The sequence below is a fragment of the Triturus cristatus genome, chromosome 8, assembly GCF_964204655.1.
Source record: "Triturus cristatus chromosome 8, aTriCri1.1, whole genome shotgun sequence".
Taxonomy (NCBI): domain Eukaryota; kingdom Metazoa; phylum Chordata; class Amphibia; order Caudata; family Salamandridae; genus Triturus; species Triturus cristatus.
The window spans coordinates 1,610,308,473-1,610,380,561 of NC_140591.1; positions in this window are offsets into that span (position 1 = coordinate 1,610,308,473).

Below are 72,089 nucleotides of genomic sequence, written 5' to 3' on the forward strand. Positions count from 1 at the left end.
CAGCTGTTTTTGCACTGGAACGCCTACCTTGCATCTCATTTTTGTTAAGTCCTGCTAACAGAAGTGGTGATCCTTAAAATTCATGTTTACCCCGGGAAACTGCTGCTAACTGTGGTTAGCGGCAACTTGTAAATACGGTGATTAAAAAAAAGCACGGTAACGTCGAAAAATTGACGCTTCAGCGATGTTAACTCCTTATACATATGCACCTAAGAGTTTGGGGCTATTATTACTGACCCCAACTCTGCCTCAAACACTCACAATTGGGCTCACACATTGGCTGTGGCGGGCTCCAACAGATCGCTCTTACACACGGGACACACAAGCGCGTGGCACTTTGCCCAGTGCTCATTCCGGACAGACACACGGTGTCCATTAATATTTGTTACATATATGCTAATTTCCTTTCATGAATACCATCACCTTCTGCTAAAGGAGAAACAGGTGTTGTGTTTCTTCAGGCTCCATCGTGTCCTGAAAGATTCCCCTGTGCGTCAGGATATCACCTGCAGACGCTGGCGTAAGAAGATCGGTGGGAGCTAATTGGAAACGGCCTTTACAACACTGGCCGAGCCACACATGCCAGTTCCCAGCAAGCAGATCCACGCTTGCCTTATCCTCGCATGTGCCTTTACTACGCATATGCCTTATCCAAGCATATGCCTTAACCATGCATAAGCGTGGTTAAGGCAGTGTGCGGTCTAGATGCGTGGCTGGGGGAGCACAGGAAGAGGAAGGATCAGGAGAGGACACGGTCTGGTAAGTGGGGCCGGGTTTTGGGGGAGTCGGAGGTACCTTTTAGGGGTGGGGTCGTTTTTAAGGCTTGGTGGAGGGGTCAGGGTTGTTTTCAGGGCATGGGGTGGTTGGGATTGATTTAGGGCTCAGGGAGGGGTCAGGGTTGTTTTTAGGGCTCAGAGGGTCAAGTTGTTTTTAGGGTTTGGGGAGGTCGGGTTTTTTTTTAGGGCTGGAGAGTTGGGACTGTTTTTAGGGCTCGGGTGTTTGGGTTGTTTTTAGGGCTCAGGAGGGTTGGGTTGTTTTTAGGGCTGGGGGGTCGAGGTTGCTTTTAGGGATCAGGGCAGGGGGAGCTGCGGTGTGATCTTTACCACACATATTCCTTTACCAGTCATGCCTTAACTACAAAATTGGGTGGTAAAGGCAACATGGTAAAGGCATGCTTGGTAAAGAATTATGTTAAGACACATTCGTTGTTTGGGCAGCGTTGTAGAGGCACGTTTAGCCACGTGTGTCTTTGTCATACAACTAGAGCTATTCCTATCTTGGCTGAGGGCAGCCATATTAGTTACTTTCCTAAGCCTCAGCCACGAAGCTGAACCCTTGCAGAGGGTGGGGTGTTTCCTGCCTTGGAAGGAGGCCTCTACAAATAGTATCAGAAGCATTGGTAAAGTCGTGCCAACGTTCAGAGTAGGGGTGACTAACTGAGTGCTATCCACACCACCATCTCATCAATTCTGTAATTTCTATTCACACTTTCCTGAGATGAAACAGCCTGTCCAACAAATCCATGGCAATGCTGCCCCTTGTGGCCATTCCCTGTTGACGCTGCTGCACTGGCGCTCCTCGCTCGTTCAGGCCATGCAGTGCGCATGCGTGCAATGAAGGGCGGAAGTCACCGCTGATGTTCTTGGCAGCTGCCGCCAAACTTCGAATGCTCGGTTTCCTGTTTCATGAACGGTGAGCTAAAATCAATGTTAAATCATCAGAAATGGTTCCCTGTATCACGTAACGCAATCCCAGGAGAGCCAAGAAGCTGCGTGTCGGGGTGAAACTAAGTGTACGCGTGAGGAATCAAAGCATGTTTATTCCACCTGTGGAGAGCCACCACTGGGCTGCCTTGGAGACTCGTTGGAGGGGGACTGGAAAATATCCTAGGCGCATCCCTGGCACGGATATGTGCTCCTCACGAAACCCAAGACTATGTTTATAAACTGGAACACAAGACAAGAAAAACATAGCAGTGAATGATGGGAAGGTCTCCTGGTTTCTCCATTGCCACGACCGCTGAGGTCGCCTCCTTCTCCGAAGGAGATTCCCCCCGCCTCCCAGTAGCTTCGCCACGCAACCGGTTGGTTACAGAATATATCTGTGTACACGGCACTTCCACCTCACCTCTCTTCAGTGCACGGGGTGCAAGTATACACATCACTGTTAAGGAGTGCGAATTCAAACATGCACACTCGTCACTCACCCATGACCCTGGGCGGACCACTAGATGGAGTTTCTGCCCTTGGGTGAGATGCGAGTACCAGAACACTTGCCTGAAGGTCAGAGGCTGGCCCTCTAGGGCAGAGGAGCGTCACCCCCTTGCTGCCAGCGCCGCAAAAGCTGAGGAATAAAATGGTGATAAAATTAATTTATTGTCAATTAATTTTTTCCCTTTCCCCAGCCCAGCCGTGTTTGGTGGCGGGGCCACTGCTGACTGGCAGCAGGGGAGTGGTGCTCACATTGGCCGTCTGTCTTGTGATGGCCAGCCTGACATGCGCAGTGTAAACCACTCCTCCCGGCTATCTATGACAGCCGGGTGGAGAGCAAGCAGAGGCCCCCTGTGCCTCAGTGAGCATTTAGCCAGTCCGCTTCAGCCAATCCTGGTGCTTCTGTCTTGCTGCCTGTGCAGCATGAGAGCAGTGCCTTCATTGGAAGAGGGTAGTTGGCTAAGGCTCTGGGAGCCTGGGCTGGTGCAGCCACTGATGGCGAGATGGAGGAGCAGTAAGGCAGAGGCAGAAGGTAAGTGAATCTTTTATGTTTTTTAAAATATTTATTTTAGCTTAGTGACAGACATTGTGGAAAACTCACAGTGTCTTCAGCCTCAACTCCAGAACTTTCAATCATGGCTCGTTATAAACATTGCGTAAAACGGACCGGGCTGTGATGTTAAGCCTAAGGCACTGTTGGTTTTTGTCAGCACCTGTCAGGGCTCACCAGTTGAACTGGTCGGCAGCCGCCACTGCTGAGGGTGTCCATTGCTGATGACTGCTGAGCGCCCTCATACCCGCCAATTGCTTGCTCCTGTGTGCACCAACCACAGCACACTGTCGTTGTGACAAATGGATACAGAAGTGCCCGATCCACACCAGACCATCTATTATTATCGGATAGACAGAAGGTAAAGCCCATCGCAGGGTCTGGGTGACGTTAACAATAGAGGAGGAGATGTGCCCTCAACACAATCAACATCATCAGCAAATTAGACAGGGTTAAATAGGTTTAAGACTCAAGAAGGTACAAAATCAGGGAAATTTAGACTTCATGAAGGTTCACTAAATACATTTAAAGTGCAATACAGAAGGCAAAAATAATAGTCGGAATACATGGAACATCTATGTAGAGACTTAGCATAGGTTTTAATGAAATATTACAAAGAGTCTAACAAAAAGTCAAGTCTCAAATGAAAATTCTTCTAAGTCTTAAGCAGGAGATAGACTAACAAGAGTGCGGTCTCTGAGTCAGGACAAACCAGACCTGGGCCACCTCCCAAAAAGAACATTTTTATAGGAAAATACACAGCGAAAATTGCACTGTCAGCATAAGATGATTGGACCGACAAATCAGAATACTAAATTTAATGCAGCATCATCTAAAACCATAACAACACCATCCCCTAAATGAATATTAATTCAACTCCTTTTAACCTAATGTCATCGGATGTGTCAGTACAAATCTAGTCAGACTCATAACTGTCTCATATCATGAATAGGCCGACAGTAACTCACACAGAAGCTCCTTGAGTTTGCTACAGAAAAAAGAAAACTTCCACTGTAGTTCTTGGAGGACACCACACCAACACAGAGATACCCATTGTGTAACTTGCGATGAACAGAGAAATAAAAACAGACACATATCATGGCTGCGTTAAAATTGAAGATGAGGACCAGGCCTGGTTCGGCCTAGTTTGATCAAGCACAGTAAAGTACAGCTCTGCAAAGGGCAGCGTGTTCATTCTAGAGAAAAGAAGTTCATGACACTAATCATACAATTTTAATAATCCTAAATCCTCGCTATCACCACACATCTGTTAATAAAGCGGCAATGGTCCTGCCTGAGCCTGAATGATGGCGCCCAATGCCTGGCTCCTGGCGCGCCCGAGCTTGAATGAAGGCGTTCAACGCCTGGCTCTCTGTTGGTCCGAGCCTGAATGAAGGCGCCCAGCGCCTGTCTTCCTGCTGGCTCGAGCCTACATGAAGGCACCCAACATCTGGCTCCCTGCTCGCCTGAGCCTGAATGAAGGCGCCCAACACCTGGCTCCCTGCTGGCCCGAGCCTGAAAGAACGCGCCGAACGCCTGGCTCCCTGCTTGCCGAGCCTGAATGAAGGCGCCAAACGCCTGGCTCCCTGCTGGTCCGAGCCTGAATGAAGGAGCCCAATGCCTGTCTCCCTGCTGGCCCGAGCCTGAATGAAGGCGCCCAACGCCTGTCTCCCTGCTGGCCCGAGCCTGAATGTAGGCGCCCAATGCCTGGTTCCCTGCTAGCATGAGCCTGAACGAAGGCGCCCAATGCCTGGCTCCCTGCTGGCCCAAGCCTGAAGGAAGGCGCCCTACACCTGGCTCCCTGCTGGCCCGAACTTGAATGAAGGCTCCCAACGCCTGGCTCCCTGCTGGCCCGAACCTGAATGAAGGCACCCAATGCCTGGCTTCCTGCTGGCCAGAGCATGAATGAAGGCTCCCAACGCCTGGCTTCCTGCCGGCCAGAGCCTGAATGAAGGCACCCAACGCCTGGCTCCCTGCTGGCCTGAGCCTGAATGTAGGCTCCCAACGCCTGGCTCCCTGATGCCCGAGCCTACATGAAGGAGCCAAATGCCTGGCTCCCTGCTGGCCAGAGCCTGAATGAAGGCTCACAACGCCTGGCTCCCTGCTGCCCCGAGCCTGTGAATGAAGGCTCCCAATGCCTGGCTCCCTGCTGGCCAGAGCATGAATGAAGGCGCCCAACGCCTGCCTCCCTATTGGCCCAAGCCTGAATAAAGACGCCAATGCCCGGCTCCCTGCTGGCCCAAACTTGAATGAAGGCTCCCAACGCCTGGCAACCTGCTGGCCGAGCCTGAATGAAGGCACCCAGCGCCTGGCTTCCTGCTGGCCAGAGCCTAAATGAAGGCACCCAACGTCTGGCTGCCTGCTGCCATGAGCCTACATGAAGGCACCCAATGCCTGGCTCCCTGCTGGCCCGAGCCAGAATGAAGGCGCACAATGCCTGGTTCCCTGCTGGCCTGAGCCAGAAAGAAGGTGCCCAACGCCTGGCTCCCTGCTGGCCCAAGCCTGAAAGAAGGTGCCCAACGCCTGTCTCCCTGCTGGCCGAGCCTGAATGAATGCGCCCAACGCCTGGCTCCCTATTGGCCCAAGCCTGAATAAAGGTGCCCAACGCCTGGCTCCCTGCTGGCCCAAACTTGAATGAAGGTGCCCATCGCCTGGCAACCTGCTGGCCGAGCCTGAATGAAGACACCCAATGCCTGGCTTCCTGCTGGCCAGAGCCTAAATGAAGGCACCCAACGTCTGGCTCCCTGCTGCCATGAGCCAACATGAAGGCACCCAATGCCTTGCTCCCTGCTGGTCCGAGCCTGAATGAAGGCGCCCAACGCCTGGTTCCCTGCTCACCTGAGTCTGAATGAAGGCGCCCAATGCCTGGCTCCCTGCTGGCCCGAGCCTAAATGAAGGTGCCCAGCGCCTGTCTCCCTACTGGCCGAGCCTGAATGAAGTCACCCAACGCCTGTCTCCCTGCTGGCCCGAGCCTGAATGAAGTCGGCCAACACCTGTCTCCCTGCTGGCAGAGCTGTCGTACTTTAATCTTTGGGACCGCGTAGGGGACAGGGCCCTACTCCTGTCTATCCCGGTATTAGCAAACCGCAAATGGTTAATGCGGTATGTACGAGTGCTTTATATAACGTTCTAGCTATGAATGCACTGTGTACACGTTATTCTGCTTCACTACGCGGGTTCCATTTTGGAAGCAGTGGCCATCTTGTCATTGCCCTCACATAGGCTATAATGGAGCAAATACGGGCCTCACAGTACATGTGCTTTTCCTTTGACTTCTCTGTGACCTGGGCAGCTGGCTCTGCTGCCCCGGGTCAAACTGGTCTCACGAGCTCCCCTTCCTCTCTCCACCTGTGATTAGCATCAGGGCTTGACCCGTCATAAAACCCTTTCATTCTACACAAGCCTCCGGCTAATCTCTTTCACACCTGCTTGTTCCTGCTTTATGACTTGTTTCCCAAAACAGGAGATGCTCATGTTTATTGGGGGGTCAGTTGGTATCAAATGTGGGATCTGAACCTTACTGTGTAAATCATTGTGGGCTGGCCGAACTGGAATGTGGGATGGTCATCATGACTCTGCTTTTTCGTTTGTAATGTATACATGTAATGGCCGTATCATAAAACCGAGGAATGTATGCTTGAGGCAAGAAAAAGGGTATTTAAGATGAAGTCCGTTCCTATGATTTTCAGCAGTCTCCTGAGAACATACACGCTGTTGTACTTCTAGGATACCTGTAATTGGTCTGCAGCCAATAAACGATCTTTGACTTCACCCAGAAGACTCTGTGTTTCTGTAGGTCTGGAACAGGGTGAACCCAGAAGTCATAGGGTGTGTGCCCCTGCACCGCTGGGTCTAAAATACCCAGTACTTCAGTTTGGCGCCCAACTCGGGACGATTTCAGCGGTACCAGTCCAAGCCAGAGGTTCGTGAGGAGCTTCGTGTGGAAATTCCGGAGGAAGGCCGCCACTTCATCGACCCCTGCATGTCGACGTGGTCCGAAAGTCTTTTCTGCGAGGTTCTCCGCGTCCCGACAGCTACGAAGGACTGCTGCCTTGATTAATCGACCTGTTTTGGACCCTTGACGAGTTGGAGAGAGCGAAACAATGGAGAGAGTCTTCTGGTGACGCCATTGATCAGCAATATTCAGTTAAGTATAAGTGGAGCGTCTCCCATTTGGTATCCTTCGGGATCGTTTGATTTGGTAATTTGGTAATTTGGGGTTTGCAAACGCCAAAGCCAGAGGACTCGTGTATTCACGAGACTATCGTAACCGATAATCCTTTGACGTTTGGATCTAGACTAGTGAGCGAAGATGCCTGGTTCTAGAATATTTGGTAGATTATTCTGTTTGGGTTGTGGAAATGATTTCCAGCTGGAAGAATCATGCCCGGTTCCTCCGGTTGGAACTCCAACTTATGAGCTCTATGTAAAACATGGCGTAGGCCCCATTGCATATAACGAAGTATGGATCCACTACACTAGGAAAGACGGTGTTTTAAAATGGCCCCAAAATGGTAGTTTCGATACCGATATTTTAGATAATTTGGAAATTAAATTGTTCAAAAAGAAAGCCCGGCCGGGCGATGTTTGACTCTTTCCGCTTATGGCGAAAGGAAGCCAAACAGAAGGAAATTAAGCTAGCGAAAAAGAATAAAAGAGAGAGAGGTATGACAGTAATGCAAGCAGCTGTACAATTCAAAGACAATGAGGAGGAGCAAATGAGTGAGCAATTGCACAGGCAGCGCAAGTTAGGGATTGACAAATGTTACCCAGCTTTACCACATTCTAAGCAGAATGAGTTAGAAGAAAAGGAGAAAGATCCCCTGATGACGCATTTGTTGAGTTCGCCACCCCCGTATGCGCAAAATGCCACGGCACCTCCCCAGCTTGTGAATATGCCACCTCCAGTTAATATACTGCAAGCCTTGCCGCAACCGCCAGCTGCTTTGCAGCCGGCTCTTATCCATGTAGCGCAGCCCTCTCAAGGGCCGCCAGTTGTGCTTCCAACTGCCCCCGCACTTCCTGCGACTTTGTCCAATTCAGCAGCTGCCTCCCCTGACACTCTTCCTTGCACCACTCCAGTACCTGTTTCTACATCCTCTTTTCTTCCCTCTGTTTTTCCCCCTGTTTTCGCCTCCGTTTCTCCTTCAGCGCGACAGCGCTTAGCTAATGTGGTTACTTCATTAATGTCGCCTCTCTTTGAGTCATCTGGTGCGACTCCTGGTTTGCAGCGTAAGCAATTGCGTAGTCAGTTGCCTAACCCTGATGAGAAAAAGGTAATAGATAACATGGCGCGTAGATGGATTGTTTTCCCTTCACTGTATGATGTGGAATCAGTTGTCAACGTTTTCCATCAGTGGGATGCCCCAAAACAGAGATATGTGTTTGAGAAAATGTGCGAAATTCTCTGTGAAGAATTGGAAGATAGTGGTAAAAACCCGAGCCCGCAGGAGTTGTGTAGAGTGAGGTTTGATTTTGGAACTGGTATAATTGTGGACCGCGAGGTAGATAAAGCAGTCACAATTGTATTGTCCTTCAGGAATGATGATTGTCAACAGTCATTGTTTGAACAAGATGTCCTTGTGGGGAAAAAGGTAAAAGCGCGACAATACCACATGAGAGAAGTTCCCCCAGTATGGAAGGAAGCAGTTGCAGCTGCTGCCGGTGTCCCCGCTGTGCCAGCGCATTTCCAGCGTGTTTGGGTGCATGTTCCGTGGAAGCGCTCTGAGGTGTTAGCGCTTAAGCAGTCCTTACCTGATCCCCGTAAAAACCCAGCAGGTTATTATAAAGAGTTGTCACAGACGGCAGGATCATGCGTTATGAATCTGGCAGACATAGACATGTTGTTTGGTAATGTTGTTCCACAGCCTCTATGGGGGTCAATTCGTAATGTAGATCACGATGCAGAACTAGGGGACACATGGGCTAACATTATTGCTGCTGATGCTAGACAAACTGGTGGCGCGAAACCAGAACCTTTAGTAGCTGAACTGCCTGGTAGAATCATCACGTATATGAAGACAATAATGCCCGCGATGCGCGTAAATTGGGACAAGTTATCTGCATGCAAGCAGAAGAAAGATGAGACAGTGTCAGACTTCTTCACTAGGTTTGAAGAAACGTTTATTGACCACAGTGGGCAGGATATGAGTACTGAGGGTGGCCAACGGTTATTTGTGGATAAGTTTGTGCAGAATTTACTTCCTGACCTGTGTAAAAAGTTGAAAGATTCAGAGAGTTCTTGGGCTGTTTCTTCCTCAGCGCAAATACTGGCTACTGCACAGTATTATGAAAATAGAGATAAAGACGAGAAGGATAGGACAGAAAAGAAAACGAAGGAATTAAAGACAAAGGTCCTTTTACAGCAGGCTTACCCACCACGTGGAGGTCAGAATAATTATAGGCAACCCCAAGGTGTTTATCACCAACCCCAACAGTTTCAGAACAATCAGCAAATGAACGGATATTATCAACCACGTGTCCCTGTAGGTCCCAACCAATGTTCATACTGCAAAGAGGAAGGTCATTATAAATATAGTTGCCCTAAATTAATGCAGCGGAACGGTAATGCGTATGGCGCAAGAGGTAGGGGTGGTCAGCAAGCTCCTAGAGGCAGAGGGCGTGGAAATGTTCCCCAGAACGCGCGTCCTCTTCCGCCCCAAAGCGCCATTAATAGCTTTGATCAGCAAGCTAATGCGACTAGTAATACAGCTCAGTATTACAATAATGATTATTATGCAGAGGATGGCGATGCAGAAAATAATGATTACTAGGACAGCCACAGACAGAGAGAGGGAGTTGTTTCAGTGCCAGTGGATCAGAGTGGACCGTATGTTGAGGTGACTACAGCAAATGTAACGGAGCCTTTTCTGCTAGACACTGGTGCTGCAAAGAGTTCAATCATGCATTCAAAACTCCCTGGCGCACCTTTATCTGGCGATATAAATGTTTCAGTAGGTTTTTCTGGCGCCCCAGTTAGGAACCCGATTTCTAGTCCCATGTCACTTTCTATTGGACCTTGCGAGCTGAAAGCACCCCTGATCCTAACAACAGGTTGTGGTGAGAATTTGCTGGGGTTAGATTTGTTGAAAAGATTGCACGCTACACTGTATTGTTCTCCTTCAGGAGTACAACTTACATTAGGCAAGAAAGTGATTTCCCCGATGTACTTGTCTAAAAATACAATGCCACCTGAATTGTCATCCCTTCCGGATGCCCTTTGGGCTACTGGTCCCAATGATGTGGGCCTCTTGGAGATACCGCCATACGTGGTGACTTTAAAGGCTAATGTCAGACTGCCACGTATTCCCCAGTACAAAATCTCTAATGAAGGCCAGAAAGCATTGTTAGACATTGTTAGCGACTTGATTAATAAGGGTGTAATTGAAGAGACAAGAGGCAACGTTTGCAATAGTCCGATTTTACCTGTCTTAAAACGAACGGACCCTTCACAGCCACCTGTTTACAGATTTGTGATTGATCTTAGAGAGGTTAATAAGATTGTTGTGCCACAATTTCCAGTTGTCCCTGATATAACTGCCTTGTTAACGATGATTCCAGCCTCTGCTGCATGGTTTTCAGTGATCGATTTAAAGAATGCTTTCTTTAGCATCCCAATTGCAGAAGAGAGCAGAGATATTTTTGGCTTTAGTCTGGGAGGCCGAAGCTTCCGCTTCAAACGCGCTCCCCAGGACTACTGTGAGAGTCCATCAATATATAGTCAGGCTTTGAAAGCACAGCTTGATGCACTTGTTTTACCTAGTGGCGCTATCCTGATTCAATACGTGGATGATTTACTAATCGCCGCGGATACTGAACAGATCTGTAAAGAAGCCACATTGTCATTGTTGCGCCATTTATCCGCTTTCCATCACAAAGTGTCTCTCTCTAAGCTGCAATATTGTCGACAAGAAGTGACCTACTTAGGTCATCTCTTATCGAAGGAGGGAAGGAAACTGACCCCAGAGAGAATTCAAGCCATTGCACAGTTGAGTGTGCCAAGAACACAGAGAGAAGTGCGTGCTTTCTTGGGCATCACTTCATACTGTAGGCATTGGATACCAAGTTTCTCCTTGTTGGCAAAACCTTTGTTAGCCTTAACATGCAAAGACACACCGAATCCTATCCCATGGTCTGAAGAGTGCCAGAAAAGTTTTGTGGAATTGCGCAATGCATTGTGTTCAGCACCTGTGTTGGGTACTCCTGACTACAGCAAACCTTTTACATTGTATGTTCACGAGAAAGATGGATGTGCGTTGTCAGTGTTAACACAGTCTTTTGGCGACAGACCGCGCCCATGCGCATATTTTTCATCAACCTTGGACCCTGTAGCAAGGGCATTGCCAAGTTGTCTGAGAGCGACTGCTGCTGCGGCAATGTCTATCCGACAATCTGCTGGTTTGGTAATGGACAACACATTGATCGTTATGGTTCCACATGCTGTAGACACATTATTAAATAGGACCAAGACACAACACTTGACTAGTGCGCGATTATCGGGCTATGAGCTTACACTGTTAGCAAATCACATACACATAAAGAGATGCAATACGCTGAATCCAGCTACGTTATTGCCAATTCCAGCAGACTCAGATGAGATTGAGCAACATGACTGTCTGTTCAGAACAGAAGAAGAGACGAAAGGGAGAGTAGATCTCAAAGATACTCCCCTGACTGAGTGTGATGGTACTTTATGGGTGGATGGTTCGTGTTTCAAGCTCCATAATGGTGACACGACTGCTGCATATGCTATCACGACTTTACACACGGTCGTGGAAACTGCACGAGTGCCACATAATTCGGCCCAAGCAGCAGAATTAATCGCCCTCACAAGAGCATGCGTGTTGTCTGAAGGAATGAGAGTAAATATATATACAGATAGCCAGTACGCCTTTGGCGTGGCTCATAATTTTGGGCGACTGTGGAAAGAGCGTGGGTTCCTGACGTCGCATGGAGCTAAAATTCAGAATGGCAAGCTGGTGAATGATCTCCTTGAGTCACTGACCCTACCGTTGCAAGTTGCGATCATGAAATGCAGTGCGCACAGGAAAGTCACAGATGATGTTGGACGTGGGAATGCGTTTGCGGATGAGACCGCGAAAGAAACAGCACAGAATGTGAAGACTAGAATGTATGTTGCAGGCCCCGTAAGATGGGTTAATGATGTTGGGATGTGTGAAAACACAATAGAGAGTGTGAAGTCGCTTCAGGCTGAAGCCACAGAGAAAGAGTTAAGCAAGTGGAGAGAAAGTATGGGTAAGTTGGATGAGAATGGTTGTTGGATTGATCTGACAGAACATAAGCGATGGTTGTTGCCTGACGCATATGTGCTTCCAGTGGTTACTATGGCACATGGAATGGCACATATCAGTACGAAAGGAATTTGTAAGTTGTTGGCTCCAGTATGGCAGAATGCTGGGATTCCCAAGTGTGCAGAGAATGTGGTCAAGAATTGCATGGTATGCTTGAAGTACAACCCTGGTAGGGGAACCCCTACTCCAGCTGGTCACTTTGCACCCCCATCATGTCCATTCGAAGTTTTGCAGCTGGACTTTATTCATATGGAAAGATGCAACAACCTGAAATATGTACTGGTGGTTGTTTGTGCTTTCTCAAAATGGATAGAGGCTTATCCTCTGAAAGATAACACTGCCCTATCCACAGCCAAAGCCCTCGTGAAAGAGTTTTTCCCTAGGTTTGGAATGCCAAGAATGGTGTGGTGTGATAATGGAAGTGAGTTCGTGGGTAAAGTGATGAAGGATGTATGTGAAGGGCTAGGTATTAGGCAGAAGTTCCACGCTGCAAAATACCCCCAATCAGCTGGACTAGTAGAACGCTACAATGGAGCCTTAAAGCTCAAGCTGGCCAAAATTCAGGCGAGCACCGGTCTTAAATGGCCTGACGCTCTGCCTTTAGCACTCCTGTCCACCAGAATGACCATACACTCACGAGTGGGACTTAGTCCTTATGAAGTAGTTTTTGGCCGCCCGGCCAATGTATGGGGTGTACCGAGGCCTACGAAGTTTAGTGAGATCGAGCATCCAGTACTACTCGATTACCTGTATGATTTGACTGTTAAATTGCGTGTTTTGCACCAACAGGTACATGATACTCTTCCCCAAGCTTCTGAACCTCCTGGACACCCTATCAACCCTGGCTCGTGGGTCCTGGTCCGGAATTTCCAGCGCAAGAGCAGCGACGAGCCTCGCTGGATCGGCCCTCATCTTGTTCTTCTGTCGACAAGATCAGCGGTGCGAGTAAAAGGGAAGAAGCACTGGATCCATGGTACCCACTGCAAAGTAGTCCCCTTGCCTCTGCCATATGACCAGTGGGTCAAGGAGGGTATCGCCGACTTTGAGGCAGACACTGTACCTCGTTTTGTACCATTCAGTGACGCACAGTTTCAGACCAAGAGAGTGACAATATTCTGCAGGAAGCTGTGCCACCATCAAATCGACTGGACACCACTGAGCCTGAACTTTTGTTCCAAGACCAAACAGCACCTGGCCGTCTCCGTTATAATTTGAGACCAAGGCCCATGGACAAATAAAGATTTCCTTACTATTCCTTTTTTGACATTTTGGCTCTCCCATCTGAAGGACTTTCTTGATTTTTGTTTTTCGAACCACCATCCGGGTTCTGCCGCAGGGTCGCGGTGCCAAGACTTTGGGGTACAGGCCGAAGACGTTAGGTCAACGGTTCTGGTTGGTCTAGGGCGTTTCCCTGGACTGACAGGCGTACTCCTTAGCAGAAGAAACTCATCCGCCTCGAGCGGCCCGATTAGAGGATGGAGTTTTTTAAGATGGAGAGACCCGTTGAGGAAATGAACTTTAAAGCAAGGATATGTAAAATTATGAAAAGTAAATGTTTTGTCTTTTTATGCCTATTTACACTGTGTAGCATAATAATGTTCATTGTAGGATTTGTGTTTTTCTCCGCTCAAAAGCCCATTGCACCCACTGTACAGCCTGTACCTCTTTCTACTGCCTCCTCTCACTCTTTTCACCCTTTGCCTGAACACGAACAGACCAGACGATCAGAGTTTGTAAATAACTCGTTTATCCAGCTCTTGCACCAGCACCAACTAGTAATGAACACGACCAATTGCTGGGTGTGTGGGTTAATGCCACATACCATTAACAAGGGTATTCCTTATTTGGTGCTGCCGTATAGTTACAATGGATCGTCATGGGCATTCCAGACCATGTTTCTCTATGCTCTAGATACGTACTCCCCTCGCCAACCGCGTTCCATCAGACCTATCACCAATAATAAGGCTTTGATGAAAGGAGTTGCCGATATGAGTAGGGATATTGATGCATACTCATCCATTCCCAAAGAAGAGTTGAGACCTTATGTAGGATGGAACGCGACGGGGTATAGTATTAGTCTGGGTGAAAGACAGCGAAAAATCTCATCTCCAATCTGGGTCGTACCCCACATGGGTCGGTTCTGCTTACAGGGTAATGGTCAGAACCCCAGAGCTCAACTGGGAAGAAGTGACTGTACTGAAACGTACACTTTCCCGTCACAGTTTTCCCCTGCGTTTCTGTCTGCCAAGGGTACATATTTCATCTGTAATGACCGAGCATATACATGGTTGCCCCCTGATTTCTCGGGCACATGTTACATTGCAAATCTGCTACCGCCTACATTTACTGCCGCCTCCGACTATCACAAGACCAGAGTTGTGAGAGGCGTGATAAGTAAGGATGATACTGCCGGTCAAGAAGCAGGAGACTTCTTCTTGGGTTTCCTGCCGTTTTGGGGACCTATGGTCAATAGTAGGAACCTGAGACAGCTGACTCGTGTGGTTGAATCCACTGTCAATATAACGGCTGGTGCCCTTGGTAATCTGACAGCTGAGCTCCAAGCGGATCGCCTTATGACTTTGCAGAACCGCATGGTTCTAGACGTTATTCTTGCAGACCGCGGTGGGGTATGTAAGGTTATTCAATCCAGTTGCTGCATTTTCATACCAGACAATGCTCCAACAGTATATCAAGCCATCTCCAAACTCCATAAAATATCTGAATCCATACACGTGGATAAAGGATATTGGTCACTGGTGGGGTGGTTCTGGGAACTGATATCTGCCTGGGGTTGGAAAGTTCTGATGGTCATTGGAATGATCTTAGCCATTCTTTTCCTGTTCTGTCTGTGTATACAGTGTGCTCCTGCGATATGTGGCCTCTGTGCTACCTTATGTGTAAGGAAACCTGTATCGAGGGACGAGCTAAGTAATAGGATGATGCTACAGCAACATCTCCATGACTTCGTGAACATTGACCTAGACTCGGATTAAGATGAGTATAGTGATTGCCTATGTAAGGGCAAAAGGAGGGTCTGTCGTACTTTAATCTTTGGGACCGCGTAGGGGACAGGGCCCTACCCCTGTCTATCCCGGTATTAGCAAACCGCAAATGGTTAATGCGGTATGTACGAGTGCTTTATATAACGTTCTAGCTATGAATGCACTGTGTACACGTTATTCTGCTTCACTACGCGGGTTCCATTTTGGAAGCAGTGGCCATCTTGTCATTGCCCTCACATAGGCTATAATGGAGCAAATACGGGCCTCACAGTACATGTGCTTTTCCTTTGACTTCTCTGTGACCTGGGCAGCTGGCTCTGCTGCCCCGGGTCAAACTGGTCTCACGAGCTCCCCTTCCTCTCTCCACCTGTGATTAGCATCAGGGCTTGACCCGTCATAAAACCCTTTCATTCTACACAAGCCTCCGGCTAATCTCTTTCACACCTGCTTGTTCCTGCTTTATGACTTGTTTCCCAAAACAGGAGATGCTCATGTTTATTGGGGGGTCAGTTGGTATCAAATGTGGGATCTGAACCTTACTGTGTAAATCATTGTGGGCTGGCCGAACTGGAATGTGGGATGGTCATCATGACTCTGCTTTTTCGTTTGTAATGTATACATGTAATGGCCGTATCATAAAACCGAGGAATGTATGCTTGAGGCAAGAAAAAGGGTATTTAAGATGAAGTCCGTTCCTATGATTTTCAGCAGTCTCCTGAGAACATACACGCTGTTGTACTTCTAGGATACCTGTAATTGGTCTGCAGCCAATAAACGATCTTTGACTTCACCCAGAAGACTCTGTGTTTCTGTAGGTCTGGAACAGGGTGAACCCAGAAGTCATAGGGTGTGTGCCCCTGCACCGCTGGGTCTAAAATACCCAGTACTTCAGAGCCTGAATGAAGGCACCCAACGCCTGTCTCCCGGCTGGTCCGAACCTGAATGAAGACTCCCAACGCCTATCTCTGCTGGCCCGAGCCTGAATGAAGGTGCCCAGTGCCTGTCTCCCTGCTGGCCGAGCCTGAATGAATGCTCCCAACGCCTGGCTCCCTATTGGCCCAAGCCTGAATAAAGGTGCCCAACGCCTGGCTCCCTGCTGGCCCAAACTTGAATGAAGGTGCCCATCGCCTGGCAACCTGCTGGCCGAGCCTGAATGAAGACACCCAATGCCTGGCTTCCTGCTGGCCTGAGCGTGAATGAAGGTGCCCAATGCCTGGCTCCCTGCTGGCCCGAGCCTGAATGAAGGTGCCCAGTGCCTGTCTCCCTGCTGGCTGAGCCTGAATGAAGGCACCCAACGCCTGTCTCCCTGCTGGCCCGCGCCTGAATGAAGTCAGCCAACACCTGTCTCCCTGCTGGCCAAGCCTGAATGAAGGCGCCCAACGCCTGTCTCCCGGCTGGTCCGAACCTGAATGAAGGCGCCCAACGCCTGTCTCCCTGCTGGCCTGAGCCTGAATTAAAGTGCCCAACGCCTGGCTCCCTGCTGGCCCAAGCCTGAATGAAGGCACCCAAAGCTTAACTCCCTGCTGGCCCAAGCCTGAATAAAGGCGCCCAACGCCTGGCGCCCTGCTGGCCCAAACCTGAATAAAGGCACCCAACACCTGGCTCCCTGCTGGTCCAAACTTGAATGAAGGCACCCAATGCCTGGCAACCTGCTGGCCGAGCCTGAATGAAGGCACCCAATGCCTGGCTTCCTGCTGGCCAGAGCCTGAATGAAAGCATCCAACGTCTGTCTCCCTGCTATCCCGTGCCTACATGAAGGATCCCAACGCCTGACTTCCTGCTGGCCAGAGCATGAATGAAGGCTCCCAATGCCTGGCTCCTTGCTGGCCGGAGCCTGAATGAAGGTGCCCAACGCCTGTCTCCCTGCTGGCCCAAGCCTGAAAGAAGGTGCCCAACACCTGTCTCCCTGCTGGCCGAGCCTGAAGGAATGCGCCCAACGCCTGGCTCCCTATTGGCCCAAGCCTGAATAAAGGTGCCCAACGCCTGGCTCCCTTCTGGCCGAAACTTGAATGAAGGCGCCCAACGCCTGCCAACCTGTTAGCCGGACCTGAATGAAGGCACCCAATGCCTGGCTTCCTGCTGGCCAGAGCCTGAATGAAGGCACCCAACGCCTGGCTCCCTGCTGCCCCAAACCTACATGAAGGCACCCAATGCCTGGCTCCCTGCTGGCCTGAGCCTAAATGAAGGCGCCCAACGCCTGGTTCCCTGCTGGCCTGAGCGTGAATGAAGGTGCCCAATGCCTGGCTCCCTGCTGGCCCGAGCCTGAATGAAGGTGCCCAGTGCCTGTCTCCCTGCTGGCCGAGCCTGAATGAAGGCACCCAACGCCTGTCTCCCTGCTGGCCCGAGCCTGAATGAAGTCGGCCAACACCTGTCTCCCTGCTGGCCAAGCCTGAATGAAGGCGCCCAACGCCTGTCTCCTGGCTGGTCCGAACCTGAATGAAGGCGCCCAACGCCTGTCTCCCTGCTGGCCCGAGCCTGAATTAAGGTGCCCAACGCCTGGCTCCCTGCTGGCCAGAGCCTGAATGAAGGCACCCAACGCCTGGCTCCCTATTGGCCCGAGCCTGAATGAAGGCGCCCAATGCCTGTCTCCCTGCTGGCCCGAGCCTGAATGAAGGCTCACAACACCTGGCTCCCTGCTGGCCTGAGCCTGAATGAAGGCACCCAACGCCTGTCTCCCTATTGGCCCGAGCCTGAATGAAGGCGCCCAATGCCTGTCTCCCTGCTGGCCTGAGCCTGAATGAAGGCGCCCAACTCCTAGCTCCCTGCTGGCCTGAGCCTGAATGAAGGCGCCCAACGCCTGGCTCCCTATTGGCCCGAGCCTGAATGAAGGCGCCCAATGCCTGTCTCCCTGCTGGCCTGAGACTGAATGAAGGTGCCCAACTCCTAGCTCCCTGCTGGCCTGAGCCTGAATGAAGGCGCCCAACTCCTAGCTCCCTGCTGGCACGAACCTGAATGAAGGCACCCAACGCCTGTCTCCCTTTTGGCCAGACCCTGAATGAAGGCCCCCAATGCCTCGTTCCCTGCTTTCGATGCACATGTGGAACTGTATTCCCTGAAGCCAGGGTGAACGCTAACAAACTACTTTGTATTGGTTAAGATGAAGGGGCTGCCAGGTACTCACTACACCTGCATGTGGCTCTAGAAGAGGGGCTCAAGTTATTTTAATGCTCCCCAACAAATGATGCCCAGCATAGACTTTAGGCTTTTTGTTACTGTAGATTGTCATGAATCTGTTTTTAACACGGACAAAGTAGGCATAAGGAGAGCTGATAGACACTTTCATGCAAGACTGAAGGAGCGGGCCAGTACCAAGGGCATAACACAGACTCCTTCAGCCCCTGCAGCACAGGGGGACGTCTTTCAGGGGCCCTCCCATTCAGCCCACGACCAATGAATATATGTGAGATATGGGGGCTAAAGGACCCCTCTTCTTATTCTGCAGGGGGGGGGACCATTTTGCATTACACCATTGGCTGATAGCTGTAGCCTGGGAGACTCTGAAGATGACAGGAGAGCAGAGGTCTCCCCAGTTACACAAGTCTTATTAAGAAGGTGGAAGATCTCTCTAGAAGCCATACTGAGAGCTCCCAGGAGCATGCACAGTCCAGGGCAAACAATATGGAGATTGGAGGGGTCTTGTTCTATCAGAAGCCACCTGACCCTACGGACAGGGTGGTTGCATGAAAGGAACAAGAAGGTGCAGGCAGATGGTGAGACATACTTGTGAGCTGACCCAGATGTGATCACTTGATGTAGGATCCTGATGCGCAAAATAGCACAAATGTAGAAGGTGTGACAAGGATGTTTCATGATGAACTACTGATGAGGCCAGGGCCAGATCTGCATAATGAAGAAAGCCACACCATCCCCTACACAAGTCAAGAGACGGTTGATGAAATTATTAGGATTGCTTCAGTTTCCATCAGTATTTCCATGAGTGTCCCTTCAGGGTCATCCCAAGCCTCTCGTTGCACTTTCCCAGGAAAGTGTACTTCTCCTTCTACAAATCTAGAAATGTTTCCTCCAGGTACAGGATGTCTGTTGGAGCTGAGATAAATACTGCGAGAAGCTGGCACCCCTGATCACTGCTCCAGGTACCCGAGGCCTGCAAGAGCAGCAAGGCACATTGTCATCGATGACCATGTGAGGATAGCGATTGGAAGTTCTAGGCCCAAAACTATTAAAGGGTACTGCTCAGGCAAGAGCGTAAAATAAGTGTCCGCACAAAGTGCTAATCTACTATAAAGTGTACAAGAGAAACTTGCAAGCTCTTTGTAGAGCCTTCACGTTCTGGGCGGGCTTTAAACAGGAATTACGCAATCTGCTGCGCGGTGTTAAGGTGTGGGTATCGCAGTGTGTGATTGTATGTTGAAGAATAAAGACGCCTGTTGCAGATCTAAGTGTGTGGCGTGTTTCATTTGCCTGCTCCTGGGCTGGGGAGGACACAACACTAGTGAATGATAGGCAAGACCTGTCTGCAGAAGGGTTCCTACTCATGTGACATTTTTCATATCAGTGTCCCTCATGTAAAGGACTTTGCAAAAAGCAGATGTCACCCAGCAGCAGGGACAATCTTTACTTCCATGGCAGGAAGGCTCACTGGAATGGTTACATGAGGGTTATGATTTCTTCTCTTTCTTTCTAAAGAAAGACTTACTTGGATGGATGTTTTGCTGTTGCTCCACAATTTAAGCCTTCAGTGTTTTGGATTGTGATTTTATTTTTGTGACTTAATTCTGATGTCAGTGTATTCTTTTTAGGTCTGCCTATCAGAAGTGCTCTCGTTGTTTGTCTCATAGTCATTTTTATTGCTATTTATATTAAAACACAAATTTAGTTGGCTTCAGAGGAAAATCACTCATTCACTACAAGGAATATGTGTATATTGCCCTTTCCCAAGGAGTGGTTGCATTGCAATGCTTATGGGAATATCTGACATCTCAGACCACAGGGAAACATCACCCTTTCCGACACGTTCAGTCATGTATGCCACTACTGGGTTCTAAACACAAAGATTTTTTCTCTGTAGAGGATGAAACTGGTATTTTATTAAGGCTTTGTCAGGACTCGAGTGCAAGACTTGCCAAAAGATGTCCAACTAATGTTTATATTACTTACCGGTAATCACATTACTCCTAGTCCTACTCTTGCTTATCTCCATTATGCAATGAGGCCCCTGTGCCTCGTAGACACACCCCCTACTAATATAAAAAGGCACCGCCCCCTCCACAATACCTGTACGTACTAAGCCACCATAGACACAGTTGGCCGGACCACCGGGAGGGAGGGCGGGCCGTAATGGAGATAAGCGAGAGTAGGACTAGGAGTAATGTGATTACCGGTAAGTAATATAAACATGATCTCCACGTCCCTCTTGCTTATCTCCATTACGCAATGAGACATACCAAGCCAAGGTAAAACCAGGCCAACCCTCCAAGCATAGGCCCAGAGCATCACAACCAGATGCCCAAAGGAAGGCCAAACAAACAGGAAAGACAGGCCCCAACACAGCGGACCAAAACCAGGAGGAACGCCCAGCCACAAACCGGGGAAAGAAGAAGACCCCCAAGACAAAGAGCCGAGGACACCCGAACCTGCAAGGCAACACACACTGCAACCTGAAAACCAAAGGAAGAAAACAGCAGAGCAAGAAGGCACAACCCCCACAGATTAAAGAAACAGGGAACCCTGGAGAGCCCGCAAAACCAGAGGAAAATCCCCAAGAGGGACACATACACTGAGGACAGGAACACCCCCACAAAGGGAGTTTGTGGGGAGACCAGACCTAGCCATACCAACAAACGCCAGTGTGAGACCGGCCTCGTGGCGTGGGCCCTCCCGACCAGCAAGTTACCCTACAACCACGCCGAACCTCGTGGACACGGCCTTCCGGCTCCCGTGGGCCAACATCCCGAGGGCCGACCAGATCCCCAACACGCATGCCCGGCCGAGGGAGAACGAAACTCCCCCCCCAAACCAGACCGAGAGGCGCCGACCCGGTCACACCTCTGGTCTCTCCCCGAGGGAGGTTTCGATCGACCACCAGGCCCCCGGTGAGCGGGCGCCTCGCCTGCTGAGTGTCTGGAGTCCCTCCCAGACCCACCTGAACAGATCAAAGGGCCGAGCGACAGGAAACCCCGTCACACCGGCCCCCCAGGCACCAGACCCCTCTCCGCGAGGACTCCGGACTTCAAAGAGGAAGGGGAGTATAACAAGGGGTGCTGAAGGGACGAGAGCAGAGAAGACCTGGACTGACGAGAGCCTGCTGACCTGGTCGCGGCTCGATCGCTCACCGAACAGAAGTACGCTACCCGAACTCTGAACCACCTGAGCCCTGCGGACGCTGTCGCGGCTCCCCGAACTCTGAACCATCTGAGCCCTGCTGACGCTGTCGCGGCTCCCCGAATTCTGAACCATCTGAGCCCTGCTGACGCCGTCGCGGCTCCCCGAACTCCGAACCATCTGAGCCCTGCTGACGCCGTCGCGGCTCCCCGAATTCTGAACCATCTGAGCCCTGCTGACGCCGTCGCGGCTCCCTGAACTACGACCCTCCGGTGCCTGCTGAGTGACTCGCGGCCCGCTCCTCCAAGAGAATCGGCAGAGATTGCCGAGAGAAGCAACATCCCCTCAGCTCGAGGATTGAGAGCTGTGCGCCGGATACCTCGCAGAGACACTGATTCAAAGACTGTCCCGCTACCCTTTCCCTCCTCACGAGATCGCTGCCGCTTGTGGCATTAATTCTGCACCGCCTGCCGGATCATAAAGATCCCTGACAACCACCGATAAAAGCATATTGTCTTACAACGAATTACTGTGTGGTGTCCCTCTATCCGGAGAGAGAGTAAGCGCAGCGTGTGCGATCCTAGGTACGAGACCCTTCCAGGAAGGGCCTCCCTGCTCTTGCTCGGCCTAACTCTGGGTAAGGTGGGCCTCCGGGTGGTCGGGAACGCATTCCGCAGCCTCCCCGGGGAACGCCTTCCAACATTTGGTGGCAGGCGACGGGATCCGAGCCAACACCTAGAGATCGAATGGAAGGAGAAACTTCCCTAGGTGCCGCAGGCACCAACCCGAGCACGGCATTCCAAAAGGACCAGTTAGAATCTTGTACGCACCGAGAACTGAAACAATTTTGCAAAGACTTTGGAATCGCTACCACCGGACTAAGCACGAAAGAGGACTTCCAGGGGGCATTAAAAACCTGGGTCGAGGCGGGAACTCCCCGGACACAAACAGAAGGAGAGCCTCCCAACGAACCACGAAGAACCCCGGGGAGGAACGGCGCCCCCGAGGGGGGCCTATCCCCAGAGGAACTAGCGGACCGAGAAAGAGGTCGCAACCACGAACTAGAACTAGCAAAATTAAAAATCGAAGGAGAGCTAAAACTGGCTGGAAAAAAACTGGCGGTGGAACAGTTACGCCTACAAGGAGAACTAGAGGAAAAGAAACGACAGAGAGAACACGAAGAAAGAAAACTCCAACTAGAGCACGAACGTAGCCTAAAAGAAATCGAGCTCAAGGCTAAGAAGGCGGAGGCCCGACCCTCGGAAACCCAACCCATCTCCTCCACCGTGGAACCAAAGGTCCACATCCCCAAAGATGTGGTGAAAGAATACTATAAGAACGACGACATTCAGCAATGGTTCAAGGCCTACGAAGTCGCCATGACCTCCCACCGAGTCCCGCAGAAAGACTGGGGGGCTGGGCTGTGGGGCCGGTTCCTGAGCGAGGGGAGAGATACCCTGCTGGACCTGCCCTCCACGGTGATGAACTCCTACAGTCACATGAAAGAGGCCCTGGTAGCCAGATATGGGCTCACCCCTGAAATGTACCGGCAACGGTTTAGAGACTGCAAAAAGATACCCGGTACCACCTGGGTGGAGTACGTGAACTTTTACAGCCGGGCCTTGGACGGATGGATCAAAGGCAGCAAGGTCTCCACCTTTGAGGAGCTGTTCGACCTAATCGCATGGGAACACTTGTCCGCTAATTGCTTCGTAGAGCTGCGCCAGCACCTCCTGGACAGCAAACTCACAGACCCTCGAAAACTGGCCGTCGAGGCTGACCGGTGGGTGAACACCCGGGCCTCCCGGGGCCCCGTGGGAGACTACGGTCGCCACAGTCAGGGACCCCCCCGCCAGAGGGGCGGAGGGAATCAAGGCCGGCAAAGGGAGCTCCCGGGGGGATCCCCGCTCAGCCCTCCCAGAGGACAATCTCCGCCCTTTCCAGCTCCACCTCCGGCCAGCACCGGGCCACCAGGGAGGCCGGGGCCCCGAGTGAGGATCACCTGTTTCCGCTGCCAACAGACCGGACACTATGCCAGCGACCCTCAATGTCCCCTGTACCAGCGGACCGCCACAACAACCCCGCCGGCTCGACAGATGGCCTCCGTAGCCCTGGGGGAAGAGATGGAAGACTCCGAAGAATGGGAACCAGCCGCCATGGCCTTGGTCTCCCTAGGGGACCGGGAGATGGTCCCCGGAACGTCCCTGCCCGCCAACACGAAGAAGTACCGACAGCAGGTAATGGTCAACGGTCACCGTATCGAGGGCCTCCGGGACACGGGGGCGAGTGTCACGGCGGTTCATTGTCACCTGATCTCCGAAGATCAGATCCTGCCTGGTGCCTTTTTCCCCGTCATATCATCAGACAATTCCGAGAGCCTCTGCCAGATGGCCCTAGTCCCCTTCGAATGGGGGGGAGTCACCGGCAAGTTAAAGGTGGCGGTCCGAACCTCCCAGCCCATGGACTGCCTCCTGGGCAACGACCTTGAGAACTCCCCATGGGGACAAGTGGAATGAAGAGCCCACCTCGAGGTGATGGGCCTACCCGAGTGGGTATGCGCCACCACGCGCTCGATGACTCTCAGGGCGCCCTCCTCCGAGGGGGGAGAGGCCATGCCGCTAAGCACCGCCACCATCCCCGAGATCCAGAATACACCACCAGAGGCCAACGACCCCCTTCTGGACGAACCGACCGCTCCCGACGAAGGGTCAGTGCCTTCCGACCCCGAAACCCTGACCAAACTCGGGGACTTGCCAGAACTGGCCCAGTGGCCCTGCGAAGGGGGCCCCTCCCGTGAAGAGTTCTGCCAAGAACAATCCACCTGCCCGTCCCTCATTGGACCCCGACAACAGGCCGAAGCCCAAGCAGCAGGCGACCGGACTGGCACCCACTGGGTATACTGGGAGAACGGCCTCCTGTACAGCGAACAGAAGTCGGCCGAGTTGGGATCGGCCCGAGTGCTAGTGGTACCCCTACGCTTCCGAAGTCTCCTCCTGGGCCTGGCCCATGATGTACCCCTGGCCGGACACTTAGGCCAAGATAAAACCTACCAACGACTCGTCACCCACTTCTATTGGCCCAAGATGCGAGCAAATGTGGAGGCCCACTGCAAGTCCTGCCCCACGTGCCAGGCCAGCGGAAAGAGTGGGGGCAAGCGCAAGGCTCCGCTACAACCCTTCCCCGTCGTCAGTACCCCTTTTGAGCGGGTAGGAATCGACATTGTGGGACCGCTGGACCCCAAGACCACCCAGGGCCACCGGTTCATCCTCGTCCTGGTAGATCATGCCACCCGTTACCCCGAAGCCATCCCTCTCCGCACCGTGACGGCCCCCGTGGTAGGCCGGGCCTTGATGGGGATCTTCTCCCGCATGGGGTTCCCCCGCGAAGTCGTGAGTGACCGGGGTACGAACTTTATCTCCCGATATATGAAGTCCCTCTGGCAGCAGTGCGGAGTATCGTACAAATTCACCACCCCGTACCACCCCCAAGGAAACGGCCTAGTCGAGCACTTTAACAAAACACTGAAAGGAATGATCATGGGCCTCGAGGAACCCCTACGCCTGAGGTGGGACGTCCTCCTCCCATGCCTCCTGTTCGCCTACCGGGAGGTTCCCCAAAAATCCCTGGGATTCAGCCCATTCGAACTACTATATAGACACCCCGTCCGGGGACCCCTGAGCCTGGTCAAGGAGCGGTGGGAAACAACCCCCCGGGGGACCCCTCCGGATGTGTTCCGATACATCTTGGCGCTCCGCAACCAGACCCGGAAATTCAGAGAACTCGCAGAAGCGAACCTCGAGGCTAGTCAGGAAGAAATGAAGCGCTGGTATGACCAGAATGCTACGCTGGTCGAGTTTCAGCCGGGCCAACAAGTCTGGGTCATGGCCCCGGTGAGACCCTGCGCCCTCCAAGATAAATGGACTGGACCCTTCAAGGTGGTCGAGCGGAAGAGCCAGGTCACCTATCTCGTCGATGTGTAGTCCCCGCGGAACCCCTTCCGGGTTCTCCACGTGAACCGCCTCAAACCTCACTTTGTACGGACCGAATTGAGTTTACTCCTGGCCACCGACGATGGGGCCGAAGAAGACACCGAGCCCCTTCCAGACCCCCTGGGGGCGAAAGAGACCGATGGGTCCGTGGAGGGAGTGAGACTGTCAACCGCCCTCAGAGCCCAACAGTCCAACGACTGCCGCCAGCTACTAGGGCAATTCGTGGACCTCTTCTCCCTGACCCCTGGGGTCACCAACTGGTGTGTCCACGACGTGAACACCGGCGACAGCCCGCCAGTGAGACACCGGGCCTACCAGGTCCCTGATCGGGTCCGAACCTGCATCCAGACCGAGGTGGCGAAGATGCTAGACCTCGGGGTGATTGAACCCTCCGACAGCCCCTGGGCCAGCCCGGTAGTCCTGGTTCCGAAAGCGACTACCCCGGGTGTTGCCCCCGAGCTGAGGTTTTGCGTGGACTACCGAGGACTCAATGCGGTCACCCGAGCGGACGCTCACCCTATCCCCCGTGCCGACGAGCTCATTGACCGCCTTGGGGCCGCTCGCTACCTCAGCACCTTCGACCTGACTAGTGGATACTGGCAGATTGCCCTCACCGAGGGAGCCAAGGAGCGCTCCCCCTTCTCCACCCCGGATGGGCACTACCGCTTTAGGGTGATGCCGTTTGGAATGAAGAATGCCCCGGCCACCTTCCAGCGGCTGGTGAACAGGGTCCTGTCCGGACTAGAGGGGTTCAGCGCAGCATACCTCGACGACATAGTGGTCTTCAGCTCCCAACGGACCGAGCACCTCCAGCACCTCCGTCAAGTCCTGCTGGCTCTGCGCCGGGCCGGCCTCACCATCAAAGCCAGCAAATGTCAAATTGGGCACGGCTCCGTAACCTATCTGGGGCACCAGGTGGGAAGTGGGCAGGTCGCCCCCATCCAGCCGAAGATCGACGCCATCTTGTCCTGGGAACCCCCCGCAACCCAAACGGAAGTCCGGGCCTTCCTGGGCCTCACCGGCTACTACCGAAGGTTCATTAAGAACTATGGCAGCATCGCAGGCCCCCTCACAGAACTAACCTCCAAAAAACACCCCAAGAAAGTACACTGGACTCCCTCCTGCCAGAAGGCGTTCGACACCCTAAAGGCCGCCATGTGCGCGGCTCCAGTGCTCAAAGCACCCGACTACGCCCAGGAGTTTGTGGTCCAGACGGACGCCTCGGAACACGGCATCGGGGCAGTCCTCTCCCAGTTCGACGACAAAGGCATAGATCGGCCCATAGCCTTCATCAGCCGAAGGTTGCTGCCCCGGGAACAGCGGTGGAGCACCATTGAGAGAGAGACCTTCGCAGTAGTCTGGGCGCTCAAAAAGCTACGGCCCTACCTGTTCGGAACACACTTCCGAGTACAAATGGATCACCGCCCCTTGCGGTGGCTGATGCAGATGCGAGGAGAAAACCCCAAGTTGCTACGCTGGTCCATCTCCCTCCAAGGGATGGATTTCACGGTGGAACATCGCCCCGGGACGGACCACGCCAACGCGGACGGCCTGTCCCGATTCTTCCGCTTCAGCGAGGAGAACCCCCAAGTGGATGGGTAGTTCTCCCCGGCCTCGTGGCGTGGGCCCTCCCGACCAGCAAGTTACCCTACTACCACGCCGAACCTCGTGGACACGGCCTTCCGGCTCCCGTGGGCCAACATCCCGAGGGCCAACCAGATCCCCAACACGCATGCCCGGCCGAGGGAGAACGAAACCCCCCCCCAAACCAGACCGAGAGGCGCCGACCCTGTCACACCTCTGGTCTCTCCCCCGAGGGAGGTTTTGATCGACCACCAGGCCCCCGGTGAGCGGGCGCCTCGCCTGCTGGGTGTCTGGAGTCCCTCCCAGACCCACCTGAACAGATCAAAGGGCCGAGCGACAGGAAACCCCGTCACACCGCCCCCCCAGGCACCAGACCCCTCTCCGCGAGGACTCCGGACTTCAAAGAGGAGGGGGAGTATAACAAGGGGTGCTGAAGGGACGGGAGCAGAGAAGACCTGGACTGACGAGAGCCTGCTGACCTGGTCGCGGCTCGATCGCTCACCGAACAGAAGAACGCTACCCGAACTCTGAACCACCTGAGCCCTGCGGACGCTGTCGCGGCTCCCCGAACTCTGAACCATCTGAGCCCTGCTGACGCTGTCGCGGCTCCCCGAACTCTGAACCATCTGAGCCCTGCTGACGCCGTCGCGGCTCCCCGAACTCCGAACCATCTGAGCCCTGCTGACGCCGTCGCGGCTCCCCGAATTCTGAACCATCTGAGCCCTGCTGACGCCGTCGCAGCTCCCTGAACTACGACCCTCCGGTGCCTGCTGAGTGACTCGCGGCCCGCTCCTCCAAGAGAATCGGCAGAGATTGCCGAGAGAAGCAACATCCCCTCAGCTCGAGGATTGAGAGCTGTGCGCCGGATACCTCGCAGAGACACTGATTCAAAGACTGTCCCGCTACCCTTTCCCTCCTCACGAGATCGCTGCCGCTTGTGGCATTAATTCTGCACCGCCTGCCGGATCATAAAGATCCCTGACAACCACCGATAAAAGCATATTGTCTTACAACGAATTACTGTGTGGTGTCCCTCTATCCGAAGAGAGAGTAAGCGCAGCGTGTGCGATCCTAGGTACGAGACCCTTCCAGGAAGGGCCTCCCTGCTCTTGCTCGGCCTAACTCTGGGTAAGGTGGGCCTCCGGGTGGTCGGGAACACATTCCGCAGCCTCCCCGGGGAACGCCTTCCAACAGCCAGAAAGGCCAGACGGAGTGCCAGAGGCAGAGAAACGGAAAGGAACTACGCGCACATGACCACAACAAGTCTCAACCAAGAGTCAACACAGAGTACAAGAAGACCAGGCAGACCCCCAAAGGGCACATAAACAGAAGAGGTGACCAAAGCCGAGAGACCAAGGCACCGGCAGCCACCAAGCCCCAACCACACATCAACAGAGGGACTGAAGGAACAGGACAGGCCGGAGGCACCAGAGCAACCTGACACCCATCCCACTGAACCAGAACCCTGGAACAAGGTCAACAGAGAGAAGCCACCAAGAGGCCCGCAGGCCAAGGATACCGCAGGGCAACCACCCCCACACCAACACCCACCACCACCCACAAACAAAATCAGGGGAACAGTGGAAAGGAGGTGCATGAACAGCCCCTAAGGCAACCAACACTCAGTCGACCACAGGAAACAGCCCGCACGGCAGTAACCAGCACAGCGAACCCCCCCAAAAAACGCAGAAGACACAGCCCAACAGGGATGCGCAGGAATGCAACCAGCAAAATAAAAGCAGGCACGAAAACCCTTGTGCATACGGCAAACACCCCACCCTTGACCCAAACCTGGCAGAACCAAGGTGGCCCGCTGAAGCATGGGAGCAGGGAGGCACCCCAAAACAGGAGGGAGGAAGAGCTGGGATCCCCGAGTGATCCATCACACCACCTAAAGGGAAAGGCAAGTCCCCATCAAACAAACAAACTTTCGCTGGAGTGAGCGCGCCACACCCACCCTGCCATGTCTACAGACACAAAAGAACAGGTATTGTGGAGGGGGCGGTGCCTTTTTATATTGATAGGGGTTGTGTCTACGAGGCACAGGAGCCTCATTGCGTAATGGAGATGAGGGAGAGGGCCGTGGTGGTAATGACTTTTTTGCCTTTACATATTGGGATAGCCTTACCCCAAAGTGTCGGTGCCATTGTCCCTAGAGATCCATGCTCCTGCCCACCCTTGCCCTCCTTGTTACCATGACTGTCAGTGAGCTGTGCTTCTGGTCTTTGCTTTTCTTGGTCCTGGTCTGAGTAGCCCTTCTTGTCACTGTGGCTTATGGTTGTCCGCGAGTAGCACATTTCTTTCCAGTGCTGAGTGTCCAGCAGCTCCTGTAATATGCTTGCAGGGCCGCTAACAGCATCTAGGTTCTGAGAGCCCAGCAGCTGTAGTGCTTTTTCTGGGCCACTCATGTGGTGTGCCAAGCACTCGGCAGGCACTGTGAGCAGTGCTATGCAATCAATGCATATCCTTGTGAGATGTTGACAATGTAGTGCCTCGCTCCTACCACAATTAGCATATCACCGCTGCTAGCTCCACCACCATCATTACTGCCACCACCTTTACCATTACCACCATTACCACAACTACCATTATTACCCCAAACACTCCCACATTACCACCATCACTTTTAGAGCCACCACAAGCATTACTGCCACCATTTCCACTGCCACCATTACCAACACTACCATCATTACCATAAACACTACCATCATTACTATCACCACCATTAGCACCACTGCTGTTGGCGCCACCAACACCTTTCCCATTCCCACTATTAGCACAGCTACCATTTTTACTCTGAACACCAAAACATTTCCACCACCAATTTTAGAGCCACTTTTAGAGCCACAAGCACCACTACTTCCACCACCACCACTTTCACCGCCACCATTATCAACACTACCATCATTACTATGAACACTACCACCATTACCATTACCACCACCATTACCACCACCACCATTATCATCACCACCATTATCATCACCACTATTACCACCACCACCATTATCACCACCACCGCTAGCACCACCATTACTGCCACCACCCTTACCATTGCCACCATTATCAACACTACCATCATTACTATGAACACTACCACCATTACCACCACCACCATTACCACCACCACCATTATCACCACCACCGCTAGCACCATCATTACTATGAACACTACCACCATTACCACCACCACCATTACCACCACCACCATTATCACCACCACCGCTAGCACCATCATTACTGCCACCACCCTTACCATTGCCACCATTACCACACCTGCCATCATTACCATGAACACCACCACAATTAACATCACTGTTACCGCCACTATTATTACCAAGACCATTCCCACTATTACTAAGGCCACCAGTAGCACCACCACAATTTCCATGACCACTGCCACCACATTATCACTGTTACCCTTGTCACCACTACCACCACCACCATGTTTCTGTCTGTTGTGTGTGTAAGAGCATTGTGTGCTAGACAGTGTAGTGTGTATCAAAGACATGGGATGCAGGGCTATGTGTGAAAAGTTGATTGTGTGCAGCCAGGAATAAAACAAGCATTGGCAAAGTCAATTGATTTGGTTTTAAATCGAATGTGGTAAACTCCTGCAAACGGCATGCCGGCATGCCAGTGTCTGCAGGTATTACAACAATTTAGCTGAGAGATATCAGGCTGCAAATGTATTTGTGTCTCAGACAAAGAAGGGAGCGAGGAGCAGTAAAACATAGGAGACGTGCAGCTGCTTCTTTTGGGAAATGGACGAAATCATAGATGCACAGAAACACATGATACTAATAAGTTTAGGAGGGGTGCTGTAAACTACACATTGTATTAGTTATTCCTGTATTTTCGCTTTTGGGGTGCTGCTGCCCAGTAGCTCAGTCTCAACAGTAATTTAAATAGAAGCAAGCTGTGTGGGGGTTCAGAGGTAGGAGGAGAGAGTTAAAAGAGGCTATGCAAGAAGGGACAAGGCTAGAGACTGTTAAGGAGGACTAGGAGGCAGAATACCTAATGGGACTGCCAGATTTTCAACAAGTCCCTGCTCACTCCTGCCGCTCATGCATGTGGAGCTGTCTTTTAGGCCTTGCATTGGCTAAAGTACCAATTTAATCTTCTCATTTACCTTCCCACCTGGAATGTTTTCACCAGAGGAAAACGAAAAGGGATTCCCGCCAACCTGAAGAACAATCTCTCTGTGTGAGGAGGGGGTGGGGCCTTGATGGGGGTGGGGACCTCGTGCCAAGAAGTACCAACAAGGCACATTTGAACCCCATACCGCCACCAAGGCCCTCTCCCTTCAAGAAAAGCTTGCTGAAGCTGGTGCCGATGTCCTGGGTGTTTTCACACCCTCTAATAGACATAGGCAGTTCAAAGCCTCGGAAAACGAGCTGGAAATCCACTGTTCACAGTGCTCTTCAGCTCGCTTCCCTGCCATCGGGCCATTTTGGCTCCTCACCGGGTGACCTTGTGATGGGAGCCGATAACGTGTGTCAAACGGTGGTGCTGTGTGAGTTGGCAGGTATAAAAAAGGTATAGGAAAGTCTCTACAACTGGTAGTTACTCATGCGGCATTTCAGTCCATCATTTATTTGCCCACTGCGCCACTCTAGGGAGAGACAAACCATATGCAAATCAGTATTGGTCCTGCCCCAGCGGAAATTGTCTGCTAGGCCAGGCTCCTTCATATGGGAACACAGGCAACCTGAGTAATTATCACTGATTAAAATTAGTTCGAGCTTTCCACCATCACTTTTTGTCATTTAACCCCCTATAAGCGACATATGGCCAGGCATGGGTCCCACTCAGTGCTTAATTTGAACCAGTGGTTTCCTGTGCTCGGCACCAGCAATTAATTGTCAACACCGGCACTTGTGACAGTCTGCCGCCAGGTGGCACTGTCTGGCTAACTTAGAGATGGCCACGACAATAGTCAATTATTAATTCAATATACATTACAAATGACCTGCTGCCCAAAACATTCTTATAGCTTTGGGGGCCTGGAATAGTCCACATTGTCACACTTGTAGGAGCGTAATGGTGAGTAGTTGTGTCGTTACTATTATTGGCGGTGCTGGCAGGGCAATGTGTGGCGCAAGCTGCAGTGGCCTCCTGACGAGAGCCCTGGCACTTATTGTTTAACAAGTTAAGCACTGGTCCCACAGCGCTGTTGAGGATCACGTAGGGCTAAGCCGGTGTAAGATTCCCTGTGTGCCCTTTTAGAGGAGTCCTGACCTAGCAGCTGGGGCTGGACTGGTCCCTTTGGAGCTGGGCCAAACGGGTGAAGGCCAAACCGCAAATTGTTGGTGCTTCCAGAATTGCATTTTATTAGACCTGTCAGCCTTGCCTCATTTTTTTCCACCCTCTTTTTCGTTGGCCTTAGGTCTCCGAGCGCCTTCCCATTGCTAATCAATGCTAAGGGGCAGGTGCTCTCTTCTTCCAACATGGCTGCCACAGGCCCCTGCTACTGCAGAGTGGTCTTTTTAGTAGCACCTTAGTTGCCAGGAGCTGGCTGGGACCCTAAACATTGTTGCAACACCAGCCCGCCTTTTTCTCCCATAGTTAGAATAGGGAAGCTCCTGGAACTTTCCAGAACAGGGGAACCTACGCAGGAGACTTAGGCGGTAGGGCCTAGTCAGGAGCCTATACCACTGGGAGTGACAGGGCTTAGGTGCTGCCTTCCAAGCTGAGTGAGGAACACTGGACTAGCCCACTGATCTGGCCCGGCGGGAAGGGAACCCAGGGACCATCTGCAGTGACCTACTGAGACTATCCTGCCTTCAGCCACCAACTCAACCCCCCCCTCAAGAAATGCGCTACCAAGGGCGCAGGAACCACCACGCGCCGAGAAGACCCTCTAACTGCCCACAGGACTACTGGGGGATCAACCAGGTATTGGTGCTGTGTCACCCCTGCGCTCCCTGACTCTACCTGGGTCCCCTTTGCTGAACTGCCACTGTCGTGTGGCCTGTCCTGCCTTGCCTGAACTGCTAACCTGCCTTAAGCTGAACCGAACTGCGCTGCTTCTCAGCGCTCCCCTGCTGTGCCTGGAGAAGCGCTGGACTCCTGCCCAGAACTGCTGTGCCAAGAAAGCGCTGTATTTTCCTCCGAGCGCTGTGTTACCAGCGATATTTCCAGGACTGTTGAACTGTCCCCGAAGCCCCCCCTGCCGAGGCGCTGCAGGCGAACTCACCGTCGCAGCCCGGCGGCGCGTGGGTGGAGTGCCGCTGTCATTCCCGGGGCCTCTGAGGGGTTCGGGGCTCCGCCATCGCCGTCGCGACCTGGGCGCTTCCCCCGACGTGGGCCCAGCCGCTGTTCGTCCCTCGCGGGGGCCCTCGGTCAGGAGAGGGCCGCCGGAATCCAGAGTGGGCCGCGCTAGGCCCTGAGGCCGTCATCCCGCCTCACAGGACGGAGGCGTCCTCCCAGACTCAAACCCCGCCGCACACCCATTGGCCCTCGCGACCGCGCCCCCGCAGGCCGCGCTGCCATTGACGGCTGCGGGCGCGCCTGCAACGAGGCCTGCTCTATTTGGTCCCAGGGCTCCAGGAGATATCGGAGGGCCCGGGATCAGCTCCCTGACAGCGCGGGGCTCCCCGGCCTAATCCAGACCTGCCGGAGGCCCCACGTAACCCCTGCTGATCCTGGGCACTGCCAGGAAGCCCGCACTGCTGGCGAGAGGGGCTCCAGGGAGAGCGAGTCCCCGATCTGCCCGCAGTACGCTGCAAGGGCCCTGAGGGGGCCGAAGAAAAAGGTAACCCCCGGGGAGGAGGGCGGAAGGCCGGAGGGACGCCCCGAGATCGCCCCTCCCCTGGGGAAGACTGTAGTTGGGCCCTGTTGGCCGCCAATTGCTGTGGAAGGCATCCTGAACGGGGCCTGAACTTAGTAGAGTTAGCCCCTGGCTGGGGAATAGTTCCTTACAGGCTATTGCCAGGCCCTGATTAGGGAAAAGTTGTTCTTGCCCCAGGAACCGTGGACATTCCGGCCCGATGCCATGTTGATCCTTGCTTCATGAAATGCTCATCCTTGCCTGATGAGCTGGTTATTTTTGCCTAAGGAAATACTGTTTGAGAGAGCTAATGCTACCCAGGTTAAATGAAATGTTTATTCCTGCCTGGCGAAAGGTTTTATTCTTGCCTAATGAGATGTTGTCTGATTTATACGGAAATGTTTAGCACTGCAAAAGGAGTTGTTTACTCTTGCAGAGGGAGATGTTGATTAGTTGCCTCCAATGACATGTTTATCCTTGATGAAATGCTTTGATGAAATAGAGATACCGTGATTATCGATTACCCTGATTCTGATCTAGATAAAAGCTATTTGATTTTTACTCAAACTCACTGGTGTGGTGTCAGTCATTTCGTGCGTTTCCTGTCTCAGTGGTTGTGTGTGCTGTATGGTCACTTTACACCTAAGCTTTCGGGTGCCTGCTTGCTCGCGCCAAGCTATCCCCCCGGGGAACTGGTGACCCCAGTTCCTACAGTGGTGGCAGCGGTGGGATAAGGACCTGTGGCTATACAGGACCCTCCAGTGAGACGGTGTGCGCCGCAATTGGACGCCTATTGTGTATGCGAGCTGCATCAGTTGACCCCCCTACTGTCTAATTTGAGTGTGCGGAGTCCTGTTTTAACCCGATACTGTTACCTACGTCTTAGTGTCTTTCCCTTTGATTTATCTGGGCCCCCACCTGTCAAAATGGAGTTCCAGCTAGCCAACCTTTAGGAGTATACAGTGGTGCAGCTGAGGGAATTCTGTCAGGGGATGGGGGTGCCTGTTGGGCGGAGAGCCAAAGGAGAGGAGCTCCGTACAGCCTTGAGGGCATGGGTAAGGGCCCACCCAGAGGGGAGAGGGGATGGGGGACTGGAGGGGCAGGGAACACAGCAGGAGGCGGGCGCACAGGAAGAGCTAGACCTACTGCGTATTGATGTTACTGATAACTTGCTACCAGGGAGACGTTCCTGGGCAGGCAGTAGTGTAGTGTCTAGGAGGAGTGCGTCGCAGGAAGAATATGAGGACAGGAGGGAGGAGAGGAAATTGAGATGGAAGCTTGCCAAGCTGGACCACGAAAGGGAGAGAGAAAGGGAAGATAGGAGATTTGCAATGGAGGAGAAGAAGCTGGCGCACGAGCTTCAGCTTAAAGAGTTGGAGCTGCGAGCATTGCAGTTAAGTGCGCCAGGGAATGCTAATGGTGGCAGCGTACCAGAGGCTCTACATGAGCCTAAGTTTTATTTACTCAAAGATGTGATCGGGAGTTACACTGTGGGGGATGACATCGCCAAGTGGTTGGAGGTGTATGAGGTGGCCTTGACAGCCCATGAGGTGGCCTGTACCGATACATACCTCCCAATGTCAGGGACACCCTCCTGTACCTAGAGAAGGCGGACCAATTCAGATATACCCCCATGAAGGAGGCGCTACTTAAAAAGTTTGGCCTCAACCCAGAAAGGTATCGCCAGAGGTTCCGTAGCAGCCATAAGCTGCCCACGCAAAATTGGGTAGACTTTTTTGACTATGCCCGTAAGGCTCTGGATGGTTGGGTGCGTGGCAGCGAGATGCATGATTATGAGGGCCTGTACAATCTATTTTTGAGAGAGCACCTTTTGGATAAATGTTTTCCGGAGCTGCGCCAACATCTGGTGGACCGCAAGCTGACTGATCCCCGTGCACTTGCAGAGGAGGCGGATACTTGGGTTAGCACCCGGGTGTCTCACAAGGGCCCCGGGGGAGATGGCCCGAAAGGCGGACAGGGTTTCCCCCAGAAGAGAGAGGGGGGAGATAAGAAGAAGGAGTTCTCACGAGGCCCACAAACTAGACATTTTGGGAGAGGAGTAGGTACCCCACCTCAGTCCAGTTCCCCAAAGCCCACTTACCCTGACAAGAGTCAGCAGCCAAGAACTGTCCGGTGCTACGAATGTGGGGAGGTTGGACACTACAAGGGTGATCCTCAGTGTCGCAAGAGACCCCCAGCCCCCACAGGAGGTAAGAGCCCCGGGGTGGCTAGTGTAGCGCTTGGGAGGGAGCTGCCCCTAGATAGGGAAGGGGAGTGTACAGTCCTGACCCTGGTTTCACTCGGGGATAGAGAGATGGTCCCAGTGACGCCCTTACCATCTAACACTGCTAAGTACCAGCAGAGGGTGAAGGTTAACGGGGAGGAGGTGGAGGCTCTGAGGGACACAGGTGCCAGCATGACCACCGTAGTGAGGCGGCTGGTGTCCCCTGAGCAAGTGATCCCTGATGTGTTCCATCTGGCCGTATTGGCTGACGGCAGTGTGAGTCACTATCCTGTGGCTCAAGTTCCCTTTGAGTGGGGAGGAGTTAAAGACCCGTTGAGAGTTGCTGTGAGCCTTGCCTTGCCTGTGGAGTGTTTACTAGGAAACGATCTGGAACATACCGCCTGGAAGGAAGTGGAGTTTAGAGACCACACTGAGATGCTGGGGTTACCAGGATGGACTTGCGTGGTCACGAGGTCCATGGCGGGGAACAACCTTTACAACGCAACTTTTACAACGCACTACACTTACAACGCATTTTTTACAACGCAAAATCCATTACAACGCATTCCATTACAACGCATGACACTACAACGCATTTTTAAAAACTACCTTTACAACGCATTCCATTACAACGCATACTACCTTTACAACGCATACCATTACAACACATAATATTACACTACACTATCCAACGTTTACCCTACTGTTGCACCCCCTGGAGTTAGAATAGTAATTTTTACCCCTATACTATCCAACACTTACCCTACTGTTGCACCCCCTGGAGTTAGAATAGTAATTTTTACCCCTATACTATCCAACACTTACCCTACTGTTGCACCCCCTGGAGTTAGAATAGTAATTTTTACCCCTATACAATCCAACACTTACCCTACTGTTGCACCCCCTGGAGTTAGAATAGTAATTTTTAACCCTATACTATCCAACACTTACCCTTCTGTTGCACCCCCTGGAGTTAGAATAGTAATTTTTACCCCTATACTATCCAACACTTACCCTACTGTTGCACCCCCTGGAGTTAGAATAGCAATTTTTACCCCTATACTATCCAACACTTACCCTACTGTTGCACCCCCTGGAGTTAGAATAGTAATTTTTACCCCTATACTATCCAACACTTACCCTACTGTTGCACCCCCTGGAGTTAGAATAGTAATTTTTACCCTATACTATCCAACACTTACCCTACTGTTGCACCCCCTGGAGTTAGAATAGTAATTTTTACCCCTATACTATCCAACACTTACCCTACTGTTGCACCCCCTGGAGTTAGAATAGTAATTTTTACCCCTATACTATCCAACACTTACCCTACTGTTCCACCCCCTGGAGTTAGAATAGTAATTTTTACCCCTATACTATCTAATACTTACCTTAAATGCAATTTAATATTATGCGTTGTAATGGTATGTGTTGTAAAGGTAGTAGGCGTTGTAATGGAATGCGTTGTAAAGGTAGTTTTTAGAAATGCGTTGTAGTGTCATGCATTGTAATGCAATGCGTTGTAATGGATTGTGCGTTGTAAAAAATGCGTTTTAAGTGCATGCGTTGTAAAAGTGTGCGTTGTAACGACATACATCCGTCCATGGCTGCCCGGCAAGGAACTCAACACGGGTTGGAGCCGGAGACAACGGCCCAACCCAATGCTGGTCATGAAGAGGAGAATGTTGTGGAGGACACGCCCCGTGTGATGGATGAGGAGGCCGCGGAGGTACCCCCGGAGTCCGCGGAGGTGGATGTTGTTCCCGTGGGGGACTTGCCGACCCTTGCCGAGTGGCATGTGGAAGGAGGGCCTACCTGGGAGGAATTCTGTCGGGCGCAGAGAGAGTGCCCCACGCTTGACGGCATGCGGCGGCAGGCCGAAGCCCAAGCGACCAACCAAGAGACCTGGCAGTTATCATGTGTACTGGGAGGATGGCCTCCTTTACAGTGAGCCTAAGGTTCCGGTGCAGGGATCCTCGAGGGTCTTAGTGGTCCCCCAATGCTACCGGGCCTTCCTATTGGAATTGGCGCATGAAATACCCTTAGCTGGACACCTGGGTCAGGACAAAACCTTTGCGCGGTTGGTCCCGCATTTTTATTGGCCCAGGATGAGAGTTGCCTCTGACACCTACTGCAAGACCTGCAAGACTTGCTAGACGAGTGGCAAGACTGAGCCTAAGGTGAAGGTCCCTTTGGAACTGCTCCCGGTGGTCGAGACCCCTTTTGAGCGGGTCGGAATTGACATTGTTGGGCCGTTGGACCCTCCGACCTCTGCGGGACACCGGTTCATTTTGGTGTTAGTGGACCACGCCACTGGGTACCCGGAGGAATTTCCTCTGAGGACTATCACTGCACCCGTGGTGGCGCGGGCCCTGATGGGGATTTTTACCCGAGTGGGACTCCCCAAGGTCGTGGTGTCAGATAGGGGCACAAACTTCATGACGGCCTCCATGCAAGCCATGTGGAAGGAGTGCGGAGTGACCTATCGGTTCTCCCCTCCTTACCACCCCCAGACTAAGGGGCTCATAGAGCGCTTTAATAAGACTCTGAAGGGGATGATCCGGAGCCTGCCAGAGGACTTGAGGCAGAAGTAGGACATCCTCCTCCCTTGCCTGCTGTTCTCGTACCGCGAGGTGCCGCAGAAGGGAGTCGGGTTCAGCCCTTTTGAGCTGCTCTATGGCCACCCCGTTAGGGGGCCCCTCAGCCTGGTGAAGGTGGGGTGGGAGAAGACTTCGAAGAAGCTTCCCTGTGATGTCGTCAGCTACATGCTGGCATTCCGCAGCCAGATGGCCAAGCTGTGGAAGGAAGCCTCAGACAACCTGCAGGCTAGCCAAGCCGTCATGAAGGAGTGGTATGACCGCAACGCTCGGACGGTGGAGTTGGACGCTGGACAGAAGGTGTGGGTCATGGAGCCTAGGGAGCTTAGTGCCCTCCAGGACCGGTGGACTGGTCCGTACGAAATTGTGGAGAGACGAGGCCAGACTACCTATGTCGTTGATTTGAAGACCCCCTGACAGCCCCATCGGGTGCTCCACGTCAACTGCCTGAAGCCACACCATTAGCGATCTGAGCTTTCTCTCCTCATGGTGACGGATGGGAGCGAGGAGGAAGAGAGTGAGCCTCTTCCTGACCTTCTGGCGGCCCAGGAGAAGGATAGATTGGTGGAGGGAGTGGTCCTCCCCCCTTCCTTGACCCCAGAGCAACAGAGGGACTGCCGCCAGGTGTTGGAGCAGTACGCCTCGTTGTTCTCCCTCACGCCTGGAATCACCCATCTGTGTACCCATGATGTGGACACAGGGGACAGCCCACCTGTAAAAACCAAGTCTTACCGGCTGTCCGTTAGAGTCAAGAACAGCATCCAGGGTGAGGTGGCCAAAATGCTGGAGCTGGGGGTGATCGAACCTTCCAGCAGCCCGTGGGCTAGTCCGGTAGTGTTGGTGCCAAAAGCGGCCCCACCGGGCACCACACCAGAACTTCGGTTCTGTGTGGATTATCGGGGATTGAACTCTGTCACCAAAACAGACGCTCACCCGATCCCATGGGCAGATGAGTTGATTGACTGGCTGGGAGCAGCCCGGTACCTCAGCACCATCGACTTAACATCAGGGTACTGGCAGATTGCCATGGCCGATGGAGAAAAGGAGAAAACAGCGTTCTCCACCCGAGGGCGACTTTCAATTTAGGGTGATGCCCTTCGGGCTCAAGAATGCTCCGGCCACTTTCCAGCGGTTGGTGAACCAGGTGCTGTCCGGCCTGGAGTCCTTCTCAGCGGCGTACCTGGATGACATAACTGTCTTCAGTAGCACCTGGGAGGACCATCTGCAGCATCTCCAGGAGGTGCTACAGGCTCTGCAACGTGCTGGCCTGACCATCAAGGCTAGCAAGTGCCAGATTGGACAGGGATCGGTCGTCTACCTGGGGCACCTGGTGGGCGGGTGTAAGGTGCAACCCCTCCAAGCCAAAATTGAGACCATCCTGGCCTGGGAGCCCCCCAAAACCCAAACTGAGGTCCGAGCTTTCCTCGGCCTCACTGGATATTACCGCCGGTTTGTCAAGGGGTATGGTACCATTGTAGCCCCCTTGACTGAGTTGACGTCCAAGAAGCAGCCACGAAAAGTGATCTGGACGGCTGCTTGCCAAGAGGCATTCGAGACCCTGAAGCATGCGATGTGCACCGCTCCTGTGCTTGCAACACCTGACTTCACGAAGGAATTCATCGTGCAGACGGATGCCTCTGAGCACGGCATAGGCACTGTGCTTTCGCAATTGAACAACGACGGCCAAGACCAACCTGTGGCCTTTATCTCTAGAAGACTCCTCCCTCGGGAACAACGGTGGAGTACCATCGAGCGAGAAGCCTTCGCTGTGGTCTGGGCTGTGAAGAAGTTGAGGCCATACCTTTTTGGCTCTCACTTCCTGATTCAGACAGACCACCGACCCCTTCGCTGGCTCATGCAGATGAGAGGCGAAAATCCCAAGTTACTAAGGTGGTCCATTTCCCTACAGGGGATGGACTTTCTGGTGGAACATCGGCCCGGAGTTGACCACGCCAATGCTGACGGTCTCTCCAGATTTTTTCGCCTTAGTGACGAGAACTCCCTAGAGTTTGGGTAGCTCTCCCCACTTTCGGCTGGGGGGGGGGACGCGTGTTAGACCTGTCAGTCTTGTCTCATTTTTTTCCACCCTCTTTTTCGTTGGCCTTAGGTCTCCGAACGCCTTCCCATTGCTAATCAATGCTAAGGGGCAGGTGTTCTCTTCTCCAACATAGCTGCTACAGGCCCCTGCTACTCCAGAGTGGTCTTTTTAGTAGCACCCTAGTTGCCAGGAGCTGGCTGGGACCCTAAACATTGTTGCAAAATCAGCCCGCCTTTTTCTCCCATAGTTAGAATAGGGAAGCTCCTGGAACCTTCCAGAACAGGGGAGGGGTCTGCTTTTTAGGAATCGCAGTTTGCAATTCCTTAAATGCATTTGCAAAATAGGGGATCACAAATTTTGCGATTCCTTATTTTGCGTGGGACTTTTGGCATGATACATCCCAAAAGGCTTTTTCCCATTCGCAAACAAACTGATTCTGAGAATCGGCCTGTTTGCGAATGGGAAAAAAGCTTGATACATCTGGCCCAAAGTCCGTAATTTTAAAAATGTTTATACGGTATCTTTTTGTCTTATCTGTACCTGTATATTGTACTGGACTCTGCTTTGATGTTTTAAGTTCTTTTATGCAGTGGTGCACTGCTCTCGGAGCATTGTAAAAATAAAAACAAAATGATAATAACAGAAGTTATCATTTTATTTTTAGTATCAGCCAGATTAGGGTGGGTGGGGCTGGGCTCATGTGACGTCGGGGAGGAGGATTGGTTGCTGCACTCTTAAGTGCCCATGCCGGTTTGGCCGGCCGTCTTGGCTCGGCTAAACAGTCACAAGCACTTTGCATGTTCCTCACCAGGCTGCAATTCACAGGCTGGTGGGGAACAAGCACAGGCTCCCTGTGCAAGTCTTAGTGCAGAACCATGGCACTTCAGCATTGTGATTGGCTTTGGGGAGTCTTTGTGCTTCCTGCTTCCTATTGGCACAGAAGCCAAGAAGACGACAGAGAAGAGACGACATGGGAGAGACGGCGTGCTGAAGTAAGTGGATTTTCTTATTTTTTTATTTTTTCTCTCTTCTGACCTGCACTGCACCTGAAGAAAACACTGACAATTCACCTCTCTTCTGACCTGCACTGCACTTGCACGAGAGCACTGGCAATGGAACTCTCTTCTTACCTCAACTGCACCTACAGACGGCTCTGACAATTGACCTCTCTTCTGACCTGCACTGCACCTGCACGAGAGCACTGACAATGGACCTCTATTCTGACCTGCACTGCACCTGCAGAGAGTACTGCCAATGGGCCTCTTTTCTCACCTGCACTGCACCTGCAGAGAGTACTGGCAATGGACCTCGCTTCTCACTTGCACTGCACCTGCACGAGAGCACTGGCAATAGACCTCTCTTTTTCCCTGCACTGCACCTGCAGAGAGCACTGGCAATGGACCTCGCTTCTACCCTGCACTGCACCTGCATGAGAGCACTGGCAATGGACTTCTCTTCTGACCTGCACTGCACCTGCACAAGCGCACTGGCAATGGACCTCTCTTCTACCCTGCACTGCACCTGCACAGGAGCATTGGCAATGGAACTCTCTTCTGACCTGCCCTGCACCTGCACGAGAGCACTGACAATGAACCCCTCTTCTGACCTGCACTGGACCTGCAGAAAGCACTGACAATGTACCTTTCATCTGACCTGCACTGCACCTGCAGAGAACACAGACAATGGACCACTATTCTGACCTGCACGAGAGCACTGACAATGGACCTCTCTTCTGACCTGCACTGCACATGCAGAAAGCACTGACAATGTACCTTTCATTTGACCTGCACTGCACCTGCAGAGAGCACAGACAATGGACCACTATTCTGACCTGCACTGCACCTGCACGAGAGCACTGACAATGGACCTCTCTTCTGACCTGCACTGCACCTGCATAAGAGCACTGGCAAAGGACCTCTCTTTCCTGCCCTGCACCTGCACGAGAGCACTGGCAATGGACCTCTCTTCTGACCTGCACTGCACCTGCATAAGAGCACTGACAAAGGACCTCTCTTTCCTGCACTGCACCTGCACGAGAGCACTGAGAGTGGAACTCTCTTTCCTGCACTGCACTGCACCTGCTCGAGAGCACTGGCGATGGACCTCTCTTCTGACCTGCACTGCACCTGCATAAGAGCACTGACAATGGACCTCTCTTTCCTGCCCTGCACCTGCACGAGAGCACTGGCAATGGACCTCTCTTCTGACCTGCACTGCACCTGCAGAGAGCATTGAAAGTGGACCTCTCTTCTGCCCTGCACTGCTCCTGAGGAGAGCACTGACAATGGACCTCTCTTTTGACCTGCACTGCACCTGCAGAGAGCACTGACGATGAACCTCTCTTCTGCCCTGCACTGCACCTGCATAGAGCACTGACAATGGACCTCTCTTCTGACCTGCACTGCACCTGCAGAGAGCACTGACGATGGACCTCTCTTCTGCCCTGCACTGCACCTGCAGAGAGCACTGACAATGGACCTCTCTTCTGCCCTGCACTGCACATGCAGAAAGCACTGACAATGTACCTTTCATTTGACCTGCACTGCACCTGCAGAGAGCACAGACAATGGACCACTATTCTAACCTGCACTGCACCTGCACGAGAGCACTGACAATGGACCTCTCTTCTGACCTGCACTGCACCTGCATAAGAGCACTGACAAAGGACCTCTCTTTCCTGCCCTGCACCTGCACGAGAGCACTGGCAATGGACCTCTCTTCTGACCTGCACTGCACCTGCATAAGAGCGCTGACAAAGGACCTCTCTTTCCTGCACTGCATCTGCACGAGAGCACTGAGAGTGGAACTCTCTTTCCTGCACTGCACTGCACCTGCTCGAGAGCACTGGCGATGGACCTATCTTCTGACCTGCACTGCACCTGCATAAGAGCACTGACAATGGACCTCTCTTTCCTGCCCTGCACATGCACGAGAGCACTGGCAATGGACCTCTCTTCTGACCTGCACTGCACCTGCAGAGAGCATTGAAAGTGGACCTCTCTTCTGCCCTGCACTGCTCCTGAGGAGAGCACTGACAATGGACCTCTCTTTTGACCTGCACTGCACCTGCAGAGAGCACTGACAATGGACCTCTCTTCTGCCCTGCACTGCACCTGCAAAGAGCACTGACAATGGACCTCTCTTCTGACCTGCACTGCACCTGCAGAGAGCACTGACGATGAACCTCTCTTCTGCCCTGCACTGCACCTGCATAGAGCACTGACAATGGACCTCTCTTCTGACCTGCACTGCACCTGCAGAGAGCACTGATAATGGACCTCTCTTCTGCCCTGCACTGCACCTGCAGAGAGCACTGACAATGGACCTCTCTTCTGCCCTGCACTGCACCTGCAGAGAGCACTGACAATGGACCTCTCTTCTGACCTGCACTGCACCTGCAGAGAGCACTGACGATGGACCTCTCTTCTGCCCTGCACTGCACCTGCAGAGAGCACTGACAATGGACCTCTCTTCTGCCCTGCACTGCACCTGCACGAGAGCACTGACAATGGACCTCTCTTCTGCCCTGCACTGCACCTGCATGAGAGCACTGACAATGGACCTCTCTTCTGCCCTGCACTGCACCTGCAGAGAGCACTGACAATGGACCTCTCTTCTTACCTGCACGGCACCTACCGAGAGCACTGACGATGAACCTCTCTTCTGACCTTCACTGCACCTGAACGAGAGCACTGCATGTATTCACATTTCTTGGGTTAGATTGGGGAGGCACAAAGATGAGGGGTTTATTGAATTACCCATACAAGTGAGGAAGCCTCACCAAAGAACTACAGCAGTGCACCCGCGTAATTAACAAAGCAGCCCCGAAGACCAACCATCATCCAGCCTTAGGGTGAACCCTCTCGGGCATCTTTAAGTTTCATGCTTTACATTTTCTTTGTCCGCTGATGCCCCCGGGATCCTCAAACCTTGGAAGCTGTCAATCACAGTTTAAACACATTGATGAAACGTGTTATCCAGTGGGGGCCTCCTCTCTATCCTCCTGCTTCACCCCTTGGGCTGCTGGTCCTGAATTCACACAAAAATCTTTGGTGGCAAAGAAAAAATATATATACAAAATTTGCTTCCAACAAAGATACCAACATTCAAGCTGAACTTAAGCCTTCCAGCGGTGTAGCGGGCACAACTCGGTGAAAGTCTTCCTGAGTGTCCCATGCACTGTGCAGGCTGCCTCTTATGTGCTGCCGCTACCTCCTATGTGCTGCCGCTGCCTCCTATGTGCTGCCGCTGCCTCCTATGTGCTGCCGCTGCCTCCTATGTGCTGCCGCAACCTCCTATGTGCTGCTGCTGCCTCCTATGTGCTGCCGCTGCCTCCTATGTGCTGCCGCTGCCTCCTATGTGCTGCCGTTGCCTCGTATGTGCTGCCGCTGCCTCGTATGTGCTGCCGCTGCCTCCTATGTGCTACTGCTGCCTCCTATGTGCTGCCGCTGCCTCCTATGTGCTGCTTCTGCCTCTTATGTGCTGCTGCTGCCTCTTATGTGCTGCCGCTGCCTCCTATGTGCTGCAGGTACCGCTGCCTCCTATGTGCTGCTGCTGCCTCCTATGTGCTGCCGCTGCCTCCTATGTGCTGCCGTTGACTCGTATGTGCTGCCGCTGCCTCGTATGTGCTGCCGCTGCCTCCTATGTGCTACTGCTGCCTCCTATGTGCTGCCGCTGCCTCCTATGTGCTGCTTCTGCCTCTTATGTGCTGCTGCTGCCTCTTATGTGCTGCCGCTGCCTCCTATGTGCTGCTGCTGCCTCCTATGTGCTGCTGCTGCCTCCTATGTGCTGCCACTGCCTGTTATGTGCTGCTGCTGCCTCCTATGTGCTGCCGCTGCCTCTTATGTGCTGCTTCTGCCTCCTATGTGCTGCCGCTGCCTCCTACGTGCTGCTGCCTCCGATGTGCTGCCGCTACCTCCTATGTGCTGCTGCTGCCTCCTAAGTGCTGCCACTGCCTGTTATGTGCTGCTGCTGCCTCCTATGTGCTGCCGCTGCTTCTTATGTGCTGCTTCTGCCTCCTATGTGCTGCCGCTGCCTCCTACGTGCTGCTGCCTCCGATGTGCTGCCGCTACCTCATATGTGCTGCTGCTGCCTCCTATGTGCTACCGCTTCCTCTTATGTGCTGATGCTGCTTCCTATATGCTGCCGCTACCCCCTATGTGCTGCTGCTGCCTGCTATGTGCTGCCGCTGCCTCTTATGTGCTGCTGCTGCCTCCTATGTGATGCAGGTACCGCTGCCTCCTATGTGCTGCTGCTGCCTCCTATGTGCTGCCGCTGCCTCCTATGTGCTGCCGTTGCCTCGTATGTGCTGCCGCTGCCTCGTATGTGCTGCCGCTGCCTCCTATGTGCTACTGCTGCCTCCTATGTGCTGCCGCTGCCTCCTATGTGCTGCTTCTGCCTCTTATGTGCTGCTGCTGCCTCTTATGTGCTGCCGCTGCCTCCTATGTGCTGCAGGTACCGCTGCCTCCTATGTGCTGCTGCTGCCTCCTATGTGCTGCTGCTGCCTCCTATGTGCTGCCACTGCCTGTTATGTGCTGCTGCTGCCTCCTATGTGCTGCCGCTGCCTCTTATGTGCTGCTTCTGCCTCCTATGTGCTGCCGCTGCCTCCTACGTGCTGCTGCCTCCAATGTGCTGCCGCTACCTCATATGTGCTGCTGCTGCCTCCTATGTGCTACCGCTTCCTCTTATGTGCTGATGCTGCTTCCTATATGCTGCCGCTACCCCCTATGTGCTGCTGCTGCCTGCTATGTGCTGCCGCTGCCTCTTATGTGCTGCTGCTGACTCCCATGTGCTGCTGCCTCCTATGTGCTTCTGCTGCCTGGCCTGCATGCTCTGGGATGGCCTCTACTTTCCAAGGCATAGCAGATACGTTTAGTCCAACAGAGCGGGAGAAAGAAGTTGAGCAATGTGCAACTGGACAGTGGAATAGCATCGAGCATTGGTAGAACCACCTCCACCTGTCAAGCAGAATCAGTTGTGACAATGAACAAAGATTCACCTGATATCAGGTTAAAAAACCATAAACAGAGGATCAAGGGTGCGATGAGAAGGGATAAACCTCTCCGCTTTGAGTGTTTTAGAATCCAAACCTCCTGTCACATTAGTGAGAGAGGTTTCACATTCCATTACAAGAAAGTGGTTTAATTATGACAAGTTCAAAGTCTGTCAGTCATTTTCTGAAACACTTGAGCCACACCTTGGAATAAAAAGATTTGCAAATGGATTCATAAGACCACTCCACCACCTTCATGACATCCTCCAAACGCCCAGAAGACAAAAATGCTTTGGAGTCTATTACCCTCGAGGCTGCTTGGACCCCGAAAACACACACATCTACCTTAGTCATTCGCCATTTAACTCAACTTGCCAAGGTTGGAGCAGAAAAAGGGTTCAAAGGGGGTTTGAAGGAAGTCAGCTGAGATGCTGTAGAAGGACTGAAAACTACAGTCAGCCAGTTCTTCCTAATGTGTGAGTTGGTTGGAAATGACATGTACATCTAGCAATCTAAATAAACACCTTTTGGGAAGAGGGGCCTATATTAAATATTGAAGGCCTTAAAATCAGAAACTCTTTAACACAATATTAAAGATAGGAGCACAGGCAACTTCAAGCACAGCTGTTTCAACAAAGAGCCACAGCGAAAGGAAATCAACACCCACCTTAAAATCAGAGAAATTGGATTTTATTGGTCGAGGAGGAACCTTAATGAATATTGAATGCAAAGCTCTCGCCATACGATAAAGAGCTTATTTATTAACCAGCTCATCCTGGACCAAAATGTGACTAGCTGAAATACCAGATTTTTAAGAATTGATGGCCCTATAAAAACTTTCTCATCAGAAAAAAGGGGAAGCCAAGAAAACGACCACACCTACTGGAGGGGCAGAAATTGGTTTAATGTGCTGTTCCCTCACAACACAGAGAGTGGGGCATTTGTAATGTGCCTGAGTTGATGGAGCTCAGAAATCCTTAATGACTGGCAGATATTGCTTTAAAAGGCCAGAAACTCTCCAAGTTTCCCTGAACTCTTCCACACATCAACTGAAGATGGCCCTGGAGAACCAGACTCAAAAGCAGATAAAGAAACTCATATCATTGAAATTGATTTGTTGTTTTAGAGCGTGCAAATGCCAATGGCGTCTTGACGCTAACGTCAACGGCACTAACAAGGGAAGTATCCTACAACTGAGCCAACTGCTTCCATCTTATCACATTGGGCAGGAAAATAACCAGGTTTTAAGCTGTTTCCAAAAGCCAAAATATTAGACTGGCCTCTCAGGTGTTCAGGTAGGCTGTTCCACCGTTCTGCTGGAAAATCAATAGACAGAACCAGGAATTGAGCGATCACCATCACTGTAGCCAAAGAGAGCTCCTAAAGCTCATTGTACGCTGTTGGTAAAGCCAGCACTTGAATTGCACCGTCTACTAGAGTCAAAGAGAGCTCTTGATGCATTCATGGCAGAGAGAGAGAGAGAGTTTGAGGCACACCTTGCGTTATAGTCGAGAAAGCAACACTGAACCGAAAGAGAGCTCTTGATGCACACCTTCCACTGTAACCAAAGAGAGCTCTTGATGCACACCTTCTACTATGGCCCAAGAGAGCTCTCAGTGTACATCTTCCACTGTAGCCAAGGAGAGCTCTTGATGCACACCTTCCACTGTAGCCAAAGAGATCTCTTCATGTGCACCGTCTACTGTATCCAAAGAGAGCTCTTGATGAACACCTTCCACTGTAGCAAAAGAGAGCTCTTGATGCACACCTTCAACCGTGGACAAGGATAGCTCTTGATGCACATCTTCCAATGTAGCAAAAGAGAGCTCTTGATGCACACCTTTCACTGTAGCCAAAGAGAGCTCTTGATGCACACCTTCCACTGTAGCCAAAGAGGACTCTTGATGCACACATTCCATTGCAGCCAAAGAGGACTGTTGATGCGCAAATTCCACAGTAGCCAAAGAGAGCTCTTAATGCACACATTCCATTGTAGCCAATGAGAGCTCCTGATGCACACCTTCCACTGTAGCCAAAGAGAGCTCTCGGTGTACTAATTCCACTGTAGCAAAAGAGAGGTCTTGAATCACACATTTCACTGTGGCCCAAGAGAGCTCTCAGTGTACATCTTCCACTGTGGCAAAAGAGAGCTCTTGATGCACACATTCCACTGTAGCCAAGGAGAGCTCTTGATGCACACCTTCCACTGTAGCCAAAGAGATCTCTTCATGTGCACCGTCCACTGTATCCAAAGAGAGCTCTTGATGAACACCTTCCACTGTAGCAAAAGAGAGCTCTTGATGCACACCTTCCACTGTGGCCAAGGATAGCTCTTGGTGCACATCTTCCACTGTCGCAAAAGAGAGCTCTTGATGCATATCTTCCACTGTAGCCAAAGAGAGCTCTTAATGCACACCTTCCACTGTAGCCAAAGAGGACTCTTGATGCACATATTCCATTGCAGCCAAAGAGGACTGTTGATGCGCAAATTCCACAGTAGGAAAAGAGAGCTCTTAATGCACACATTCCATTGTATCAAAAGAGAGCTCTTGATGCACACCTTCAACCGTGGACAAGGATAGCTCTTGATGCACATCTTCCACTGTAGCCACAGAGAGCTCTTGATTCACACATTCCACTGTAGCTAAAGAGACGTCTTGATGCACACCTTCCACTGTGGCCAAAGAGAGCTCATGGTGTACATCTTCCAATGTAGCCAAAGAGGACTCTTGATGGACATCTTTCACAGTAGACAAAGTGAGCTGTTGATGTACACATCCACTATAGCCAAAGAGAGCTCTTGATGCAAACCTTTCCCTGTAGCCAAAGAGGACTCTTGATGCACACCTTCCACTGTAACCACAGAGAACTCTTGATGCACACCTTCCACTGTAGCCAAAGAGGACTCTTGATGCACACCTTCCACTGTAGCCAAAGAGAGTGTGTGATGCACACCTTCCACTGTAGCCAAAGAGAGCTCCTGATGCACACCTTCCACTGTAGCCAAAGAGAGTGTGTGATGCACACCTTCCACTGTAGCCAAAGAGAGCTACTGATGCACACCTTCCACTGTGGCCAAAGAGAGCTCTTGGTGTACTAATTCCACTGCAGCCAAGAAGAGCTCTTGATGCACACCTTCCACAGTGGCCAAAGAGAGCGTGTGATGCACACTTTCCACTGTAGCCAAAGAGAACTCTTGATGCACACATTCCACTGTAGCCAAAGAGAGGTCTCGATGCACTCCTTTCACTGTGGCCAAAGAGAGCTCTTGGTGTACATCTTCCAATGTAGCCAAAGAGGACTCTTGATGGACATCTTCCACAGTAGACAAAGGGAGCTGTTGATGCACACATTCCACTGAAGCCAAAGAGGACTCTTGATGCACACATTCCACTGTAGCCAAAGAGAGCTCTTGATGGACATCTTCCATTGCAGCCAAAGAGGTCTCTTGATGCACACATTCCACTGTAGCCAATGAGAGCTCTTGATGCACACATTCCACTGTAGCCAAAGAGAGGTTTCGATGCAAACCTTCCACAGCGGCCATTGAGAGCTTTTGATGCACACATTCCACTGTAGTTAAAGCAATTTCTTGATGCACACATTCCACTGTACCAATGAGAGCTCTTGATGGACACCTTCCACTGTAGCCAAAGAGAGCACTTGATGCGAATCTTCCACTGTAGCCAAAGAGAGCTCTCGCTGTACACCTTCCACTGTAGCCAAAGAGAGGTCTTGAAGCACACCTTCCACTGTGGCCCAAGAGAGCTCTCGGTGTATGTCTTCCACTGTAGCAAAAGAGAGCTCTTGATGCACACATTCTACTGTAGCGGAAGAGAGCTCTTGATGCACACATTGCACTGTAGACAATGAGAGCTCTTGATGCACACATTCCACTGTAGCCAATGAGAACTTTTGATGGACACCTTCCACTGTAGCCAAAGAGAGCTCTTGATGGACATATTCCACTGTAGCCAATGAGAGCTTTTGATGCACACATTCCACTGTAGTCAAAGAGAGCGCTTGATGCACACATTCCACTGTAGCCAATGAGAGCTCTTGATGCACACATTCTACTGTACCAATGAGAGCTCTTGATGGACACCTTCCACTGTAGCCAAAGAGAGCTCTTGATGCACACATTCCACTGTAGCCAATGAGAGCTCTTGATGCACACATTCCACTGTAGTCAAAGAGAGCTCTTGATGCACACATTCCTCTGTAGCCAATGAGAGCTCTTGATGGACACCTTCCACTGTAGCCAAAGAGAGCTTGTGATTGACATCTTCCGATGTAGCAGAAGAGAGCCCTTGATGCACACCTTCCACTGTAGCCAAGGAGAGCTCCTGATGCACACCTTCCACTGTGGCCAAAGAGAGCTCTCAGTGTACATCTTCCACTGTAGCTATAGAGAGCTCTTAATGCACACCTTCCACTGTAGCCAATGAGAGCTCTTCATGCACATCTTCCACTGTAGCCAAACAGAGCTCTTGATGCAGACCTTCCACTGTGGCCAAGGAGAGCTCTTGGTGTACACCTTCCACTGTAGCCAAGGAGGTCTCTTGATGCACACCTTCCACTGTAGCCAAGGAGGTCTCTTGATGCACACCTTCCACTGTAGCCAAAGAGAATCTTGATGCACACCTTCCACTGTGGCCAAAGAGAGCTCTTGGTGTACACCTTCCACTGTAGCCAAGGAGACCTCTTGGTGCACATCTCCCACTGTAGCAAAAGAGAGCTCTTGATGCACACCTTCAACTGTAGGCAAAAATACTCTTGATGCACACCTTCCACTGTAGCAAAAGAGAGCTCTTTATGCACACCTTCCACAGTGGCCAAAGAGAACTCTTGATTAAAATCTTCCACTGTAGCCAAAGAGAGCTCTTGATTGACATTTTCCACTGTAGCCAAAGAGAGCTCTCGATGCACAACTTCCACAGTGGCTAAAGAAAGCGCACGATGCACACGTTCCAATGTAACCAAAGAGAGCTCTGGATTCACACCTTCCACTGTAGTCCAAGAGAGCTTATTATGTACACCTTCCACAGTGGCCAAAGAGAGTTCTCTGTGAAAAATTTCCACGGGAGCCAAAGAGAGCTCTTGATGCACATGTTCCACTGTAGCCAAACCGAGCTCTTGGTGCACACCCTTCACTGTAGTCGAAGGGAGTTCTTGATGCACACATTCCACTGTAGCCAATGAGAGCTCTTGATGCACACCTTCCACTATAGCCGAAGAGAGCGCTCTGTGTACACCTTCCACTGTAGCCAAAGAGAGCGTGTGATGCACACCTTCCACAGTGGCCAAAGACAGGTCGTGGTGTACATCTTCCAATGTACCAAAAGAGGACTCTTGATGGACATCTTCCACTGTAGCCAAAGAGAGCTCTTCATGCACACATTCCACTGTAGCCAAAGAGGACTCTTGATGCACACATTCCACTGTAGTCAAAGAGAGCTCTTGATGGACATCTTCCATTGTAGCCAAAGAGGGTTCTTGATGCACACATCCCACTGTAGCCAATGAGAGCTCTTGGTGCACACATTCCACTGTAGCCAAGGAGAGCTCTTGATGTGAATCTTCCACTGTAGCCAAAGAGAGCTCTTAATGCACAGAGTTCACTGCAGTCAAAGACAGCACACACTTCACTGTTTACTGTAGACTTGGAAAGCTCTTGACACACTAAGTCTAATGTAGCTATAGGGAACTCTAGAGATCTTGTTGAGGAGTTCGCTGTAGCCAGAGGCACAATGTAAAATGATGGAGCCCCTGCAGATTGTGGAGAAGCCCCTGAGTCTCCCATATTTCACAGATATTTATTTGCTTTGGACTACATGGGGACCCCATGAAAGGTTGGGGTCCCCGAGATGCTACATGATCTGCAGGGGCCCGCGTTATGCCCCTGGCTATAACCAAATAATGCTCTTCTTTCACTGCATCTTTCCAATATTGTAATCAGATCTCCTGATGCTGGTTCTTCCAACAGAAGAGTGGCCATTTTGCATTATTATTGGAAAAGTGCTCAAGTGCGAGTCAACATGCTGCTGAGGGTGATACAGGACCGTCACTGTGCTGCTGAGGGTGATACAGGATCGTCACTGTGCTGCTGAGGGTGATACAGGACCGTCACTGTGCTACTGAGGTTGATACAGGATCGCAGCTGTGCTGCTGAGGGTGATACAGGACCGTCACTGTGCTACTGAGGGTGATTCAGGTTTCTTACAGTGCTGCTGAGGGTGTTACAGGTTTGCCACTGTGCTGCTGAGGGTGATACTGGTTTGTTTCCGTGCTGCTGAGGGTGACACAGGTTTGTCATCGCACTGCTGGGGGTGACACCGGTTTCTCACTGTGCTGCTGGGGTTATACAGATTTCTTACTGAGGGTGATATTGGTTTGTCACCATGCTGCTGAGGGTGATATAAGTTTGCCATCGTGTTGCTGAGGGTCATACTGGTTCATCACTGTGCTGCTCAGAGTGATACTGGTTTTCCTCCGTGCTGCTGAGGGTGATACAGGATTGTCAACATGCTGCTGAGAGTGATACAGGTTCACCATGGTGCCGGAGAAGGTGAGAGAGGTTTGTCACTTTGCTAGTGAGGGTGATACAGGTTCACCACCGTGCTGCAGAAGGTGCGAGAGGTTTGTCACTTTGCTAGTGAAGGTGATACAGGTTCACCACCGTGCCGCTGGAGGTGAGAGAAGTTTGTTACTTTGCTAGTGAGGGTGATACAGGTTCACCACGGTGCCGCTGGAGGTGAAAGAGGTTTGTCACTTTGCTAGTGGGGGTAATACAGGTTCACCACAGTGCCGCTGGAGGTGAGAGAGGTTTGTCACTTTGCTAGTGAGGGCGATACAGGTTCACCACGGTGCCGCAGAAGGTGAGAGAGGTTTGTCACTTTGCTAGTGAGAGTGATACAGGTTCACCATGGTGCCGCTGGAGGTGAAAGAAGTTTGTCACTTTGCTAGTGAGGGTGATTCAGGTTCACCACGGTGCCGCAGAAGGTGAGAGAGATTTGTCACTTTGCTAGTGAGAGTGATACAGGTTCACCACGGTGCCGCAGAAGGTGAGAGAGGTTTGTCACCTTGCTAGTGAGGGTGATACAGGTTCACCACCATGCCGCTGGAGGTGAGAGAGGTTTGTCACTTTGCTAGTGAGGGTGATACAGGTTCACCACCATGCCACTGGAGGTGAGAGAGGTTTGTCACTTTGCTAGTGAGGGTGATACAGGTTCACCATGGTGCTGCAGAAGGTGAGAGAGGTTTGTCACTTTGCTAGTGAGGGTGATACAGGTTCACCACGGTGCCGCTGGAAGTGAGAGAGGTTTGTCACTTTGCTAGTGAGGGTGATACAGGTTCACCACCGTGCCGCTGGAGGTGAGAGAGGTTTGTCACTTTGCTAGTGAGGGTGATACAGGTTCCTCAACGTGCCGCTGGATGTGAGAGAGGTTTGTCACTTTGCTAGTGAGGGTGATACAGGTTCACCACGGTGCCGCAGAAGGTGAGAGAGGTTTGTCACTTTGCTAGTGAGGGTGATACAGGTTCACCACAGTGCCGCTGGAGGTGAGAGAGGTTTGTCACTTTGCTAGTGAGGGTGATACAGGTTCCCCACGGTGCCGCAGAAGGTGAGAGAGGTTTGTCACTTTGCTAGTGAGGGTGATACAGGTTTACCACCGTGTCGATGGAGGTGAGAGAGGTTTGTCACTTTGCTAGTGAGAGTGATACAGGTTCACCACGGTGCCACAGAAGGTGAGAGAGGTTTATCACTTTGCTAGTGAGGGTGATACAGGTTCACCACCATGCGGCTGGAAATTAGAGCGGTTTGTCACTTTGCTAGTGAGGGTGATACAGGTTCACCACCGTGTTGCTGGAGGTGAGAGAGGGTTGTCACTTTGCTAGTGAGGGTGATACAGGTTCACCACGTTGCCGCAGTAGGTGAGAGAGGTTTGTCACTTTGCTAGTGAGGGTGATACAGGTTCACCACGGTGCCGCTGGAGGTGAGAGAGGTTTGTCTCTTTGCTAGTGAGGGTGATACAGGTTCACCACCGTGCCACTGGAGGTGAGAGAGGTTTGTCACTTTGCTAGTGAGGGTGATACAGGTTCACCACGGTGCCGCAGAAGGTGAGAGAGGTTTGTCACTTTGCTAGTGAGGGTGATACAGGTTCACCACCGTGTCGCTGGAGGTGAGAGAGGTTTGTCACTTTGCTAGTGAGGGTGATACAGGTTCATCACCGTGCCGCTGGAGGTGAGAGAGGTTTGTCACTTTGCTAGTGAGGGTGATACAGGTTCACCACGGTGACGCAGAAGGTGAGAGAGGTTTGCCACTTTGCTAGTGAGGGTGATACAGGTTCACCACCGTGCCACTGGAGGTGAGAGAGGTTTGTCACTTTGCTAGTGAGGGTGATACAGGTTCACCACGGTGCCGCAGAAGGTGAGAGTGATTTGTCACTTTGCTAGTGAGGGTGATACAGGTTCACCACAGTGTCGCTGGAGGTGAGAGAGGTTTGTCACTTTGCTAGTGAGGGTGATACAGGTTCATCACCGTGCCGCTGGAGGTGAGAGAGGTTTGTCACTTTGCTAGTGAGGGTGATACAGGTTCACCACGTTGCCGCAGAAGGTGAGAGAGGTTTGCCACTTTGCTAGTGAGGGTGATACAGGTTCACCACCGTGTCGCTTGAGGTGAGAGAGGTTTGTCACTTTGCTAGTGAGGGTGATACAGGTTCACCACTGTGCCGCTGGAGGTGAGAGAGGTTTCTCACAGTGCCGCTAAGGGTGATACAGGTTTGCCACCATGCTGCTAGGGTGATACCGGTTCGTCACCTTACAGCTGATGGGATACAGGTTCCCCACCGTGCTGCTGGGGGTGAGAGAAGTTTCTCACAGTGCTGCTGAGGTTGATACAGGATTGTCAACATGCTGCTGTAGGATGATAATGGTCACCAGGGTGCCGCTGAAAGTGAGAGATGTTTGTCACCTTGCCACTGAGCGTGATACAGGTTTGTCACCGTACTGCTAAGGTGATACAGGTTCACCATCACGCCGCTGAGGGTGATATGAGTTTGCCATCGTGTTGCTGAGGGTCATACTGGTTCATCACTGTGCTGCTCAGAGTGATACTGGTTTTCCTCCGTGCTGCTGAGGGTGATACAGGATTGTCAACATGCTGCTGAGAGTGATACAGGTTCACCATGGTGCTGGAGAAGGTGAGAGAGGTTTGTCACTTTGCTAGCGAGGGTGATACAGGTTCACCACCGTGCTGCAGAAGGTGCAAGAGGTTTGTCACTTTGCTAGTGAAGGTGATACAGGTTCACCACCGTGCCGCTGGAGGTGAGAGAAGTTTGTTACTTTGCTAGTGAGGGTGATACAGGTTCACAATGAAACCAACAAGAAGGTGCACAGTCCGTAGCAAGATAGCAAAACAGTAGTTAATGTAGAGAAACACGAGAGATCCTACAAATAATTGAGACAAGCCCTCCGCAGGAGGTAGGAGTCCATCAGCCCACCCTTATTGGCGGAGCCTCGTCATCTGGTACTCCTGGGAATCGCTGTCTTGGCCCATAAATGCAGATCCCCAGGGACTCTGCCTAGGTGCACCGGACAGTGATACCCCAAAAGGAAATTTACTCCTGCCAGGGTCTGTGCCCAAGTAGTTGAGGGCTCCAGTGATGTGCAGTGCAAAGAGGTGAAGTGAAGTTAAAAATGAATACTTGGTCAAAAAATATGTTTAATGGGGATCAACCAAGTTTCATGTCTAAAAGAACCTATAGTCTGTTATATATTTCTACAGGCTAGTCTTTGGTTCATGTGAGCGTGTGGTCGACATGTTTCAGCCGCTAAGGTGAATTTACCCGGCTTTCTTCAGGACCGAAAAAAAGAGCTACTGCAAAACTAGTTAAAAAGTGATAAACCTATACCCATACACCAAATGTGAATGTGGGATACCGGTGTGGCAATTGCCACCCTACCAAAAAAGGCTCAAACTAGAGCGTAAGAACGATGTCTTCATTCCTAAAAAAGAAAAATATATATGAGAACCTCATGTATATCAAAACACAACTACTGGTTGCCACAGGGTAAAGCTGATTCAGCATCACCTAGATCAACAACAAAACTCCATAATGATGTTTCTAAATACTAAATTAGTATAGAAAATTGAAAAACACTCACCCAGCTTTGTGTGGGAGAAAAGCCTCACCTCACCCGGCTGACTGCTCGGAGAAGGAGGCACCGCTCTGTTTAAATGTGGAGAAAGAAAACAAGACAGATTGCCAATGGATGCCCGTCTGTTCAAAACTCAACACACATATTTTAAACAAATTAAAAAGGAGCCCAAATTAATTAAAAAAGTCCGAGACCTCGTGACCGCCCATCGGAGTAGTGTTAAGGAGATGTCACTTTGAAACGTTCTATCTGACAACTAGTTTGACCAGGGTCAGATAATACAATAAGTAATTGTAATTATGTGGTGAAAGAGCTGTCAACAGAATTCTAACAGCTAATTCTGTTTTAGAAAACAAAGGGCATGCTATCTTCCCCTTACTTATCCGTCAGCATCTCTGACTAGCTTGCTGTCTGAAAAACCTTTGATAGAACGGAGAGGGTGCTACTTAGTAGCGATCGTATCAGACAGGCGCGTTCTAGAGTTGCAGTCAGCAGAACGTGCATTCTTGACAGAGATAAGTCAAAGACCCCATGCCTAGGTCTGTAAAGTTAGCTTAATGTCTCTTGAAGACTGAAGGAACCATAAGGCTTCCTATGTGACCTGGGGCAAATCTAACCATAAAAGGTTGGTGAGTAAAAAGGGAGAAGAAGGAAACCAACCCTGGGAATTATGGTCGAGGGTCAACCAGCCAGTTCTAAATTCAGGATTATATTTTAAGGATAGTATCCAGAACTGGAGTGAACCAAAAGCACAGGCCGCCTGCCTCCTCACCTGTCCGTCGATACCTCAGACTGGCTCACAAGCTGTCTGAGAGGCATCGACAGGAAGGGGAGGCTGTTATTTATAGTACTCAAGTGGGACGCGAATTGAATTCAGCTGTCTATTCAGCTGTTTCTCCACTCGTACTACACCGCGTCTATGCGAAGTAACGCGCATGCGCCTAAAATAGACGCTGACAAGAGTGCGCACGCGTTAGTGTCAGACACAGCGCTGGTGTCGCTTGAGATTACGAGTGTATTCCAAGCTGATCGGAATGGTCAGGACGGTCAGGACAAGGCAAAGCTACGTAGGATCAGACCACCTACGAATACGATGTAGTGTATAATATACACCCCACCCTTCCTCGGGCCTCGTGTGTCTAGCGCGCATGCGTCGGGGAGTAAAGGAGTCAGCCCGCGCATGCGCTAGACATCGTAACATCCCGGAGCCCAGTGTTTAATGCCAAACAGTTGGAGCATTCAAATGTATCTGTAATGTGGAGCACGGATGAAGTAGACTGGTCTACTTGCATTAGGTTAAATGTAAATGATTAGTTCTTTCAAAAAAGTGGTGATGTGTGATCAATAATTACCACGAGTTCGGATGACCATAAGAAAAAGCCAACTATATTTGAGGTACAATATAGAGCGGACCTTGTGTGTCTAACGAGCCCGCACAGGGAGGCCATGAAATCTTCCCAAGTAAGCCTGATACATGGGAATAACCTAGGTAGATGTAAAACCCAGTCATCAATGTTACCCAATGAGGGCACTCGCAACTTGCAATTTGGTCAGTTATGGATTATACCTTCTCTTGAAATAGGGAATTTAAGACATAGAGAGGGCACCTAAAGTGGTAAGGACACCCTGAATGTGGGACAGTTGGTGATATATAATCCCTTCTTGAAATACATGTAGTGTCAATCTACAGTGCACAATCTCGTGAGACTATAAATCTCCGCATACTATGGGATGTCGTAATGGCATTGGATCAGTCGACATACAACGATGTCTATAGAGAAGGGTATGTCTACTGAAACCTTGGGTGCCTACAAAGCTGTCAAGGTGTATATAACTCCCGTTGGCTAAGGCTACTCGTGACGATAGAGTAACTGAACTAGATCAAACAACATTATCTCCTGGAGTGATTAACATAGAGACAGTCTAACCGATTCAAGTATAGACCGAAGCCCATGGGATGTTGTCGTTCAGTCCTTTAGTATCAGTTTTCAACTTGAAAATCCATTTTTGTTCTTTAAGAAATAAGAACTGGGCAACGTCTGTTATGTGTTGAGGAATAAACGGGCGTTCGAGTACTAGCCACCTTAGATCCTCAGCCTTGTGTTTTTTGGCTAGAAAATGCTCCGTCATCCGAGTGGATTGTCTCACGCAGCGGATAGTACTTTTGTGCTCGCTAATGCGGAGTTTCACTTTGCGTGTGGTGTACCCTATGTAATGTAGGGAGCACGGACACGTGATTCTGTAGATGACGCAGTCTGAATTGCAGTTCGTGTGGTTGCGTAATACCCAGGGACGTCCTGTGCCTATGTCCACCGAGATGGTCTTAGTGGTTTGCGGGCAGACACTACAAGTCCCGCAAGGGAAGTGGCCACGAACTGGGGGTAGTGACCACAAAGTGTTGGTTTCAGCTGTGGGGTGTGCCAGCGGTCTGGTATGGACCAGACTATCGCGCAAACTAGGACCCCTCTTGAAGGCAAATAAGGGAGGCGAAATCTTGCCATCCGCTATGTTCAATATTTGCCAGTGTCTCCGTACTATTTTCTGTATTTGGCTGGACATAGTACAGAAAGTGGTGACAAATGTGAGTCTCTCATTAGTGGTCTTGAGCACGTCAGTGTCCAGTAGGGCGTCACGATTGTTATTTGACGCCCGTTTCCAAGCTTTACGCACCAGACGTTTTGGATATTGCCGTGTTTCTAATTGTCTGGCAAGTGCCTCAGCATGTTTATCAAACAGTTGTCTGGTCGAGCAGTTCCTGCGAACCCGCAGGAATTGGCCAACAGGAAGATTCTCTCGGAGTGCCCTCGGATGATGGCTATTAAAGGACAGCAATGAGTTTCTGGACATAGGTTTCTTATATAATTCAGAACTCAGTGAGTTTTCATGAACAAAGATGGAGATGTCCAGGAAGGCCAAACGATGTTTATTGTACTCAATGGTGAAACGCAAGTACGCATTCTGCTGGTTTAACCATGAGTGAAAAGCATGAATTTCGTCACTAGTGCCCCGCCAAACCACAAGGATGTCATCTATGTATCTCTTCCACAGCAACAAATGATGACGATACGGGTTGCTGTGGTTGAGTACAATGTCCTGTTCGAAAAGATGGACATAGAGGTTGGAGGAAGATCTGGTCCTCAAACTTGCCAGACTAGCCATGATGGAGAACTATTTCAAGTTTGAGGACCAGATCTTCCTCCAGACATCAGGGACTTCAATGGGCAGTGTTTTCGCGCCCAGCCTCGCCAACCTCTATGTCCATCTTTTCGAACAGGACATTGTACTCAACCACAGCAACCCGTATCGTCATCATTTGTTGCTGTGGAAGAGATACATAGATGACATCCTTGTGGTTTGGCGGGGCACTAGTGACGAAATTCATGCTTTTCACTCATGGTTAAACCAGCAGAATGCGTACTTGCGTTTCACCATTGAGTACAATAAACATCGTTTGGCCTTCCTGGACATCTCCATCTTTGTTCATGAAAACTCACTGAGTTCTGAATTATATAAGAAACCTATGTCCAGAAACTCGTTGCTGTCCTTTAATAGCCATCATCCGAGGGCACTCCGAGAGAATCTTCCTGTTGGCCAATTCCTGCGGGTTCGCAGGAACTGCTCGACCAGACAACTGTTTGATAAACATGCTGAGGCACTTGCCAGACAATTAGAAACACGGCAATATCCAAAACGTCTGGTGCGTAAAGCTTGGAAACGGGCGTCAAATAACAATCGTGACGCCCTACTGGACACTGACGTGCTCAAGACCACTAATGAGAGACTCACATTTGTCACCACTTTCTGTACTATGTCCAGCCAAATACAGAAAATAGTACGGAGACACTGGCAAATATTGAACATAGCGGATGGCAAGATTTCGCCTCCCTTATTTGCCTTCAAGAGGGGTCCTAGTTTGCGCGATAGTCTGGTCCATACCAGACCGCTGGCACACCCCACAGCTGAAACCAACACTTTGTGGTCACTACCCCCAGTTCGTGGCCACTTCCCTTGCGGGACTTGTAGTGTCTGCCCGCAAACCACTAAGACCATCTCGGTGGACATAGGCACAGGACGTCCCTGGGTATTACGCAACCACACGAACTGCAATTCAGACTGCGTCATCTACAGAATCACGTGTCCGTGCTCCCTACATTACATAGGGTACACCACACGCAAAGTGAAACTCCGCATTAGCGAGCACAAAAGTACTATCCGCTGCGTGAGACAATCCACTCGGATGACGGAGCATTTTCTAGCCAAAAAACACAAGGCTGAGGATCTAAGGTGGCTAGTACTCGAACGCCCGTTTATTCCTCAACACATAACAGACGTTGCCCAGTTCTTATTTCTTAAAGAACAAAAATGGATTTTCAAGTTGAAAACTGATACTAAAGGACTGAACGACAACATCCCATGGGCTTCGGTCTATACTTGAATCGGTTAGACTGTCTCTATGTTAATCACTCCAGGAGATAATGTTGTTTGATCTAGTTCAGTTACTCTATCGTCACGAGTAGCCTTAGCCAACGGGAGTTATATACACCTTGACAGCTTTGTAGGCACCCAAGGTTTCAGTAGACATACCCTTCTCTATAGACATCGTTGTATGTCGACTGATCCAATGCCATTACGACATCCCATAGTATGCGGAGATTTATAGTCTCACGAGATTGTGCACTGTAGATTGACACTACATGTATTTCAAGAAGGTATTATATATCACCAACTGTCCCACATTCAGGGTGTCCTTACCACTTTAGGTGCCCTCTCTATGTCTTAAATTCCCTATTTCAAGAGAAGGTATAATCCATAACTGACCAAATTGCAAGTTGCGAGTGCCCTCATTGGGTAACATTGATGACTGGGTTTTACATCTACCTAGGTTATTCCCATGTATCAGGCTTACTTGGGAAGATTTCATGGCCTCCCTGTGCGGGCTCGTTAGACACACAAGGTCCGCTCTATATTGTACCTCAAATATAGTTGGCTTTTTCTTATGGTCATCCGAACTCGTGGTAATTATTGATCACACATCACCACTTTTTTGAAAGAACTAATCATTTACATTTAACCTAATGCAAGTAGACCAGTCTACTTCATCCGTGCTCCACATTACAGATACATTTGAATGCTCCAACTGTTTGGCATTAAACACTGGGCTCCGGGATGTTACGATGTCTAGCGCATGCGCGGGCTGACTCCTTTACTCCCCGACGCATGCGCGCTAGACACACGAGGCCCGAGGAAGGGTGGGATGTATATTATACACTACATCGTATTCGTAGGTGGTCTGATCCTACGTAGCTTTGCCTTGTCCTGACCGTCCTGACCATTCCGATCAGCTTGGAATACACTCGTAATCTCAAGCGACACCAGCGCTGTGTCTGACACTAACGCGTGCGCACTCTTGTCAGCGTCTATTTTAGGCGCATGCGCGTTACTTCGCATAGACGCGGTGTAGTACGAGTGGAGAAACAGCTGAATAGACAGCTGAATTCAATTCGCGTCCCACTTGAGTACTATAAATAACAGCCTCCCCTTCCTGTCGATGCCTCTCAGACAGCTTGTGAGCCAGTCTGAGGTATCGACGGACAGGTGAGGAGGCAGGCGGCCTGTGCTTTTGGTTCACTCCAGTTCTGGATACTATCCTTAAAATATAATCCTGAATTTAGAACTGGCTGGTTGACCCTCGACCATAATTCCCAGGGTTGGTTTCCTTCTTCTCCCTTTTTACTCACCAACCTTTTATGGTTAGATTTGCCCCAGGTCACATAGGAAGCCTTATGGTTCCTTCAGTCTTCAAGAGACATTAAGCTAACTTTACAGACCTAGGCATGGGGTCTTTGACTTATCTCTGTCAAGAATGCACGTTCTGCTGACTGCAACTCTAGAACGCGCCTGTCTGATACGATCGCTACTAAGTAGCACCCTCTCCGTTCTATCAAAGGTTTTTCAGACAGCAAGCTAGTCAGAGATGCTGACGGATAAGTAAGGGGAAGATAGCATGCCCTTTGTTTTCTAAAACAGAATTAGCTGTTAGAATTCTGTTGACAGCTCTTTCACCACATAATTACAATTACTTATTGTATTATCTGACCCTGGTCAAACTAGTTGTCAGATAGAACGTTTCAAAGTGACATCTCCTTAACACTACTCCGATGGGCGGTCACGAGGTCTCGGACTTTTTTAATTAATTTGGGCTCCTTTTTAATTTGTTTAAAATATGTGTGTTGAGTTTTGAACAGACGGGCATCCATTGGCAATCTGTCTTGTTTTCTTTCTCCACATTTAAACAGAGCGGTGCCTCCTTCTCCGAGCAATCAGCCGGGTGAGGTGAGGCTTTTCTCCCACACAAAGCTGGGTGAGTGTTTTTCAATTTTCTATACTAATTTAGTATTTAGAAACATCATTATGGAGTTTTGTTGTTGATCTAGGTGATGCTGAATCAGCTTTACCCTGTGGCAACCAGTAGTTGTGTTTTGATATACATGAGGTTCTCATATATATTTTTCTTTTTTAGGAATGAAGACATCGTTCTTACGCTCTAGTTTGAGCCTTTTTTGGTAGGGTGGCAATTGCCACACCGGTATCCCACATTCACATTTGGTGTATGGGTATAGGTTTATCACTTTTTAACTAGTTTTGCAGTAGCTCTTTTTTTCGGTCCTGAAGAAAGCCGGGTAAATTCACCTTAGCGGCTGAAACATGTCAACCACACGCTCACATGAACCAAAGACTAGCCTGTAGAAATATATAACAGACTATAGGTTCTTTTAGACATGAAACTTGGTTGATCCCCATTAAACATATTTTTTGACCAAGTATTCATTTTTAACTTCACTTCACCTCTTTGCACTGCACATCACTGGAGCCCTCAACTACTTGGGCACAGACCCTGGCAGGAGTAAATTTCCTTTTGGGGTATCACTGTCCGGTGCACCTAGGCAGAGTCCCTGGGGATCTGCATTTATGGGCCAAGACAGCGATTCCCAGGAGTACCAGATGACGAGGCTCCGCCAATAAGGGTGGGCTGATGGACTCCTACCTCCTGCGGAGGGCTTGTCTCAATTATTTGTAGGATCTCTCGTGTTTCTCTACATTAACTACTGTTTTGCTATCTTGCTACGGACTGTGCACCTTCTTGTTGGTTTCATTGTGTACTTTTGGGATTGGAGGTGTTTCAGTCCTTAAACCAAGTCCCTCACTTTGACCCTCGTTTAAATTTGTTGTTTGGTGATACAGGTTCACCACGGTGCTGCTGGAGGTGAAAGAGGTTTCTCACTTTGCTAGTGAGGGTGATACAGGTTCACCACAGTGCCGCTGGAGGTGAGAGAGGTTTGTCACTTTGCTAGTGAGGGCGATACAGGTTCACCACGGTGCTGCAGAAGGTGAGAGAGGTTTGTCACTTTGCTAGTGAGAGTGATACAGGTTCACCACGGTGCCGCTGGAGGCGAAAGAAGTTTGTCACTTTGCTAGTGAGGGTGATACAGGTTCACCACGGTGCCGCAGAAGGTGAGAGAGATTTGTCACTTTGCTAGTGAGATTGATACAGGTTCACCACGGTGCCGCAGAAGGTGAGAGAGGTTTGTCACCTTGCTAGTGAGGATGATACAGGTTCACCACCATGCCGCTGGAGGTGAGAGAGGTTTGTCACCTTGCTAGTGAGGGTGATACAGGTTCACCACCATGCCACTGGAGGTGAGAGAGGTTTGTCACTTTGCTAGTGAGGGTGATACAGGTTCACCATGGTGCTGCAGAAGGTGAGAGAGGTTTGTCACTTTGCTAGTGAGGGTGATACAGGTTCACCATGGTGCTGCAGAAGGTGAGAGAGGTTTGTCACTTTGCTAGTGAGGGTGATACAGGTTCACCACGGTGCCGCTGGAGGTGAGAGAGGTTTGTCACTTTGCTAGTGAAGGTGATACAGGTTCACCACCGTGCCGCTGGAGGTGAGAGAAGTTTGTTACTTTGCTAGTGAGGGTGATACAGGTTCACCACGGTGCTGCTGGAGGTGAAAGAGGTTTCTCACTTTGCTAGTGAGGGTGATACAGGTTCACCACAGTGCCGCTGGAGGTGAGAGAGGTTTGTCACTTTGCTAGTGAGGGCGATACAGGTTCACCACGGTGCTGCAGAAGGTGAGAGAGGTTTGTCACTTTGCTAGTGAGAGTGATACAGGTTCACCACGGTGCCGCTGGAGGTGAAAGAAGTTTGTCACTTTGCTAGTGAGGGTGATACAGGTTCACCACGGTGCCGCAGAAGGTGAGAGAGATTTGTCACTTTGCTAGTGAGATTGATACAGGTTCACCACGGTGCCGCAGAAGGTGAGAGAGGTTTGTCACCTTGCTAGTGAGGATGATACAGGTTCACCACCATGCCGCTGGAGGTGAGAGAGGTTTGTCACTTTGCTAGTGAGGGTGATACAGGTTCACCACCATGCCACTGGAGGTGAGAGAGGTTTGTCACCTTGCTAGTGAGGGTGATACAGGTTCACCATGGTGCTGCAGAAGGTGAGAGAGGTTTGTCACTTTGCTAGTGAGGGTGATACAGGTTCACCACGGTGCCGCTGGAGGTGAGAGAGGTTTGTCACTTTGCTAGTGAGGGTGATACAGGTTCACCACTGTGCCGCTGGATGTGAGAGAGGTTTGTCACTTTGCTAGTGAGGGTGATACAGGTTCACCACGGTGCCGCAGAAGGTGAGAGAGGTTTGTCACTTTGCTAGTGAGGGTGATACAGGTGCACCACAGTGCCGCTGGAGGTGAGAGAGGTTTGTCACTTTGCTAGTGAGGGTGATACAGGTTCACCACAGTGCCGCAGAAGGTGAGAGAGGTTTGTCACTTTGCTAGTGAGGGTGATACAGGTTTACCACCGTGTCGATGGAGGTGAGAGAGGTTTGTCACTTTGCTAGTGAGAGTGATACAGGTTCACCACGGTGCCACAGAAGGTGAGAGAGGTTTATCACTTTGCTAGTGAGGGTGATACAGGTTCACCACCATGCGGCTGGAAATTAGAGCGGTTTGTCACTTTGCTAGTGAGGGTGATACAGGTTCACCACCGTGTTGCTGGAGGTGAGAGAGGTTTGTCACTTTGCTAGTGAGGGTGATACAGGTTCACCACGTTGCCGCAGTAGGTGAGAGAGGTTTGTCACTTTGCTAGTGAGGGTGATACAGGTTCACCACGGTGCCGCTGGAGGTGAGAGAGGTTTGTCTCTTTGCTAGTGAGGGTGATACAGGTTCACCACCGTGCCACTGGAGGTGAGAGAGGTTTGTCACTTTGTAGTGAGGGTGATACAGGTTCACCACGGTGCCGCAGAAGGTGAGAGAGGTTTGTCACTTTGCTAGTGAGGGTGATACAGGTTCACCACCGTGTCGCTGGAGGTGAGAGAGGTTTGTCACTTTGCTAGTTAGGGTGATACAGGTTCATCACCGTGCCGCTGGAGGTGAGAGGTTTGTCACTTTGCTAGTGAGGGGGATACAGGTTCACCACGGTGCCGCAGAAGGTGAGAGAGGTTTGCCACTTTGCTAGTGAGGGTGATACAGGTTCACCACCGTGTCGCTGGAGGTGAGAGAGGTTTGTCACTTTGCTAGTGAGGGTGATACAGGTTCACCACCGTGCCGCTGGAGGTGAGAGAGGTTTGTCACTTTGCTAGTGAGGGTGATACAGGTTCACCACGGTGCCGCATAAGGTGAGAGAGGTTTGTCACTTTGCTAGTGAGGGTGATACAGGTTCACCACCATGCCGCTGGAGGTGAGAGAGGTTTCTCACAGTGCCGCTAAGGGTGATACAGGTTTGCCACCATGCTGCTAGGGTGATACCGGTTCGTCACCTTACAGCTGATGGGATACAGGTTCACCACCGTGCTGCTGGGGGTGAGAGAAGTTTCTCACAGTGCCGCTGAGGGTGATACAGGATTGTCAACATGCTGCTGTAGGATGATACAGGTCACCACGGTGCCGCTGAAAGTGAGAGATGTTTGTCACCTTGCCACTGAGTGTGATACAGGTTTGTCACCGTACTGCTAAGGTGATACAGGTTCACCATCACGCTGCTGAGGGTGATATGAGTTCACAGAGATCGGAACCAGTGAGGGACACACAGGCTTCCACAGGTGTTATCCACAGAGGATTTCATAGGGTTCCAAGAAGACAAAGCTATGGGAAGAGCTTCCCAACATGGCCTCCTGGGGCCCACAAACAACAGTGACAAGAAACAGAAGAGGTGATTTGGAAGCAGAGGAAGCCGAGGACACCCAGCTGGACCAGGAGTACACAGGGCCGGAAGCGAGCCCCCGCCGAGCTGAGATGAAAAACCCAGAATGGCCTCCAGAGACCGAGCTCGGCAGCCTGCACCTGGAGCCTCCTGAGGAGGGGGTGGGAAGCGAAGGGAAGTGTGTGAGAGAAGATACATGCACAAAACACAAATAAGGAAGGGTCCAAGGGAATGTTTAAAGACCTGAACAGACTCAATCCCCTGTTCAATAGTCAATAATACAAAAAAGGGTCTGTCAGTCTAAGTGTTGAGCAAGGTCAACAAAGAGATAGATGTAAATGTAAAGCATGAGAGAGAAAAACCTTAGAGTGCTGATTGGTTGTAAAGGATTTCCATCAATAACCAGTGATTGGTAGGTGTCATCATCTGGATATCCGACCTTCCCACCACTATAAACCACTCCAACCAGGAGTATTATGTGTGGTATCGGTGTTAACCAGAGCACTTTGATAAAGCCCGGGAAGGGGGAAGAAAAGAAGACAGCCAAGTCACTGGCTTAGGCAGGATGTGCAGGTATATACCGAAAAATGATATATGAAATATGAACAGTTCAGTGCAGTAAAGTGAAAATGTTAAAAAAGGATTTAGAGGAAGAAGGTAGTTTAATACAAGATATTCCTACTAATCCTTGGTTAAAAAATGGTGCAGAAACAGCTTTTAGCAAATAGGCTGTATAACAATGTGGTCAACATGTTTCAGCCTGCTTGACCCCATGGTCAAATGGCTTTCGTCAGGACCTTGTAATCTATTAATTGCTACTGCAACAATAAAGTGTGAAAAAAGGAACAGTGAATGTTTAAAACACAACCTTTTGTGGTGTATAACTTCTTCGTGCACTCAGTCTATATAAGTTTATCTGTGAAAATACAAAAAAACCAGAAAGAACACAATGTAAGGTTTAGGCATTGAACATACTCTCTCACGATGAACTAGTAAGTCTTAGGCCAGGCTTAAAACCATATCTCAAAGTGCTTACCTGGTTAGCACGAGAAGTAAGCCTCACCTCACCCGGAATTGACTCAGGTTTAAAGGAGGCCCCGCCCTATAGAAAATATGGGGGGAAGTTGAGAGACTGTTAAACCCCAGCGGTGGTGAGCTCTCAATTATTAACAAAAAATAGGACCTTCTCGCATAGTCCTTTTACACGTTCTGTTAAAACCTCTGTTGTGATCTCCCCCAGCTAGCAGATAAAGCAACCCAGAAGGCACAGTGTCGAATGCAAGTATAAAAATCAATACGAAGACGTAAGCGCTCAAGTAAAGATGTGACATACGATATGCGGTTTGCTAGTATACCATTTGTAGTCTGGCATTAAAATAGAATTAAAGAAGAGATCCGTTCCTTTTTTCACATTTTATTGTTGCAGTAGCAATTAATAGATTACAAGGTCCTGACGAAAGCCATTTGACCATGGGGTCAAGCAGGCTGAAACATGTTGACCACATTGTTATACAGCCTATTTGCTAAAAGCTGTTTCTGCACCATTTTTTAACCAAGGATTAGTAGGAATATCTTGTATTAAACTACCTTCTTCCTCTAAATCCTTTTTTAACATTTTCACTTTACTGCACTGAACTGTTCATATTTCATATATCATTTTTCGGTATATACCTGCACATCCTGCCTAAGCCAGTGACTTGGCTGTCTTCTTTTCTTCCCCCTTCCCGGGCTTTATCCAAGTGCTCTGGTTAACACCGATACCACACATATTACTCCTGGTTGGAGTGGTTTATAGTGGTGGGAAGGTCGGATATCCAGATGATGACACCTACCAATCACTGGTTATTGATGGAAATCCTTTACAACCAATCAGCACTCTAAGGTTTTTCTCTCTCATGCTTTACATTTACATCTATCTCTTTGTTGACCTTGCTCAACACTTGACTGACAGACCCTTTTTTGTATTATTGACTATTGAACAGGGGATTGAGTCTGTTCAGGTCTTTAAACATTCCCTTGGACCCTTCCTTATTTGTGTTTTGATTCTTGTGCAGCTGATGGCTGCGGGTCCGTTTTAAGCTCAAGCATCTTGCTGATCTAACTAGCCATTGGCAGTCTGCGATCAAACAAGATTCCGCACTGGTTACTCTGTTGTTGACTTCCCCAAAAACAGTAGACGGACACTACATTGTCCTCCAGTATGGCAGAATTCAGCGGTTTAGCTTATGATGATTCTACTTACCAATCCATATTGGACAGTACACCCAGCATACTAGACAATACATTTGCTTTACCTGGCACTAATATTGATGATTGGAGCCAGATATTAACGTTGAAGAAATCACACACACGGACAACGATACATGGCGCCATTATGGCTGAATATTTACGGGGGAATTGTGCCCCCTCAGGCTTAATCGTTACCAACGCCCCTCGCCTATTTTTACAAGACAAAAGATTTTTGAAAGACTGGTCCCTCATAGCGTGGCGCTGCACGCGTGACTGGCTCATTTTAATAATCAGCACCGCCAAGCGCGTTGCAGACACCATCCTTCTTGAGATACAGGTCTTAGAGGCCCAAATCAAAGTCACTGTCACAGCCACTCTCTTTAAAAAGAACCAAGATGAAGCTAATAAAAGCAACAAAGAACTGAAAGACTCAATACTGATCTCCAAAATAGAAAAGTTTAAAAAAGACCTGGCTAAATTTAAACATGAGGTGATATATCCTTACACCAGTGACTCCTATACTCCACCTGAGTTTAACAAAAAAGGACGTCGCTACGGGTCGAATTATTCAGGGAGCAGTTCTGAGGACGACAATAATGATAATGAAGGCCCAGAATTGAATAGGCCACAATATAGAGGACGGGGTAATAGAAGAAACTGGAGGGGACAATATACACCCCATTTCCAACAATGGTGGCCTCCGACACCTTGGGGCTACCCCCCTCCCCCACAGCCGTTTCAGCCCTTTCCACCTAATTCGTTTCCAATACACCAACAGGACCCTAATTTCCAGCCTTTTTTAGGGTCTGGCCAAGGGAGGTCCAGAGGAAAAAGAAGAGGACGACAGCCACAGGTACACTGGAACCTGTCTACATCAATGCCTCAACAAATGAGCACACGCAGCCAAACCAAGAAGGGACAACCTCAACCAGGAACGAGCACCGAGACGATCTAGTACTGAATCTGAGTAAAAAGATCTTGACGCCTGATGAGACATCAATCCTTAACAAAGGGCTTGGTTTTGTGACGACTACACATGGAGACGATTTCCAAGCACGGTGCGACTTGGCCAAATTTTTCCGCAAAATAAGATTACACTTCTACTTCAACAATAAAGACATGTCCCCTACTACACCAAGGGAAATAAATACTGGTCTAAAAGATCGATCCACCTTCAATCCGCCATTACACAACGTACCGCCGCAAGTTTTGACCTTTGAACAAGCGGTTACTGAGGAGATTACAACTTTATGCAACAACAAGAAGAAAGCAAACCAATACAGTAATCTACCCAAGCAAGAACGATTGGCATTAAGAGCACTCATGGAAGACCAGACTATTGTAATCAAGCCAGCAGACAAAGGCGGAGCAGTTGTCATTCAGGACACTGAAATATATCGCCAGGAATGTATGAGACAACTGGCAGACAGGAGATTTTATCAACCTCTCCAACAGGATCCAACTAAGAGAATTCAGAGAGCCATCACCGAAGCAGTGGAAGAAGCATCAGTAAATGGCTGGATCACTTCACAAGAAGCATCATTCCTGCATACTCCCCATCCTGTGATGCCATATTTTTATACTTTACCCAAAGTTCACAAAACTCAATGTCCCCCACCAGGAAGACCCATCATATCGGGCCAAGGGTCACTACTAGAACCTTTGTCCACTTTTGTGGACCATTTCCTGCGGCCTCTGGTTAAGGATATGCCAACATACCTACACGATACTAAAGACGTCCTACGCTTACTGCCTACAGTAGATTTTGATCTTGACAAAGACCTTTTAGTATCATTTGATGTAGAATCATTATATACATCTATCCCTCAGGATGAGACACTTGAAACCATCTTCTCCATCCTGAACAACACGCCCTTGGATTCCATCACTCCAGTACACTTCATTATGACGCTTGCACATTTGGCTATGAAAGAGAATTTTTTCAAATTCGAGGATACTATATACCTGCAGGTCTCCGGGACCAGCATGGGAAGCATTTTTGCTCCAAGTCTAGCCAATCTTTATGTGCATTCTTTTGAACAGACACACGTGCTCAATCATGACAATCCCTTCATTGACTCCATCAGATTATGGAAGCGCTACATTGATGACATCTTTGTAGTTTGGCGTGGAGATTTGTCATCAATCTCTCCCTTTCTACACTGGCTAAACACCAGAAATAATTTTTTGAGGTTCACAGTGGAAGCACACAAAGAAAGATTGGCCTTTTTAGATCTCTCCATCTTTAGCACTCCAACAGGATTGGAAAGTGAACTTTACAAAAAACCGATGTCTCGCAATTCCCTTCTGAGATATGATAGCCAACACCTGAAATCACTCAGAGACAATCTCCCTTACGGACAATTTCTGCGTGTAAGACGCAACTGCTCCACATCTGATAAGTATCAGATACATGCGAAAAATCTTACAGAACAACTAATTGAGAAGAAATATCCGAAATCTCTGATTAAAAAAGCTTTCAAACGAGCCTCTAACAACAACAGAGAGGCATTAATTGAACCTCCCTATGCTAAACCACCGTTAGAATGGTTAAGTTTTGTCCACACCTTCAGTACCCTAACCAACGGGATTCAGAAATGCGTGAAGAAACACTGGCGTCTCCTCAACTCATGCAAAGAAAAGATACAGTTACCCCTATTTTCGCTGAAGAGAGGAAGTAACTTAAGAGACAAATTGGTCCACACAAGACCTCAAGAAGAGAGACCACGTCCTATTGGCACTCTGTGGGACCTACCTGCAGCACTGGGACACCACCCATGTGGAACATGCTTAGTATGCCCACAAACTAGTCATTCTAAATCTTTAGACATAGGTACAAATACACCGTGGGAACAAAGGATCTTCACTAATTGCAATAGTGAAAATTTGATTTACTTGATTGAATGTCCCTGCAAACTCCGATACGTGGGTATGACCACTCGGAAAGT